Source organism: Carex rostrata, chromosome 20 (assembly GCF_964058835.1).
Source record: "Carex rostrata chromosome 20, lpCarRost1.2, whole genome shotgun sequence".
Lineage (NCBI taxonomy): Eukaryota > Viridiplantae > Streptophyta > Magnoliopsida > Poales > Cyperaceae > Carex > Carex rostrata.
In genome coordinates this window covers 2,412,295-2,484,383 of record NC_135937.1, presented here as the reverse complement: position 1 = coordinate 2,484,383, position 72,089 = coordinate 2,412,295, and the positions used below count along the sequence as shown (strand labels likewise).

The 72,089-nt window shown below is 32.7% G+C and overlaps 4 protein-coding genes, 2 long non-coding RNA genes and 2 other non-coding genes across 8 annotated transcripts; 6 read left to right on the top strand and 2 right to left on the bottom strand.

Moving 5' to 3' along the window:
• Positions 1 to 3,516: 3,516 nt before the first annotated feature.
• LOC144572797 (uncharacterized) lies at positions 3,517 to 4,008 on the bottom strand. The gene has a single exon (XM_078322470.1). The coding sequence runs from the start codon at positions 4,006 to 4,008 to the stop codon at positions 3,517 to 3,519; it is 492 nt and encodes a 163-aa protein (XP_078178596.1).
• Positions 4,009 to 33,616: 29,608 nt separating this feature from the next.
• Positions 33,617 to 33,776, top strand: LOC144572897 (U1 spliceosomal RNA). Its single transcript, XR_013517824.1, has one exon. It is a non-coding gene; the product is annotated as a U1 spliceosomal RNA (small nuclear RNA).
• Positions 33,777 to 42,209: 8,433 nt separating this feature from the next.
• LOC144572383 (uncharacterized) lies at positions 42,210 to 43,332 on the top strand. Its single transcript, XR_013517719.1, has 2 exons — positions 42,210 to 42,416; positions 42,962 to 43,332. It is a non-coding gene; the product is annotated as an uncharacterized LOC144572383 (long non-coding RNA).
• Positions 43,333 to 45,726: 2,394 nt separating this feature from the next.
• On the bottom strand, positions 45,727 to 47,787 carry LOC144572796 (agamous-like MADS-box protein MADS3). The gene is made up of 2 exons (XM_078322469.1): positions 46,147 to 47,787; positions 45,727 to 46,027 (listed from the first exon to the last, which is right to left on the bottom strand). Exons 1-2 carry the CDS (start codon positions 46,998 to 47,000, stop codon positions 45,727 to 45,729), a joined length of 1,155 nt encoding a protein of 384 aa, XP_078178595.1. The 5' UTR covers positions 47,001 to 47,787.
• A 4,647-nt stretch (positions 47,788 to 52,434) lies between these two features.
• On the top strand, positions 52,435 to 53,893 carry LOC144572394 (thymocyte nuclear-like protein). The gene is made up of 2 exons (XM_078321956.1): positions 52,435 to 52,823; positions 53,336 to 53,893. The coding sequence occupies exons 1-2, from the start codon at positions 52,480 to 52,482 to the stop codon at positions 53,583 to 53,585; spliced, it is 594 nt and encodes a 197-aa protein (XP_078178082.1). The 5' UTR covers positions 52,435 to 52,479; the 3' UTR covers positions 53,586 to 53,893.
• A 98-nt stretch (positions 53,894 to 53,991) lies between these two features.
• Positions 53,992 to 56,185, top strand: LOC144572395 (uncharacterized). Its single transcript, XR_013517720.1, has 3 exons — positions 53,992 to 54,204; positions 55,335 to 55,496; positions 56,053 to 56,185. It is a non-coding gene; the product is annotated as an uncharacterized LOC144572395 (long non-coding RNA).
• Positions 56,186 to 58,138: 1,953 nt separating this feature from the next.
• On the top strand, positions 58,139 to 61,114 carry LOC144572081 (uncharacterized). Its single transcript, XM_078321481.1, has 3 exons — positions 58,139 to 58,457; positions 58,836 to 60,571; positions 60,884 to 61,114. Exons 1-3 carry the CDS (start codon positions 58,349 to 58,351, stop codon positions 60,956 to 60,958), a joined length of 1,920 nt encoding a protein of 639 aa, XP_078177607.1. The 5' UTR covers positions 58,139 to 58,348; the 3' UTR covers positions 60,959 to 61,114.
• A 3,216-nt stretch (positions 61,115 to 64,330) lies between these two features.
• Positions 64,331 to 64,404, top strand: TRNAT-AGU (transfer RNA threonine (anticodon AGU)). Its single transcript has one exon. It is a non-coding gene; the product is annotated as a tRNA-Thr (tRNA).
• The last annotated feature ends 7,685 nt before the right edge of the window (positions 64,405 to 72,089 follow it).

Genomic DNA, 72,089 nt, shown 5'->3' with positions numbered 1-72,089 from the left:
TTGTTTTGATATGCTCTTTTGATTGTGCTCTGTTTTGATTTCTGTATTAAATTGCCACTGGATTTGATAATCTATTAATATTGCTCAAAATTAATGGGTTATAATGTAAAGTAGGGTTTAGATCCGCTGCGAACTAAGATTTAAGAGGTGAATTATTTCTGCACAGAATTAATAAGCTATAAAATAAATTTGGACTTGGGCCTCTGCTTCAAAGCGGGCTCGTTGTTTAATGAATACATTTTGGAAATACACACACAGTGATCAGTAATTACTAATTACTGGGACAAACCTTCAGACAATCAGACCAGACAAATCACGCCAGCATATCCAAGTGGAGTAGAGGGCATATTAGGAATTGGTACAAATCTCGGCTCTATTGGCAGTAGCAGGAAACTCTAAAATGATGGAGGGCAGATCGAACGGCCCTTGTTTGTTCATTTTTTCTGATGCGCTGAATCAATGATCGAACGGCCCTTGTTTGTTCAGGATTGTATTGAAGATTATACATTGATATTATGTTGTGAGTGCGTATCTCCTGCATGCGGTATTGCAGCCTTGCAGGGGACATAATGAAATTCTAGCCGAGCTGTAAGAAATTCAGTTTTATTTAAAATATAAGGTGTTTGTTTTAAGATTCGTGTAAGCTTATAATGAACAATCCGAATCTAACATGATAGAATCAGATACCTGACTTAAATCTAGATTAAATTTCTTATTCCGAGTTAGATAGATTAAAATAATTATGTTTGATTAGAGTTTGATGGAATAAGCTCACGAAGAGAGAAAAAATTATAACATGATGTTATTCTAATCGTGAGACTCACAGGTGAAGTAAGTTACTTCACCTAGAAAGATGGAGTAACTTAATTTGAATTAATTCAAATATTAATTAATCTTATTCCTTCAAATTTACTTCTCGTTTGACTGCTTAAAAGTGAAGTCAAGAATTTACTTCACCACTTACTCCATAATCAAACATGACCAAATTCTTGTATCGTTCCGTTTTTGCTTTAAGAAACCATGCAGTTGTTTTCTTACGAGCTATGCATTTTATTGCACATTTGGCGTTGCTGAGATTGTTGGAAAAGGATAGAATATTAAAAACTTCGTAAACTCCGCAGGTCACTTGGTTCGCTTCGCAGAAGGCGATATTGAAGGCGATCAAGATTTGCTGTTTTGAGAGTCGCAACACTAGTTCAGTCACTTCGCTCCGCCTCGCCTCCATCTCTTCTTGTCTGCCCGGTCCATCTCGTCTCGCTTCATTCGAGCAGATGACTCTGTTTAAGAGTTTTGTCGCTCGTCTCCTCGTCCGTTCGTTTCTATTTTTCGGGTTCAACTGAGGATTTTGTATACTCGTTTCCAGCCTTGTATTATTTACTATAACTATATATATGAATAAGGTACGTATTTTTATGGTTGTTGCTGATGATGAGATTGCAAAGAGTTGTCTCCTTCCTCCTCTTTTTTTTTCTTCTTTCCTTCTTCTTCCACCCCTTTGAGTAGTGACTGTCTTGGACCGGTTGATTCAGTTCCCGGTCTGGTTTGATTCAATGTCTTTTCGGCTGAGTGGTGACTGTCCCGGTCAGATCATATTCAGTGCCCTTCTCTTCCTCATCTCTAAGTGGTGACTATCTCGGTCTGGTTTGATTCAGTGCCTCTCGGCTGTGCATTCCTCTGGGCGGCATTGATTTTGGAAAGAAGAAGACATTTCGTCCTCAAGGAAGGACTCGATACAGCGTACTCTACCAACCATGCAACTCGAAAAATTACTACTGTGTCTACATTCCAAGAGAAGAAAGTCGGAAGGCCCACCTACTTGCTAATCGGGCGCGAATAAACCAATTTGCATTCTCTGGCTTCACATATCTGTTATTTTCTGACATAGTAAATTAGATGATTTTACAAGTAGCTCAATTTATAAGTTTTCAAATTGTTGGATTAATGCAATCGCCTACGGCTTTCAATCAAAAAAAATATATATTGTTGGAAAAGCAAAGGGAAAGATCTTAATTAATTGCTGAATTGAAAGGTTAAAATTTATGAGTTTTGACGGTTGGAATCACAGTCTAAGCAATGCGCTCAAGAAAAGTGTTTTAATTTTATGTTAATTTTACAGGTTGGAATCACACTTTTAAAATCAGAGCCCATAGATCATTAAGATCGTAGTATAATTTTACAGGTTTCCTAGGCAGTCAAGAAAAGTGTTTTAATTTTATGTTAATTCATTCTTATGCGTTAGAATTTGAAATAAATTTAATTTAGATTAATGTGCAGAACGAATATCAATGTTTTAATTGATGCTTAAAATTACGCTCACAATAAAACAATAACATAATATTTCGGCCCAATTTATAACCCGAAAAGAATATTCGGCCCAATATTCAATTTTGCAGATCAACACAAGTGGATAAAATTACTGCTGCTGCTTTGTCCCGTGTTGGTTTGAACAGAAAACATTATTGTTTACTTTCTAGAGAAGAAATTGTCCAAATGTCCAAATAATACAATTATTGCAACAATCTCTTATAGTTCATATTTGCGGTTACAATTATTTTATCACTCTTGATAAAGACACCCTTCTTTAGTCAATACCTTGTACCAAATTTTGCCACCACTGACAGTTACATTAGATTGTAATACCTCCACTAATCCACTAAACACCAAAAACCTACAGGTTAAAGTCGCCATTAAGAATTAAAAGCATGTCTTTTCTTTCCACATGGGGACCATTAACCATGACACTCAATCAACAAATGTCTGACAACTGAAACAACAGGAAATTAATATTTCTCTTTTGAACCCTGAATAATCTGAAAGTATATTCAACATCACTGTGCTATTAAAAATTCAACAAGAGAAAGCAAAGCTAAACATATTACGTTATGATTCCAACTCTAGCTCTTACTAGACTGCAATCCACAAGATTGCAAGGGAAAAGAAAAGGAGCTTTGTTTTGTTGGGAGGGAGGGATAGAGTTATATAACAAATCCAACCTTATCCCATATATATCCACACCATCAGCACTCAAAACTCAACAGGTATAAGTTAGTATGAAGAATAGGAAGCAGCTCCTTATCCAAAAGAGCCTTCTCATCACATTATTAGCTCAAATTAGTAAGGAATTGCACAAATATCAATGTAAGTGTTGATTGATTCAATATATAAGACGCATTATGTTAACCAGGAAAAGATCCATGAGACGCAATACTTGATACTTCAATTGTGCTTGAATTTCAATGCAAAAAGTGATTAAAATTAGTATGAGGCAGTACAATGTAGCAATGATTCGGAGCGAAAATTAGTCGATAAATTTAGTCAGACTGTTAAACATATTGTCATCATGACCAGAGATGCGTAAAGCCCGTTATTTGTTTGACCTAGTCCGTGCAAAAGAGGAAAAAACAACAGTGTTTCGATCCTGGAACGGTACTATATTTACATATAGAGTGATCATGATTTTGTTTGTCCATGTTCAAAAATTTCTCCATTAATTTGATATATAATTTTAAGTTCTTGCTATGAAATCAATGAAGCAAGAGCCTGTTCATATTCAAATAGAGACCCTGATACTGGTCCAAACCCGCTACATGGTGATATAACTGATCGTTGGAGCTGACGCAAGATTAGAACCCGTTTTGCCTCGGCTAGTCGACGTCTGAGCAGGATTGACTCAGCTTGCAGCCTAAAATTCTGGCACATGACCAGTTCAGTCCGGCTTGAAATGGCTCTGAATTGACTTGACAGGTTCTGTTTCTCGACTTGGAGCCGGGCAGCCTTGGCCCGTAAACCCTCTAAGTGGTGCTGCTTTCTAGCTCTGGACCTGCGAGCAGATTCACGGTTTGAGATTTTCCGGCGTAACCGTCTCTGTTCAGCAACAGAAAACGGTTCAGCCTGTCGGGCTGGCTCGAGTTCAGTTGGATCTGATAATGAGTTCTCACTGAACCCGAGTCCGGATGTATAATCCGGGTCCAGGAGGAAAGAAACTGGAGAGGAATTATCAGACAACATAGGGGCAAAATGGGGATTTTTTTTAAAGGAGGGGGTGAGAGGAGAGAGGGAGAAAAGGGAGGGAATGCCGTGGAGAGGTTGGTTATTTATAGCGCTGAGATGATGGGGGGTGTAGGCCCCACTAGGACAATTAGCTGTTACGTGTCATCTGATGATTAGTATTCCCTTTTATGTTCAAACATTATTAATATTTTACCTGGCTGCGGCGAGAAGAAAATTGTGGCTCAAATTGATTCTATTCTCTCCGGTTAGTCAAAAATATTTCTTGAATCTTCTTCGAAAAGAGTACATCAACAAATTTTATATCATATAAATCTTATAGAAATCTTCTTCAAAAAGATATATTGAAATATTATCATATTAATTTTTGTGAGCCACATAAATCTTCTTCAGGAAGATTAAATTATTAAAAAAAATATGAACATCACATTAATTTTTGCACATTATTTAAATTTTTTTCATTATCTTTCCACTTCAGGTGGAAATAATTTTATTTGTTTTTGTAATAATCACCATGATAATAAACTCATTCTTGTACATCCACGTCCACAAGTTTTTTTTTTCAAATTTATTATTATATATTGCTATATTTACTTCAAGAAATGAAGCAGAACAAATTGAATTATTTTGTCCAACAACTCATTATAATCTCTTCAACCATAAAGAGATAATAAATCTACTTAGAATATCTTTTAACTTCTTCAAAAAGATTAACTTATTGAAAAAAAATATATATAAACATCATGATAAATTTGCACATCATATAATTTTTCTTTATATCTTCTTCAGGAAGATCTTCTTAATATCTTTTGAAATCTTCTTCAAGTTGATAAAATAGCTACAATGGCTTCGGGCCAATTGCTCGGTGCATTTTATAAAATTGAGAATTTTCATAATATCTCTTGAAATCCTCTTCAAGAAGATTCAATTATTGAAGAAAAAAAAAATATGAACCACTATACAATATTTATACATCATATAAGTCTTCTTCAAGAAGATTTTTCTTTTAAATCTTCTTCGGGAAGATTAAATTAAAAAATGCACTTCATATAAAATTCTATGAATCATACTAAACATCTCAAAATAAATATAAATAAATTGATAACTTATTTCATTTAGCAATTACTAGGAAGTATTATTTATATAAATGAAATTGAAATAAAAGTTATTAAAATTACCTCGAATTTTCAACTAGTAGAGCTCTCGTGCTGATAATGTGTTATAAAATAAATATAAACAAGCATAAGATGAATAAACAAAATAGAGAGGAAAAGATGACAATCTCTTTATTCATATATTTCTCATATGTGTGTACAATACAAGATTATAAAACCTATATTTATAGGCTACAAATTGTAAATGAAAGCCATACAAATAATAAATGGAGAAATGAATTCCAATAGTAGTGGGCATCAATATACATGGAGTAGTGGGAAAATAAATTGAGGATTAATATGGGAGTTACAAAATGAATGACATCCACACATTGAATATATATTCATAACAGAGAGATGGGTTTTCTGGAATCTGGAATGCGTTGTTTAATTGTTTTCTTGTGACCTTGTGCAATAATGTGCATTTATCACAGTGGGTGTTCATTGGGTTGATTTGATTAAAACCGAAGTAAAAAATTCATATTAAAATTTTATTTGATTTTAAAAATATAATTAAATTAATCAAATTAAACTTGTCAATCGAAAACAACCGAATAAAAATAACTAAAGTAAAATTTAATTTATTAATTTGAACTAAAAATAAAAAAAAGATTAAATTTAAAAAATCAAAACTCAATACATACTAATATCATTCAATAATGATAACAAAATGTGAAACTATATATTAATTATTGACATTATACATATTGTTCAATTTCATACCAGATGTTAATTTCTAAAATATTCAAATCAAATTATTTTTTCAATTCAACTCTAAAAACCCAAGTATGAATTTGAACCATACAAAATTCAGTCAATTCGATTTTTTTCAATTTAAAAAATATAAACCGAACAAATTATAAAAAACCAAAGTAATTCAAAAATTGAACCGACCCAATCTATTTAAACCCCCAAAACTAAACCCTATAATCCGAACCTTTTTGGTTCGGTAGAAAACCAAATAAACCTGACCCAATGAACACCCTTATTTACCATTGTTATTAATTATCTGAAATAATTAACAAACGACTGTTTCGTTATCGTTGAGGAAAGAAAGGTAGCACGGTTGATTAGGAAAAAGCTCTTAGACTGTTGTATTGAAAAGTCGAGAGTTTGATTCTTCCATAATTTTGTAATTTCTACAAAGATTTAAAAAAAAAACAGAGACTGTTTGATTATGCATATTATCACTGACAGTGACCACCATATGGTGACTGAATGCATCCACAGAGAAAGGAATAATCCCTGAACAGGCTGAACTCCCACTATGAAGGTTACATGCATGTCACCTCAAAAAAAAAGAAAGTTTACATGCATCGAACATATCTCGTATGAACAGAGTAAACATTATTTTTTACCTGTAGGATGTTTGCTTTTGTGGAAAGGTTGTACGATATGATATTATTTATGCTATTTTATCTTTAAGTCTTATCTTCTTCTGGCCAAGTGAGGAATCTTTGCTAGGAAGATTTGAGTAGTTCGTACAATTTCTTGCACTGTTTATAAATTTTGACAATTATTGAAATTATCAACATATAACTAAAATTTCTAACCGGACACTCGATCAGGTGTGAATCGTGTGATCTACATGTATAGATAATTTATGTCATGAGATTTAATGTATATTTTTTATTATTTTATTAGCAGACAATTTAAGATCTTCTATTTTGAGATCTTTTATTAAATTTATAAAAAAAAGTAAAATATAATAAATTAAATTATCTAGGTTTGAAAACAAAACAACTTTTATCTTGATTATAAGAAATATCAATAATCTTATTTTATAGCGTTCAAAATTTTCACTCAATTCAGATAATATTATACGAAATTGTCGAATTAAAATATAATCACGAGATCATGTTGTTTTTCTTGAGAGCTATCACATTAACCATAAAGAAACTTAATATTTGAAAATGATTAATTTCATGAATGAGTGCCTGTTTACTTTCAGTGTCACAAAGTAATAGGATCTGATCTAATTAAGTTTGATTTTAATTAGAAAGTTTATATATCGAGTAAAACTAGGGTGTTCTTAAGTAGGGCCGGTTTTGAATATTTTGGGGCTCGGGGTGGGAGAAAATTTGGGCTGGGGTCATTTTTGCATTTTCAAAGTCCAAACAGTCAATCCGAACCGTTCAATATGATATCCATATTAAAACTTACTTAGAGACCAAATTTTACATTTTTTAGAACTTTTTTTACTATTTTTTAAGATAGATAGAAAATTCATTGATTCAGGGGATTCTAAACCATAAAAAACAATGATTTTCTATTTGCCTTAAAAAATAACAAAAAAAATTTAAAAAAAATGTAAAACGAGGTCTCCAAGTACGTTTTAATATGGATATCATGTTGAACGGTTTGGATCGATTATTTGGACTTTTAAAACACAAAAACTACTTATAAGCATATGGTGTTGAAGTATTTATGGAAGTGATTAGGGGTGTTCATTGGTTTGGTTCAGTTTCAACTGAGCCGAACTAGGGAAACCAAAGTTATAATTTAGTTTCAAAAATAGAACCGAACCAATCCGATTTAGCATTGCAACCAAACCGAACTGAACTAAAGTTTTATTTCAGTCTGTTCAGTTTCTTCGGTTCAAACCGAAATACATTAATTTTTTTATTTAAAGCAATTGATTTATAATAAATCGAAGTATATTAAGAAATAAACCGGAGTATTAAGAAATATTAAGAAATAAAGCGGGGTATTGAGAAATAAACCGGGGCAGTCTAGACCAAATTCATAATATATAAAAATTCGATCAGTTCGGTTATTTCAATTTTGAAAATTTCCAAACCGATCCGAAGTTATAATTCGGTTTCAAAAAGCAAACTGAACCAAACCATTAAACCAAAAAAATCAAACTGTTTAGTCCAAACTAATTTGGTTCGGTTCAAAACCAACTAAACTGGACCCAATGAACTCCCCTAGAAATGATTAGCCGGTCTTGGTATTTTATTGATATGCCAATAGATCATACCTATTTATAGACAAATTTGAGCCATTTATATATATACAAAATTTAAGGTTCTAATATTTTATTTATTTTTAATATATACAATTTTTTTTTATATATACAAACTTTTTTTTTCAGAGGGCCCTTGAATTTTGAGGACCAGAGCAGTCGCCCTGGCTGCACAGCACCAGGACCAGGCATGTTCTTAAGATCACTAAGGTGTTTGGTGAGCTTAACTCCAAGACATATTATATAGGTTTCAAACGACAAATCCAAGCCGTTGAAATCCATCTACTTCACAAGTGATGAATTTACTTGCAAAGATTTTAAGTTTTCAAATTATTTTAGTATAAAATCAAGCGGTCAAAATTAGAAGGTCTATAAATTAATTTTAGTGCATTTATTTTTTGAACATTTTGTGACCACTTGACTTTACATAAAATTAATTCAAAATTCTAAAAACTTTACATGTAAATTCATCACTCGTGAAGTAAATTTGTTTTAACGGTTTGGATTTATTTTTTAAAACCAATATAATAGATTTTGTAGTTAAACTCACCAAACACCTTGGTGATCTTAAGAACACCTAGTTCTACTCTTATATATATATATTTATCCCATTGTTAATATTCAATTTATATCAATAATGATGCATGTAGTTCGACTGATACATGGTCCTTAATAAAACACGTGCTAAACGAAAATTCAAGTATCAAGGGAGATTAAAATTTTAAAAAATGTATAAACTATAAAGAGAGGTGTTGAATCAGCTGTGTAACCGAAAAAAAAATATTGGTCCTTTAGCATTTAAGATTATATGTGTCCTGATAATTCAAATTAGGTATTAAAAAAGATAAACACAAGACTGGATATATAATATATATAGTTCTTGAACCGGCACTAATTAAGTTGGAAATATTAGTAGCAAAATTCATATAAAAATAATAATAATAATAAAGGGGTCTCCCATATTCCTGCAAACTTTATATAGACAAATAATAATCAGTCCATTATTGGTTTCATTAATTATGTGGATCACAGTCAAGTGACGGTAGTGTTAATAGTGCCGACAGAAGAATTATGCAAATTTAATATATATATGTTTGGTAATCCATCAAAATCATTATCTTTTCAGTACAATAATTAAACGACATTTATTGGAATAAAATCCGATACATCACTCGGATTAATTAATATTTATGCACATTTTCGAGCAGCAGTTAAGCACAATATTTTATAATCGTGACAACCGTACGTTCAAATAGTCGTCAAAATAAAATAAAATAAAATAACAAAAATCATAACTATATTAAATACTCCGTGTATTGAATTTTAATAATTTGAAATTTTATTGATCATGCATCAATTGGATTGAAAAATTAACGATTTGGTTTTATCAGCAGCTGATCGTTAATCAAATGATATTCTACCTTTAATTTGTATTACGTGGTGAAGTAATATATAAAGTGTAAGGAAAGGCAAATTTATTGAGACATAAATGACTACATGTATATATGACTAGTTTTTATAAGGAACAACAAAATATAGACATAATAACATATTTTATTTTCTCTAAGATTGGAATTAAGTCATTCAATTATTTAATATTTATATGAGATTTTCATTTGAATTTTGAACCTGCGATCTTTTATACAGAGTGGGCATTGTCTTTTGCACTAGCTAGATAAAAGACTGATTTTCCTTTATTTTAATATTTTATAAAAATTAACTTGCAGATGCTTAACTCTTATTTAGCCAAGTTAATAATTTACTTGAGAAAATTTTCATGGTTATTTTGATCTGTTTGTACACCTTTTAGCTTCTTTTGTTGAATTATGTATGTTCTATCTTGTTATTATTTTAATCTTTAACTAATCTATTTATACTAGTACAGAAGAATAATACTTTGTATCTTTATATATCTTACATAACATAGATGCGTATTTAAATCATTTAATTATTTGCTGCCAAATTAATGTCGGTAGAATCCCAGGTGAAGTTATAGAGTCAACATTAATTAAGACATACAAAAGTCAGAAAAAATAGTTTAAATATTTAGAACATAACTAATGATAGTGGTTGGTCATGAGTCATCAATCATGGTTTCAAAAGAAATAATGAGGAAAATTGGCTTTTATTTACTAGAAAAGGTAACGTCCCGGGCCTCCGGGCTATAGTTCTCCGAAATCTCTGTGTATAAAAGCCTTCACTTTTTAGCTTAGTTCCGACGCGCTTTCAACTGCCATAATTTCAACTGCTATAATTTCAAGTCCAATATGTATGTTCACAGGATAATATGTGTATGTTTACAGGATAATATCTGTATGTTCACAGAATAATATGTGTATGTTCACAAAAGGTGGTCCCCAACACCTGTCACGCGTTTTCAACAGCTGTCACGCATTTTTAACAGCTTTCACGCGTTTTCATCTGGGACCACGCGGTTTCATTTGCAGAACATCCATTGAACTTGTTTATAGGATTGTTTTCATAGTATTACAGGATCTAATGAACATGTTTATAGAATTAGTGTAAAAAGTCCGGGGATTTTCAGGGGACTGTTAGCTACTTCCTTTATTTACATATAATCTCTCTTTTTTTAAGCAGAGATCCTTTGGCATCCTTACAAGGGATTACAATTGGCAATTATTATTTTTTTTAAAGTAAAATTTTAAATATGTTATGATATATAAATAATTTCATGATCAAATTTTATACAATTTAAGTATCCTTAGGTGATATAACAACAACCATCAATTTTATATCATTGAAAAATTCAAATCATTTCATAAACAGTAAAACACACATCAAATTTTATTATTTTTATAAACATGATATAATATATATGCATCACGTATATCATACCTATAATATTAATATATAATTTTGGACTTGATTACTAACATGGATAAGATATATGAAAATAATTGCTGTCAAACGACATCCTTTCCCAATAATTAATAAGTATCTTTTGAATTAATTAAAATAGTGCGAGTGTTTGAACCAACATAGCTACTTTTATATCCATAACAACCTCACGCGTGATGAATTGGAACCAGTGCAAATCCCGGGTAGAGATTAATTAATGAAGGATAGTAATTAATTCGTCATTCCACCTGATATATCATGCCAAAGACCAATTAAGTATATATAGTATTGTTACATCGGTTAACTAATATGGAGAGTTCAACAGTTGCAACTGAAATGGAGAAAAAAGGTAGTTAAATTTATATATTAAGGAGGGGCTTTTGAGTCAGGATGCACTTAACGAGGTGTTTAGTGGATATAGATATTATATGCTTATATATTTCATTTTACAGGAGGTGGGTACGGGGTAGGTCGGCGGTGCTATGCGAATAACAAACAGCGCTTCTGATGCTCTCCAACAATCAAAGACTTTTGGCATAGAATCACACTATGCTTCGTATCAATAAGCAGTCCGGTTAGTATGATATTGATATTATCTGATATTAATTTTAAAATTTATTGAACGTACTTCAAATTATTAATTTAAACTTTTTAAACCAATTTACTTAATGAATAATGTGTTTAGGGTTGACTAAGAATTTTCTTTAGGATAAAAAAATAATGAATCGGATTTAAACTCATTAACTAATTAAGTACTAGATAAAAAAAATGCTTTACTTATATTTTCTAATGCTCTATTATAAGTTCTGATCTTTTAACTTATAATTCAAGACATTTATTTTAATTTTAACTCTAAATTAATCCGAACTACAAATTAGAAATTCAGAGTGGGGAGGACGGAATTCGGAGGGGGGGGGGGGGGGGGGGGGGGTTTAGGGTTTAGGGTTTAATGGGTCTGCCTCTGGATGCATTTACATGTAAAAAAATTATTTGTTCGAGTTATATTAATATTGAGTCAAGCGATCAAAAATGTTGGAAAATGAATGTATTAAAATTAACTTAAAAACTACCACATTTAATCGTTTGACTTGACTAAATAAAAAAAAACTCAGTATATAATATTATTATAATATAATAAATATAATTTGAGTTGTTTTAAAGCCATGTATATTAATTCAAAAATTAAATTATAATTAGTAAATAGCTTAATTAAAGTCATCATTCGTAATATGTATATTTACAATACAAAAAAATATATATTTACAAGTGTTATATACGTGTATCTTACAAATTTAAATAATTATTTAAATGATTAAAATTTATAGGTAAGTGAGTAGATAATTAAATGAAAATATCCGAATGAACACCCAGTAGTTTTAAAAAAACACACACACACAACACATGAGACATGAAGCAAGAACCTAATGGAAATAGCCATATCAATAAAGATTTTGCCTGAAAAAGTTATTTTAGGTGTCAAAAAATTATAAGACTAGAAAAATTATTATACAAAAGCATGATAAAAATAAACCATAAATAATAATTCTATCAATCACTAGAAAGGTAAAAACTATATGAAATAGCCACATGCAATCGACTCACATCTCTATCTCCACATAAATGAATTGCAAATGTTGATTTGGCGCTTACGATTTCAATTGTAGAAATGTGAAACACTTAATAATTTAGCAATCTCACTAAATTATCAATTTATACGAAAGTTTCTATACAAAGGTGGATTGAGTGTAACTAAAAAATGTTATAGGTACTGTAAATACTGTAAAATTGATTTTCATTTTCTATTCGTAATATGAAAATTTTATATAATTGTCTTCCAATGTTTGACTCTCATCCTTATAGTAGGCGAAATTTGAACTCACGTATCTGCATAAATATATCTCCAACCACTAAATCACAAGTAAACGTTTGATAATATATGAGGGGTGGACAATTAAAAAAAAATCAACTAAATTTCAATATAAAAAATTAAAATTTTAAAATCATAGAGATGACTAGGATTGCAAACTAATCGAACCGAATCAAACTTACTCCAGTTTGAGTTTGGTTTGAATTAATTTCAAATCAAATTTTTTACGAAGTCAATTTCGAATCTTTTACGAATTTTTTTACGACAAGAAAGAGTAATCATAGTCGCCGAAAGCGAGAGGTGAAAGTCGTTTAGGGTTTTAGAACTGACAGCGAGGGATACGAGTTGACTTACGGCTGGACGGCCTTATGTTTTAACTTTTAAGTCATCAACAAACATAAATCATCAACGGAAACCAACAATTCATATTACTTTGAGATTCGAACTAGAATAGTTCGCAAACCTATTTTGAACGAACCAGATCCAGTTTGAATTTGATTTGAATTAATTTCAAATCGAATTTTTTACGAACTTTTTCGAATCAAACTCGAATCGAATCCTTTTACAATTGCTTTGCAACTAATATGAGTATCCCAAAATTGTAAAAACTAATGCTTTTTTTTTATTAATTCCAAAATTAATTATTTTTGTCACGTTTGTAAAATTCAATAAAATAAAAACCATTATAATTAATATAAAAAATTGTTATATTATTGATTTGGTAAAAAAAAAAATCAATGATAAAATTATAAGTGCTCTTGAAACCTTTGATTTTAGAGGTCGTTGTTTCGCCACGACCACCCAAGTCTTTGGCGTTAATTCAGTGCTCTACGCATAGGCGTTGAATGTCTACTTTTAACTTGGAAGAGCAAAATTTTGTCGTATAAGTGTCCCCGGTATTTGGCGCTAAGCAAGCAAGCACAGATGTTGAACGACAGAGGAATCCAACGCTTGTGCCTAACGTTAGATAGTTTAGACGCCTATCGGCCTATGCATCTTTGGAATCTTTTTGCGCATTTTTTAGAGTATCTGTGTGGTTGATATGCATTGTTAGTGACACTCCGTATTACGTGTTACTTGCTCCTAAATATACTGTACTCCAAAGTAAATTAGATGAGCTGAATCAAATGAATTTTTTGTATTCATTTTTTGTTTATATATTTTACCGATCAATATGATTATTATAGTCAAATTATAATACTTCCAATTTATAACTAATTCACCATTGAAAATACTCAAAATCTCTTAAAACTTTACAATTATGTAGGTGGTGGGGTCATGTGAAATCCACAAGTTTAACTAGAAATATCATATATAACATACCCGATTTTTTTTTCTTTTTTTTTGCAAATTTTTTTAGACATCTCAACTTTGCACCTCTGATTAACATAGAAAACTACCTTTAAAAATCTTGAAAATTGACTGACATGCAGTCTTGACATGGTAGAACAGGACTGTGAAGTTTTATACAAAATCTCCGAACAGGTCGTGAGATATCGGCTCTAAAAAATTGCCCGAATTGCTGAATATTTCATTATGAGTACAAATTTGCACATCTGGTTAACATAGAAAAACACCTTCAAAAATTGTGAAAATTTACTGACATGCAGTATTGACATGGTAGAACAAGACTGTGAAGTTTCATACAAAATCTCAGAACAGGTCGTGAGATATCGGCTCTCAAAAATTGCCCGAATTGTTGAATATTTCATTATGAGTTCAACTTAGCACATCTGGTTAACAAAGCAAAACACCTCAAAAAATCGTGAAAATTGGCCGACATGGAGTCTTGATATTCTAGAACATGACTAAATTTTCATACAAAATCTCCGAACAGGTCGTGAGATATCGGCTCTCAAATATTGCCCGAATTGTTGAATATTTCATTCTGAGCCCAATTTTGCATATCTGGTTAACATAGCAAACCATGAGCCAAATTGCAAAAGTGATTATATCAGCATGTAGAGCATTAAAAAATACACAAAATTAACATAAATTTCAATTTATTTGGATTTTTTTTACAGTTAGTTATGAATTTCTAAAATTAAACTTTCAGAAAAACTTTAAACAGCTATAACTTTGGCAAGGAAAGTCGGATTTACGCGTAACTTTAAACAACTATAACTGCATGTCGGTAAATTTTCACGATTTTTGGAGGTGTTTTGCTATGTTAACTAGATGTGCAAAGTTGGACTCGGAATAAAATATTCAGCAATTCGGGCAAATTTTGAGAGCCGATATCTCACGACCTGTTCGGAGATTTTGTATGAAACTTCACAGTCCTGTTCTACCATATCAATACTGCATGTCGGTAAATTTTCACGATTTTTGGAGGTGTTTTGCTATGTTAACTAGATGTACAAATTTGGACTCATAATGAAATATTCAGCAATTCGGGCAATTTTTGAGAGCCGATATCTCACGACCTGTTCGGAGATTTTGTATGAAACTTCACAGTCCTCTTCTACCATGTCAAGACAGCATGTCGATCAATTTTCACAATTTTTGAAGGTGGTTTGCTATGTTAATCAGAGGTGCCTAAAAAAATTTGCAAAAAAAAAAAAAATCTCGGACCGCCAGGAAATTTGGCGGTTCGGAATAAAAATTCCGGAACGCCAAAAATATTGGCGGTTTGGGCATTTTTAAAATTTTTCCACAAATCTGGTTATTTTTAATAATTTGTTTTTATTTTGGGGTATTTTTAAAAAAATCGGATAACATACTAACTAAAATTAATAATTAAAAGTAAACAAACAATTAACATTCAAACAAACAATGACTTAAAGAATTAACTTTTTGATCTAGTGGTAAAGTCACATGCCTCTGATGCAAGAGGTCATGGATTTTAAATACGGATAACATAAATCATGTGCTGTAATAACAGAGTTTGAAATTGGTATTGAATGGCTTGAATTCCAAACCCTCTCATTAAAAGAAAATCACAACGACTTAAATAAAGTTCTTACCAATTTGAAAATATTATTATTCATGCAATATATAGTACTATTGATATATTCCAATTGATAATGAAAACATTAATTATTCATTTGATAAAAAAATTGTTGTTAACTATAAACATAAATTGGTTGCGTTTGGATGAGGCAAAGAATAGTGCTAATCCGGATTAGCTACTATTCCGAACTACTATTTTATGTTTGGATGTGTTTGGGTTAGCAAAAAGGGACTATTCTTTGTTTGTTTTTAGTGGGTTAGCATGCTATTCTACTAACTCAACTAAAAGTCGGGTTAGCTCACTATCTCAAATTTGAGTTAGCTCACTATTCTTACTAACTCAAGTCTTCAATAAATTAGTTAATTCTAGCAAAATGAAATGTAAATAAACTTGATGATTACATAATATATTTAGAGCTCTTCAGAATTATGGTGTGATCTAGATTAAATTATATTTTGCGAGTTATATCATATTTAATGATTATTTTTCTTAAAATTCATAAATAATATTTATCCGGCAAGTTAATTATTATTTTTTAATTCGAATCTAATCAAATATAATTAAACATAACTATTTTTGAAATTAGACTAATCAGATTTAGCGACTACTAGGGTAAACATTTTAAGGCCCTGTTCGGTGGGCCTTAGAGGAATAGGAATGAGAATAAAAAGTTTTGAACTCATTTTTACTGTTCACGTGGAGAAAAAAAATTCAGTCCACCTTCACTCTTTTGCCGAGCAGGGCCTAATAGAGCAATTCTGGCTTCGTGCAATGCGTAAATCATATACACCACTGTTTCGATTCTATAAAATCTTACCTGATTATTGGTACACCTCCACTAGTTTCTAATTTAAGGATATTTATTGTGGACCTTTTAACCAGGGGGCAGACCCAGTGTAGTCCAGGGGGGCAGCTATTTCCCCCTGGAATTTCGAAAATAGTGAAAAAAAATAGGTTGATTTCAGTTTTGCCCCCACTTGAAAATTAGGTTGTCCCCCTCTAGAGAAAAATTGGTCAAGTTCTTTCTCTTTATTGTTGATAAGAATAAGTCACTCTTTCTCTTGAATTTTGTTATTCTAAAAATCTTTTTCTTTAGACCAATTTTCAGATAACAAATGAGGGAAAAAAAATCTTACAAATGAGTCCCACATGTCATTGACCCAATAGAACTTCTTGTTATATTTTAATTCTTGGGCCCGGGTATGTTTGGACGCACTGAGGATAGCACTATTCTTAGAATAGCAGTGCTATTCTATTCTAGAGTCCATCCAAACAACATCAAACGCTATTCTGAACAGCCAGAATAGTCTTGTTCTGCTAACCCAACAAATACTTGGAATAGCGTGAATGGGCTCTTCAATAGTAGCTATTCTCAGTAGCTATTCCAAAGAATGCATCCAAACAACTTTTTAGCTATTTCTGAATAGCTTTGAGTTAGCACCATTCTCAAATAATAGCTATTCTAGCTATTTTAGAGTGCATCCAAACATACCTGGATAAGCTTGATTTAGGGCCTGTTCGGCGGCAGTCCAAAAATTACTGTTCATGTGGGGAAAAAAAAATTCACTCAGACTGACTTTTTTTTTTCCCACATGAATAGTATTTTTTAGTTAAAATTTTTTGCAATCTCGTTCTCATTCCTATTCCACTCCGTCCGCTGAACACGCCCTTATGGTGAACTCATGACTTTTTCATATTTTTTCATGTATTGGTCTATGATGGTGTGGGTGTACCCAAAATGAAAGGGGTCACATTAAATGAGGAGTGCAAATTAATTCAAATGATGACTCTATGACAGTGGGCTCTAGTGGTCGGATTGCTATCTAGCACGCCCAAATATGCGTTAAATCTTGTAAAATCCATATAAAATCAATCGTTTGGTTGTTTTTCGCGTTCTTCATATCGAAATTCTCGTTTAACGCGTACAATATTATTGTAGATTTTATTTTCAATAAATCCAAATCTCATTTTTGCGAATTTCAAAAAATTAGATTTTAAGACATTAAATCGATCCGATGAACTAATGGGTTTGAACCCGATAAGATATTTGAATCCAATTTTTGCCCCCTCTCTAGCAAAAATCATGTGTCCGCCCCTGCTTTCAGGAGAACATCAATGCGAACCATTTAGTCAAGTTAAACGAGTCAAATTTGCATAGCCGAGCCAAACTATTTGGGAAGAAAAGCAACGTTGAATAAAAAAGAATACAAATCCTAGCATCCAACCTACAGGTAGCATGCATCAGCCACCATCAGGTCAGGTAACGAGGGAAGGGGAAGGTCATCGCTTAATCACGAAGAAAAGCATGTTAAGAGATTTTTTTTGTTGATGTTTAACAACTTACTTTAACGAATCAATGCTTTCTGCTTGTCTTTTGCTGTATTATTTTATACAGGGCCTTTAAATTGGAACTATAACTGATTATTTTTTTTCTTTCTCAAATTGATATAAAGGAAGAAAATAGTAGCGGTTATGATCAATCAAATATTCTGGCGAAATACTTCAAGTTTTTTGTTCGTTGTTCGATACCAATTCGTTAACCTGCGTTAATATTTAATTAATCCCTTATAACTCATCATAATTTATTTTCCATTTTTTAATCTGATGAAATTTAAATTCCAATTAAATCTCATAAATTTTGTGATACGGTCTCAAAGGAAGTTATGACACATTTGTTCATCATGAAATCACGACGGATCACTTATTGCGGATTAGTCATCACTTAATTTTTAATTTAGCAACAAAAGACAACACCCTTTTGCGTTGTTTTGTACTAGAAACTTGAGAGATTTTACATCAGTTGATACCAACTTCGTACCTCCGGCATCTCAAGTATGCCCGAATCTTGAGAATCGATCACGTATTTATCGACAAAACATCCATTATTGCTATTCATTTGGGAATACAATCCAATAATATTGCCATCTTATATAATTTCTTGCTCGCTCGATGAACCAGTAGGAACAATAACCCAAATTTATAGATGAATATGTGCAACTGGTAAAGCCACATAAACAAAATCTACAAAGAAATCAATAAAAAAACTGATCTAATTCATAGATGGTGATTGATCAGGGGCAGATCGCGCCCATAGATTCGGCCTATATAGCTTCTTTTTCTCTTTTAATCGTCGAGAGACTTTTAGCAGTCACGGTAAAGTTTGCATTTCTAAAACCACCCAAAAACTTTTGGCTTTTTCAATTTACTTTTCTACCAAAAGAATGAAAAAGAAAAACTTTCTTCATCCCTCCAACACATGGTCTGTTACAAGTTACAAGCAAGTCACATGGAGAGCCCCAAGACAAAGTAGCTCAAACTAGAATAGTTAATTTATTTATTTTGGTGGATAGATTTGATTTTGTACCGATCAACTACCAAAATGCTGATTAAAGTGTAACATAGGGATTTGTTTGATGCGTTTACTGGATTTTAGGACAGAGTGTTATTAGTTGTAAGATTCTTGTTCACAATCAATAAAGACTAAAGAGCAAAGGACACTTGGCAGTCACTAGAGAATTGAGATTTTCTATGACGATGCAATTGCCGAATAAAATAAAATTGAATAAATGATAGACACATGGAAAATTAAATTGGACCGAATTATCTACAATTGAACTATTTTTTTCATTTTAGTTTGTTTTTTTTTTATTTGTACCGGATGGAAAAAAAAGAAAAAAAAATGGATCCATCTTTTCATACTTTTTTTTATTTTTGCTTTTGAACTTTTAGCTTAAAAAATTATGTAGTTGGTATAGTATGGTGTAAGTCTATTCTAAATTTCATTTTCTATTGTTGCATTACACAACAACACTTTGGATTTTGATCATTAGTCTTAAAGTACATGCATTGAGCAATGACTTTTACCTAACCTATTAAAAAGAGATAATGACTTCTCTCATTCACCGCAAATAATCTAGTGTAATTGCACCATTATTGATGCATCAAAAATAATAAATCTTATGCATTTTAAGATTGAACCATATACGAAATTTTAAACTGAAAGAAGTGAATATTATTTAAATGAGAGAGAGACGAAATTTTCTGAGTGGTAATTAACACTCGATCGTCTTAAAAAAAATCTTTAGATAACGGTCTCTTTTAGCATTATTTTGAATAAGAATGCTATTTCATCCAAAAGATTTCATTAAACAAATGAATGTTATTCAGAAATATATATACCTTTTGTTGTTTCAGAGAAATATAAGAACAGAGGAGAGAATTTTTTTTTAATCCATCCTAGACTCCTAGTGCATGCTATTCTATTTTTTATTGTCAAACAAACTCAATACTTTTTTGTTTTGTTTTTGATGATGAAGCCCGTAGACGAATACACTCAAATCTCAATTGGAAATATATAGCTTCTCGTGACACTTCCAAAATTGTGAACTACTCTTTTAATATTATTTAATTTAATAATTTGCCAAACACAATTCGTTGTAGTATGTTTTGAAATTATCCCCTCTCTAAAGTTTATGCTATTTTTATCAAACTCTTTCTTTCTATTTCCAATAAGTAACTTGTGGAGCAAGGCATAGTACAGTAGATATAACTATTCTACTGAGAAATGACTACTAGAAGGCTTCTTTGTTTTCCTATATTTTTTTAATTAACTTTTTGTAAAATAAGGATTCTATTATTTTATTTTTTTAAAGATATATATGGACATATTAGTATCGTGCCTGTGTGTTGCAACGGAGACATATTATAAGAGAACACAAATTATCTCATACAAAAATAACATATTTTCATAAAAATTTAGAGTATAACAAATGACAAATAACATTTCTTGAATGACATATTAAATGAGATATTTTATTTTTATTTTTTTGATATATTTTCAAAAGAAATCTCAAACAAATGACATATTAAATGACCAATGACATTATCTAAATATATAAAAAAAACATAAAAAAAATTAAGACATGACCAATCAATTCAAAAATTTCTTAAATAACATTTAAAAAAAATAGAAAGAAATCATGACCAATCATAAATATGACACAATTTGCAGGTAAAGAGTACGTGATTAAATAAATTTAGACTTTTACACGTAAAAAACATAAAAAAAATGCACTCAAAGGACAGATATTCAATCTAAATTTTTATTTTTTAATCAAAATTAGTAGCGGATCAAAACATCTACGTGCTTAATATAAAAATGGAGAGAATTAAACTGTTTTCCTCCACAGAGACGCGACAAAGATCTGCTTCCATCTGTCCTAGTCCTACGATTATTTTGCTCGCATGATGGGTTGTTATTATTTTCACAAAAGAAAAAAAAAATGTTTCTGCCATTTATATATATGAGTTGTTGAGGACATTTTTATAATTGAGAAAAAAAAATAGTATCTGAGAATTGAAATTGAAAAAAATAAAATAAAAGTAAGGACTGTCTAAACTTTTAAAGGCGGTCGTATTTTTTCAATCATAACTTGAGTTGGGAAATTGTAACATGGAAATTAAAACCTATGTTTACTTCACGCAAAAATCATTTTCTTCGTATTAAAATATTTTTGAAGATCAAATTTTATATTTTTTAAATTTTTTTACTTTTTTTTAGATAGGTAAATAATAACTATTTTTCTAGCCGGACTTTTATAGTCCAACCTTTCTTATTTATAATTTATTTAATATTAATTATCAAATACCAATTTTCATTTTTTTTTTTCAAAATAGAAAAAAAAATCAGCAGTTGACTATGACGGGCAACACAACAAGAAAGCGTTTGCATTTGGAAAAAGAAGTGTCAATTATTGCTCATCTTTTGTTTTATTTCTATTCTCTCTTGTAATAATTTATTATCTTCTAATTTGGTAAAATTCTCTGTCTTCTATTTGCTAGTAGCCATCACAAAAATATTCTTTTTTATTTTTTTAAAATAAAAAAAACGTAATCTATTTTGTTCTTTGTGTTCTCAGCACAAGACATGCCGAATTCTGTTTGATTCCAGAATGTCTCTAAATCATGTAACACCTTAATTATGATTGAGAAAAGGTTATTGTCCACAGGCTTTTGTCCACGGTTTGTCCACAACTAACGAATTAGTCTACTTCTAACGAATTTTATCCGATTCCTCCGACCTTCCTTTATAAGAAGTTTCCTTTTTAATTTCCGATCTATTCTTCAGATCTCTCCTCTCTCTCACCTCTCATCTCTGCTCTCATCTCTCCTCTCTCTGTCACCTCTCATCTCTCTGTCCTCTCGCCTCTCATCTCCTCTCTCTGTCACCTCTCTCTCTCACCTCTCATCTCTCCTCTCATCTCTCCTCTCTCTCACCTCTCATCTATCCTCTTTCTGTCCTCTCGCCTCTGATCTCTCCTATCTCTCATCTCTCTACCGACGGCCGCAACGGCAACGAAAGTGGATAAGAAAGAGATGATCGGATCTCACCTCTCGCCTCTCATCTCACCTCTCGCCTCTCATCTCTCCTCTCTCTGTCCTCTAATATGACAGATGAGCAACGCGACGGTGATCGATGAGAAGGTGTTGAATGAACACTTGAACGAGATCTCTCGTGCGTTGCTACAATCAGATGTACAATTTCGTATGGTGAGAGAGATGCAAACGAGATCTCTCGTGTCAAATCATCCAGCAGGTTGGTGATGATTTAATTTAAATTGAGGGAATATGTATTTGATTAGATCCTTTAATTTTATTGTATTGCCCCGTTAGTTTTACAGTATTCATCTTGTCATTTTACAGTATTCATCTTATGAAAATCTAGAGGAAAATAGATGATAGAGAGGTGATATGGAGTATTGATTTGTTAATTTTACAGTATTGCCTTGTTAATTTTTACAGTATTCATCTTGTCATTTTACAGTATTCATCTTGTGAAAATCTGGAAGAAAGAGATGATAGAGAGGCGATATGGAGTATTGATCTGTTAATTTTATAGTATTGCCCCGTTAATTTTACAGTATTCATCTTGTCATTTTACAGTATTCATCTTGTGGAAATCTGGAGGAAAGAGATGATAGAAAGGCGATATGGAGTATTGATTTGTTAATTTTACAGTATTCATCTTGTAAAAATATGGAAGAAAGAGAAGATAGAGAGGCTTCTTACTCATCCGAACAAAATTCAATTGAAAATTCTACTGTATACAAGATTCAATTTTACAGTTCTGCTGATTCAATTTTGCAGTATACAAGATTCAATTGAAAATTTTACTGTATACAAGATTCAATTTTACAGTATACAAGATTCAATTGAAAATTTTACTGTATACAAGATTCAATTTTACATTATACAAGATTCAATTTTACAATATACAAGATTCAATTTTACAGTATACAAGATTCAACCCAGTGCGGACGCTAATAACTAACTCTAACTGCCAATAACTTCCTATAACTGTAATTTCCGAAAGTACAGTTTGAAAGTACATTTATTTTGTCCTGTTGTGCAAGTTGCAATCTTTTTCTAACTATCATGGGACCACTTCAAATAGTTACTGGATGTTTTGTGATTAACTGATATACTTTATGTGATATATTGTATAATTATACAGCATGTAGAAGTAATTTTACAGTATTCGCGCAAGTCAAAGCTGTGGACAAATGGTGGACAAAAGGCTGTGGACAATTAGACGCTTCCATTATGATTAACAAATCAATCTCTCTCTTTTTTGGTAGAAATCAACAATATCCAATTTTTGATCTGACACAAACCTGACCCACTGGCGATGTACCTCCATTCCAGCCGAACCAACCAAATGTAATGCACAGAAGCAAAGAGTGACAAACACATGGGCTGTTTAGTATCCTTGGCTCATAAAGCGTGCACTTTGGGTCAAGAAAACATGCACCAAAAAAAGGAGAAGCACCAACAGGCAACAGTTGATAAGCAAGGCACAAGGGCTTTTTCCAGTGATACATGCTACATGAATAGATAGATCATAATTCATAAATAGTACTTTGATGACTATCATGACTTCACATCCATCGCTATAAAAACAAGGGGATATTTGTTACTTGTCACTTCCAAACATTAAAATCATCGAAATACCATTCTAAACTTAATTAATTTTTAATTTTACCACTCTAAATAATTAATAACTAAAATACCCTTCCTCCCCCGTCCCTTTCTTCCTTTCTTCTTTTCTTCTTTTCCTGAAATATTAATGGTGTCCTTTTTTGAATTTATATGCCATTTCTCATGTTACAATGTTTTATCAAACTTTTGACCACGTCACAGGCTATTCGAGATGTGAAGTCTTGGGGCGTAACTCTAAATTTCTAAATGGACTTGGCACTTGTTCAAAAGCTTTGCAACAGGTACATTCTACACAAAACAAAGGTTTAATTGTCAGTATGGTTCTAATCTCATTGGCTTGCCTAGTGGTTTAAGGCTTTAAGCTATGTTATTTCCCTTTTTGTTTATCTTTAAGGAGTGAGTCTATGGTACTATGCATATTACGATTTGGCACTGTACTATGGCTCTATATAGGAGTTTTCAAATTCTAACGGTCGATCCGAGCCGTTCATCTTGTTCTCCATATTAATATGTGTTTGGAGACCAAATTTTATATTTTTTGAATTTTTTTTACTATTTTTTGAAATTTATTGAAAATCATTGTTTTTGGATGGTCCAGAATTTTCAGATCAAGTGATTTTCTAAATATCTAAAAAATAGTAATTTTTTTTTTTAAAATGTAAAATTTGGTCTCCAAACACATATTAATATGGAGAACAAGATGAACGGTTCAGATCGACCGTTAGGATTTGAAAACTCGAATATAGAATCGTAGCACAGTGCCAAATCGTAATATGCATACCATAGACTTACTCTAGCTTTAAGTATGCATCTTTTGGTGTACTGAAAAGAATTGATGTATATTTACGGTGGAGTTCGCTTGGGTGAAATGTGGGATATTTTTTATCTATTCTTTTTTAAACAATTCAAATTTACACACTATTTTTTTTATTTAAGCAGATTAATAAGAGTATTGGTGCTGAGAAATCTTGTACAGTGCGATCATTGAATTACAAGTGCCTATCTACTTGTTTGAATTCAAAAAAGGACACCATTAATATTTCAGGAAAAGAAGAAAAGAAGAAAGTGGTGGAGGAAGGATATTTTAGTCATTAATTATTTGTAGTGGCAAAATTAAAAATTAATTAAGTTTAGAATGATATTAGGATGATTTCTAATTTCGGAGTGATATTTTTCAAATTTTAAGGTTTTGGAGTGGCAAATAATTAATTTTTCCTAAAAACAATGGCATCAAATATATGACAATTGACGCCAGCCGTATGATCAACTTTCTACCGCATAGCTCAAATCAAATAAATTTCTCCCAAGTAGAATCGAAATATAACTAGCAAGTAGCAAGGGGATTTTGATTAAATAGCTTACATTAATATTGGTACTTCCCTTGTATACTCAGCGTATAGGCATATATGTTTGACGGGTCTGGAACCAGATCCCCTAAAGTAACTCAAAATTTGAGTTTGGATTCGGACTGTCCAATCAGAATCAGGGTCAATCCAGTTCAGGTAGAATTTATGGAGCCTCTTTAATACTCATGCATATTCTAATCGAACGGTCCAGACCCAAACTCAAACTTTGAGATACTTTAGGAAGTCTAAATTCATGTTCAAAGTAAAAATTTGCAAAATTATGCTTGAATTTCAAATTTTCAATTAAGAAGTACCGCTTCATTGTACAAAATATTTTGTATATATGCCTCTAAATCTATTATTTTACATAAAAATATTGTAGAAAAAAAAATACTTCCTTTACAAATGGTTATTTTTTATCCTAAATCATTGTCCCACCCTGTCACACACCCAGCCTTAGCTAGCTCGACAGTTTGTTTTAATTCTACCCACAGGATCTCATAATTTTGAAATGCCAAGGGTTATTAAATATCATGTCAAAATGGAAGATCGATGCAGTGTTACTATTACTGATCTCAGTACTTTCTAACACTGTATTTCATCTCTGAAGCGATGCTATCTATCTAATTAAACAGTAGCAGGATTCTCCATGGTGCAAGCACAAAAATTGGAAAACCTAATAATGACCGAACCAGCCCACCATTAAATACTCTGTACCACCTGATACCATTACAGACTGACAATTATAACACAGTAGAAAAATTTGTACAAATCATAGCACAGAAATTATGTAGTGATCTTCGTAACACGAATTTCATAGTCATGCATGAGTACTAGTGGTGCTACATGGTTCCACGCCTCTACCTGATACATGACAGATATGATTTGAACCGATTTATTGTGGATGCCAGTAAGCTCCAGAAAGCGAATTTCAAAAGGTTAAAAGTAAAAATATTGTCAGAAAAATTAATCAGTGACATCAGCATTTTTGTGTCCGACAACAACAAGAGAAAAGAAACATTATGCATGGAATTACTAAATATATTGTTCCGGGGTTGAGTAATTATGCATACCTTAGAGAAAATCACCAGGCTATAAATACTAAAAGTCAATAAAAATTCTTCTCATTTTCTGTTTAGTTGCGCAAGCAACTTGAATTATGTAATACAAAATAAGAACCGTACTTAGTCACGATCGGTTTCCTGAATTGTTTGTCAGGTATGCAATATTTTTATTAAATAGATAAATCTGTTTTACAGCTACATAGCATGTTTCACTAGTGTTTTGTGTTAGAATAATCTTTTTAAGTTCTAATTATTAAATCTTAAGCAACTAAGCCCCTTTTAAAAAGATTAACGTTGTTTTCCGGATAACATTATTTTGGTACTATTAGGCTGAAAATTCCACCTGCATTTCTTATATTTGCTTCTAAAACCCTATAAACTGGCATATTGTACATCAATTGTTATGACATCTAGGTTATTTTATGTTCAAGAAAGAAAACATTGGCCCAGACATTTCCTTATTTGATCAATCAAATATCCTCATTTTTCTATATATCTGGGACTAGATTGATGGATAACTGAATACTGTCGGCTAATTCAGGCTTAGAAGTAGAGATGGGTTAATTGGGCTAAATTCAGAGCCTGATCGAGCTATTCTGGAAAGAGCACTATGCTAATAGGCCTATACAAGGATCCAATTATTGTGCAAATATTTTTATTGAATAATTTGGCAGGAGTTGGTAATTGTTTTGGTTGGAGAGTATAGTAAATTTACCAGAATAAAACCTTCTTTTTAGTATATTTGAGTTGTGAATAAAGAAGCATTAACTTTAGGCATCCAAATTATCACAACTCCGAAATTGAAGAAGTAAATAGAGGAGGTATCGGATGACACCTTTTTTTGGTGACATCAGATGACACTGTGCATTTTCAAAGTCCAAACAGTCGATCCAAACCGTTGAACTTGATGGATATGTTAAAATGTGCTTGTAGATCAAATTTTACATTTTTCTGAATTTTTTTACTATTTATTAAGATGGGTACAAAAATTCAACGGTCTGAATATAGCGATTTTGTTAAATACTTAATAAATAGTAAAAAAATTCCAAAAAATGTAAAATTTAATATGCAAGCACATTTTAACATATTCATTATGTTGAACGGTTTGGATCAACTGTTTGGACTTTGAAAACTTTAAAAATACATAATGTTATTCGATGTCACCAAAAAAAAGTGTCATTCGATCCCTCCTCAAGTAAATATCACATGTGATATTGTGGGATGGGATTATCCCAGAACATTTTGAAAACCCACTAATGTTTGGGCTGAGACTTGTATGTAGGCTATATAGTCTTTGTTCCTGAGGTATATTTTTGGGCCTCCAATAGAAGGTCTTTATATATTCGCTTTATGGATCAGTTTTGTGTGATCACCTAAAGCCCATCAAATACCTCTCCAGATTTTCCGAGTTTGGTCAGTGGGCCCTACTAACATCAAGGATGTTCTGGAGAAAGGTATAATTGATCATTATAGCTGATAATCAGAGGACTATAAAGTATTGCTAACATTCTATATTCTTTACTTTATTTCAAAAATAGATAGCTTTACTTTTAAAGGAAAAGTAGTAAAATAAAATATCCTTACTTATTTAAAGAAAAATAGCATGTTCTTGCAAAAGAATCATTGCTACTGGGGCCATCCGGCCATGATTGATCAGGTTTGTTGAGGTATTTATTCTACTTTTCACTAAGAAAAATTAATTTTGCTATATGCCATTGATATAATTTAATTTGTTCCACCTCCAAAATTAAGTCCTAACAATGTCTATTTTCTTTTCATGTAATTCCTATATATATATATGTGATTTTGTTTTGATGAAAGATTTCTAGTTTTTGCAGTATTTTGTTTTCTGTGAGTTCAATTGGATATAGTAAAATTTCTAAGCATATTTTCAAATAAAATTGCATCAAATTTCGGAAAGAAAAAAAAAAGATCAATACTTATATGCATAGGTAGGTATCCTTACAAAAGATTAAGAATTTCAAACCCCGCCAGCTTTCTCACAAAAACATCGAATCAATTCAACATATATCATAGAAATGTAATTTTTATACCACTAGCAAAAGGGATCACCTAACTACAAGAAAACTAGCACGAAAAACCATGGAAAGGATAAAAGCAGCGCAACAAGAAATTTTGTTTTATCATAAACAACTTTCTTCGTCAGTGTTCTTCAATTCTCTCCTTGTGCCTTCTTCTCCTTACATTGGGTGCCATGGTGCCAATTTCATAACTGTCCATTTGTAAATTTCCATCACTATAAATCAACAGCACATCCTTCTCTTCATCTTGATCATCGTTAGTGCTAATATTGACACATGCGCACCGTTCTAACGAGGCGAAAAAAGCGCTGGCGACACCATTTCCAACCCAGGCAACCACCTGGTCAAGTCGACGGCATGTAGGCTGTCGCGGTGATCGTCGGTTAAAGAAGGTTAATGTCTTAATGGCTGGCATGGAATAATAAAAGTTTTATTGGTTGGATAGGAGGTTTTGCAAATGAAAAGCAAACAAGATTCATTGCTTAAGAGAAGGCTGTAGGTGTAAGCTTAGTGGGGCTGGTAAAGGTACGGTAGGGACTAGGGATAGCTTTCCATTTTTACCCCTGGGTTTCTATACGTTTCCTATGGCAGTGGAGTTGATAGGAAGGGTGGGAATGGAAATCTAGGCTTTTTTGGCACAATGGCCTTTTAATTTATGATATAATTCGGTACGAATGTTATTACAAACTGTTCCTGTTTTACTGTTTTAGACACATACCTTAACTAGTTATACATTTAGTCCCTCAATTTGACCTCGCCTTGTGTAAACTTAGGTGGATTCAGCCATGCACTCAGGGCAAGTTCACAGATCCGTTTGCATTCTTAATTTTTAAAATTACAAATAATAATTATGTCATATTTTTAAGATGTGATATCTTTAAGACATCATCAAGATTAAATTTTCTTAGATTTGAATGTTTACTAAGAAAAATAAGAGAGTGAGTCTATGGTACTATGCATATCACGGGTTGTTACTGTACTACGGCTCTATATTCGAGTTTTCAAATTCTAACGGTCGATCCGAACCGTTCATCTTGTTCTCCATATTAATATGTGTTTGGAGACCAAATTTTACATTTTTTACTATTTTTTTCGATATTTAGAAAATCACTTCATCTGAAAATTCTGGACCATCCAAAAATAGTGATTTTCAATAAATCTAAAAAAATAGTAAAAAAATTTCAAAAAATATAAAATTTGGTCTCCAAACACATATTAATATGGAGAACAAGATGAACGGTTCGGATCGACCGTTAGGATTTGAAAACTCAAATATAGAGCCGTAACACAGTAACACAGTAACAAATCGTAATATGCATAGTACCATAGACTCACTCAAAATAAGATGCATACCTTCAATTTAATATCTATACTTGATTGGTTTTTCTGAATCCACCATATATCCACATATATAATTCATAAAATTCACTCTTCACTCTATATTTTATATGACAAAATTTAATTCATACTATCTCAAAAGGTTGTTATAATCTCTTATATAGAGAGGATTTGTTTTTTAAGAAAAAATGTGAAGGTTTAACTCCCTATTCGATTAATCAGACACCAGAGGATTTTATCTTTGAACCCTCTTACCCTCGTAATTTTTTTTTTGCAAAACCTTTCTTGAGCTCACATGAAATGACAAACGAAGGTGATACAAGAGGACAAGACGTCGCAATTTTAATGCAACTAGCAGTCGTTGTTCGGCGAAAACTTAGCCATACGGCTGTAGTCTTGTAGACCACAGACACTTTTGGTTATTACGTGGCAGACATAGAGACATAATATAATATTTAACAATGAGTGATGGGGACTAAAGTTAGGCGCCATTCACATGATGAGACCCAGTAGGCCACGAGTATGGTGTTTCTATCAATTATGTCTCCAGGCTTGACCCATACCCCATCACTAAATTTTAAATTTATAACTACTATTTGAGTGTGTTAGAATGGTATAGAAGAATATTAGTTTAAATAATACGAAAATAGTGTTAATTTTAATCAACTAAATGTGAATACATATCATTAAAATAACACAAAATGAAGAAAATAATATTATCTCTAATTTTGTCGCTTCTTAAAAATTAAAACTTAAGAATAAAAAAACCCTAGCCGTCTTAGCCATCTACCTCCTTCTATCCCCTATCCCCTACCGCCTTCCTCCAATCAGCTACCGTTCGCTCCTCCTCCACTACTGCCACGGAGGGGAACGGGGGTGATCCACACCGCCGGGTTCCTCCTCCTTCTCTCTGCCTTCTCAACTCCTTTTCGTCTCACTTCTCCACTCTCTTCCATCTTTGTCCACCACCCCTTTTCATCAAGAAATCCTAATTGCCATCAAGCCCTATCCCTCCTTGTTCCCATCTTTGCTCTAATCCGTCGGAAGAAGAGATATTTGACGATAATAACCCTAGTCGTCATTTCTCTCATCTATCGGCATTTTTCTGTCCTCCTCCACCACTGAATCATCGGAGCGTTGGCGGCAATAGCCATAGTTGTCATCCCTCCCATCTCCTAACATACCTTCACGCTTGACTAGCTGATGTTGAAGGTCATAGTGTTTACCACTAAAGGAGAGGGTTTGTTTATTTTGTTGTTTTAGTTGTTTGTGTTGTTAGATGCAAAGATTTAGAAGTTGATATTTAGTTCTGAATATATTTTTTTTAAAATGTTGATGTAGTTTGTTGTGTGTGATATTCTGAATGTAGAACGATGGATGTAATTTTATGTTTTAGTTAATAAAAATTATACTTGGCAGTTACTATCAAGAGTTTTTAAAAATAAAAATAAAAATAATAATATTAGTAGATAACAAATAGAGAAATTTATTGAAATTAACAGAGTAAACCACAGATAGATTGCTAAAATTCTGTCCCAAAAGAAATTAATAGTCATTAATAAAATGCAGAAACGCATTATTGTTGCGATAACACTATAATTCTTACTATCAGTGTAATATCTTTAAAATCTTACTGTTCAAAATTATAAATATTAAACTGAACAAAAGAAAAGAAATGTCTATTTTAGTATTTTGAGATAAAACTTAAAGAAATAATTTGGTTATTTGTTGAAAGGATTGGATGATTATCACAATCGATGATGGAACGGACTTGTTGATTGATGGATTGTTTTAAATTTCTGAGAAGAGACTGTTATAACTGGCAAAGACATTGGTCGGGGACAGTGACCGAGCCACAATGCCATAGGGGTAGACAGCTATCTAGCTTTGGATTTTTTTTTTTTTTTACTAGGTTTTTCGATGAGTCCTACCTATTTTTGGATTTGATTCTATCTACCTTTGAATTCAATTCGGAGTAGCGATTGTCAGTTAAAATTTCAGAGAGTTTGTGAGTTGTTTAATCTAATTAGGAAAGAAAGATATTTTTAAATCTTTGTTTAATTCGGCAATGCACATGTAATTTTACAACCGATTCGATAGGTAGAGATGCAATTTGGTAGGCAGGCGGAGGTGAGAAAAAAATTATGAAAGCGATTTGAATCAGAACTCATTTAGAAAAAAATATTCGAACTCAATTTCTGTCTAAGCCTGACTCAAATTCTGACCATGCTACTGGTCGGAGATACTCATCACATGTTACTGAAGTGCCTCTTCTTTTTATGCCAGCAGAGTTGCACATTGATAGGCACGATCAGTTCTTCGTTCGCATAATTAGACTTCTTTTTTTTTTTTTTTCATTTTACTTTGTCGTAGACATTTTGCATTTCTATCGCCAGGTTGGCTTTATGGCTTATAGCACGCCGATTAATTGTTCCTTCATTTGTTTTGATTTGGGCCAGTCTGGCCCAGTCATGAATAGATAATTTTTGTTGGGCCTTAAATAATTTTTGTTCGCCCTAAAAAGATAAGCGACCGGAGCTAGAATCAGCCATAGCACGGCGCCTCGAATATTTCTTGCAATTAATTACAACAGGAACCTCCTTTGTTATGCACTCTCCAGTCTCTCCAGCTTGGAACACGAATTTGAGCTTGATGATTTATCCATGGGCCCCACAAATTCTATGGAATAATTGATACTCCATAAAGATAGTTAAATTCTAAAATATCTAATACATGTCATTGCCAAGGACTAAAAGTTTAATTCTAGGGTGTGTTTGTGTAATACTGATTTTTTTTTTTTTTTTGTTGAAAACCAGGTAGTGACTATCAGGATAATACTGAAATTTATAAACTTGATATGGATGAGTGGTAAAAACTGAAATTTTAAAAATATGGGTGATGTTTGTTTAATTCTAATTAATTGAGGAGCTAACTAAATTTTTTTTGGTTTGTACATAACAAACACCATACGTCCAATATGTATCAAGAGTTAACCAAATCAAGAAAACAAAATTTTGACATTTTTTCCATTTCTCGATGGCTATCTATAGAAAATCAAAATTGCATAAGTTTTTTTATATGCAAGTAATTTATACGAAATGTTTTTTTTTTTTTTTTGAGAAAGTGGGTGAATCTCACCGATTTCATTAAGAAACCAATATTTTTGTTCAAATACTGAGAGGCTCCAATTAGCTAGAGTTTTACAACATGTTTTACAAAAAAGACTGGAAAACTCCAGATCATACAAAACAGAAGTAATAAAAGTAGAAGAGCATGCCCTTAACAAAATGAGGCAGCTTGGAAACAACAACTATATATCAACAAAACATAGCAAGACTAACTGAAAACCAACATAACCAAGTATTAAGCTATATATCCTGGGCTGAACCAAGCATAAGGATTATAGCGTCCTGTTCCATAGGGGTAGTTGCCCCTGTTTCCTCTTGCCCCCCTCCCTCTTCCTCTGTTATAGTTTTCTCTCCCTCTGAAGGTAAAAGAATCAATTCCTGAGTATGCAAGTCATTAGTGTCTAGAGGTAAAATTAGTGTGATAAATGAAGTAAAGTCTTACACCAAAATTTGACAAGAGAGATGATCTTAGTGCCTACAGATGTCAAGGATGAAACACAAGTGTTTTGAAAACAAAGTTTATTGCATTCTAGCCAGACACACCAATACGAAATGTAATATATCAAATGATTTATATTTGTTATTTTAAACACAAATTGTAAAGCTGGCCCAATTTGATATTAATAAAAAATTTAATAGGTAGCCTATAAGGCATGAGCTTCTGTGATTAGGATATAAGACCCAAATTCAACAAGAGAAACAAGGACACGGCGGCCGAAAGTGCCTCCAAAAGAGAATCAGCAATGAGCAATACAAAAGCCCAGTTAACATATTAGAATCAGCAGGTGCTCTGTCCGGTTTGTATATGCTGTCACTTATCCCACCATGGGGAACGACAAGGGAAGGACAACTAGAGAGGCTATAAAAGAAGTCTGGGGACGACGATAGAAGGTACTTACCTGGACGGAGTCTTTGCGCGATCAATAAGGCGCATGGCTTAGATCAGTGGCTCACATTGCACTTTGTGAGAACGCTAGTCTACCATCTTCCCAAGTGGTAGAGTGGACGTCGTAATTTGTTGCCGAGGGGGTACGCGTCCGCGCGGCCCCTGCCAATTTTTCAATTAAAATTTAATTTGTAAATCTCGGGTAAATTTTTCCGAGTTTTTCTTTTTAATATTTATTATTCAATAGAGGCCTCGAAGTTGAACTTAATGAATTGGAAGTAAGGGACTCTAAAATAAAAAAATATATATTGAAAGCAGGGACGATATTTTCTTTTAAAAAAGGAAAAAAGTATGTTTATCCGGAATTTTTACAAAGATGTAGACATTGGTTATGTTTGATTGTGGATTAAATAGTAAAATAAGGGCTTTAGGCCTCACTTATTCTATCAAATGTGGTTTAATTGAGTCAGACTAAGACGGAATAAGCTGATCTTTAGGTCAGACTCAATTGGCCTAAACTAAATCACCTCTCTAGGTGGTTTAATTTTAATTGAGTATGAGACATAACTTTTCATTATTTTATTATTTTTAATCACTTTTTAAGAAATATAAAATAAACATTTTTTTATTTACGTATAAGGAAACTTTATAAATTATAGAATCAATATTTTTTTAAATAACATAACTTTCTAAATCAACAAAATATGCAATCTAAAAAATATTTTAAAAAATAATTAAATAAAATATTTTTTAAATTGTACTACAAAATAATAATTTTTTGTTCACCAATCTAACACATTTTTAACACGTACCAAAGGTTGTGTTGAACTTTAGCTTGTGTTGCATTCGTACCGGGGTTGTAGCGAAGTGTTTGAGGTAACTCTGAATATAGCAGTACAGTAAATTTACAGGCCCCATGAAGAAACTACAAGCTAGGTGTCCCTTGTCACGTGTTCCCTTCAAGCAGTTCATTAAAGCCAAAAATCTTATGTAAATAAACAGATATAACTTACAAAATTACTCTGTTAATCTTCGTGTGGAAGCGGATCTTGCAAGCGTAGCAGTATCACTGGTTCTACAAGGAATCACAAGCCGAAGCCGGAAGCCCTGCGTTTTCCACGACCTAAGACCTTCAAGTATTAACAGAGTGCTTCTTGGTGTATTACGAAAATAGTGGTTCTGTTATTTCTGTTAAGTAACAGAGAGAGAGGGATTGGGTTTATATAAAAACCAATGCACCTCTTCATAATGAATCAACACCTTTTCATAACGGGTTAGGTTTTGGATTCGAGTTTTCCATATCAGGTGTACCTATTAATAAATCCAACATCTTATACAGAGATATACAAATGCTAACTTGGTAGTTGACACCAATCACCGTGAACTTTGAGGTCCCTTTTTTTTTTAATTCATAAAGGTATGAAAATTAATTTATGTGTTCCTGCTTATAAGTAGGAATTTTTTTGATAAACTATAATTAAAAAAATCATTTTTACTAAACCAGCATGATTGTTTTTTTGTTTTGTTTGAAAAACCACAAAGACCGAATGCTCCGTTTGGTCTTCACTTTCCCCTTTTCTCCAGACCGAACGGACCATTCGGTCTCAACAATTTTTACCCTTTAAAGTGAACGGCGCCACAGAAGATCTGAAAATGGCCAGACCGAATGGCCCATTCGGTCTTGTGGAAATATTCCAGAATTTTTTTTTAATTTTTTTTTTTGGATATAAATAAAAAATTTATATGTATAATATATGTATATGAATATCAAATTTGATCTCTGCTGGTAAATTAGTAAATCTGGACTGATACAGGGACCAAAGTATAAAAGTAATTACACCAGCATGTAGAGCATTCAAAAATACACAGAATTGACACAAATTTCAATTTATTTGGATTTTTCTACAGTTAGTTATGAATTTTCAAAGTTCAGCTTTCGAAAAAACTTTAAACAGCTATAACTTTGGCTAGGAAAGTCGGATTTGGGCGTATGACCACTTTTCGGAAAGGGGATTTGGGCGTACCCCGAGCATCATATGCATCCGAAGCATCAGAATTTAAAAAAAAAGTCATTTAGTGCCTCAAAAATATTCAGTTTAAGTTTTTGTTCAACGGTAGACATACAACGATCGGTATTTTGTTTATAAAAAATTGAGTTTATAAAAAAAAATCATTTTTTTATAATATATGTATATGTATAATTTTTTTATAAACTCATTTTTATAATATATTATATATACATATATATACATGGAGATAGGCTACGGTGAGTTGCAAAGTAAAGCGACTATTTTACTTCACGCTTATATTTTGCGATTTTAAAGTTCAAAACGTCGATCCGAACCGTTCATCTTGTTCTCCATATTGAAATGTGCTTGGAGACCAAATTTTACATTTTTTGGAATTTTTTTACTATTTATTAAGCAATTTTGAAAGTCGCTGATCTGATGGTCCAGAAAATTTTACTGTTTTTCACTGTTCACAGCAAAACAGCAATTTTCAAAAATGCTTAATAAATAGTAAAAAAATTCCAAAAAATGTAAAATTTGGTCTCCAAGCACATTTCAATATGGATTAAACATCTAACGGTTCAGATCGGTCGTTTGGACTTTCAAAATAAAAATACGGCGTGAAGTAGAAACGCGTTTTACTTCGCAACTCATCGTAGCCCATCTCTATATACATGTATTATATTATATATACATAATATAAACTCAATTTTAATGTTTATATATTATATTATATATACATTTTTATAAAAAATTGAGTTTATATAAACTCATTTTTATTTTGTTTATAAAAAAATTAATTTATACATATACATATACATATACCAATGCATGCCAGACTATGTTGCATGGATACGGGTACGGGTGTCGTGTCGGACACGACACGGGTACGGCGACACGGCAATTCTCAAAAATAGAGGATACGACACGGCTATTATATATTTATTATTTTAATTATATTATTAATTCAACACTCATGTTATAAGTAAAAAAATAAAAAATTTGCCATGTAATATGCACACAATTCATAACAACACCTATGATTTTGAGATAGTATGAAAACATACGAAACTAATTTCATCACAAGTTCAATCCAAATAGACTCAAATCAATTCAAACCAAACCCAAATTAACCTAAATTCCAATAAATCAAATTGATGTAGCTTCACCTAATTAACCCAAATTAACTGACATAGCTTCACCTAATAGATCCATCTGACAATTGATGTATGCCAAATCGCCATCAGAAAAATCGGACAGTGTTGTATGCCATCAGAAAAATCGGACAGTGTAATAACCAGAAAAATTTATCAATTCGGACAGTGTTTAATGCATCTGACAGTGTAATAACCAGAAAAATTTATCAATTCGGACAGTGTAATAACCAGAAAAATCGGACAGTGTTTAATGCATCTGACAACAACCAGAAAAACTTATCAATTCGGTGGTTAAACAACTTACCCGGCAGTAGAGAGGAGAGAGATGGCCGGAGAGAGAGAGGAGGCGGAGAGAGAGGAGACAGTGCTGTTGGCGGAGAGGAGATGGCGGAAGAAAGATGGCCGGAGGCGGAGATAGCTGTCGGAGGCGGAGATAGCTGTCGGCGGCGGAGAGAGGATCAGTCGATCAGACGACTCGGTACTGAGGCGGAGATAGCTGTTTGGATCAGTCGGCGACTCAGAGGAGAGAAGCCCTTTTTTTTTTTGGTTTTTGCTGCGTAGTGTTGTAGAGCAGAGGGGAAGAAAACCTACTTTTACCGTGTCCCGACCGTATCCGTGCTTTCAATCCGTGTCGGCAGGTCAAACCAAGTGTCAGAGACCGTATCAGGGCTTCCGGGACACGCCAGCTCACCTGACACGCCAGTTGGCGTGTCTGACGCGTATCGTACGCGTGTCAGCGACGTATCGGTGTCGGATACGTGTCGGACACGGATACGATTGCTTCCTTGGAGTGTCAGGGTAACATAGATGCCAGACATTGTGAACATAAGACTGTATTATCTAAGGTCATGAATTCATCATCCAATAAGATAGTTCTCATACTTTCTGGTAAATAAATAAATAAATAAATAGAACAGTAATAAAAACAATAATTGTTTACTTGTTAAAAGGAATTAATCCTCTGGAGAAGTAAATACCATAGCCGTTGTTGTTGACAATGAATTAATCCTCTGGACAAGTAAATAGCATAGCCGTTGCTGTTGACAATGCTGGATTATAATTAAAAAAAAAAAACCACATCAAGACCGAATGGAGGATTCGGTCTGGAGAAAAGCACACTACACCATGTGCCACACGGTTCCTGTATAAAAAATGGTAAAAATTGTTGAGACCGAATGGTCTGTTAAGTCTGAAAAAAAGAGAAAAGTGGAGACCGAACGGAGCATTCAGTTTTTGTGGTTTTTCAAAAAAAAAAAGCAATCATGCTGGTTTAGTAAAAATGATTTTTTTAATTATGATTTATCAAAATAATTCTATAAGTAGTGCAAGTTTTTTAAGAAGGTGAAAGTATCTCATTTCATAATAGTAAATTACTGTACATGCAATAAAGTTATTTTTTATAAGAAAAAACATATTGTCTATCGGAGGATAAAAATTTATGGTTCATATCAAGATCGAAAGAACATATTGTTAGAACAGATCGGACAACACGTCTTCCTGTGATTTATTGTGGCAGTAGATAAAGAGATAAATGTGCTGCTTTATTTCCTTATCCATTTTTTTTTACCCGCGACACAATTTGCCCTATTGAGTTTGATTGAATTGTACAGATTGATTTAAAATACAGTGGGCTGATCTGAACTTTCTTATCCTGGCTTTTTCCCCAAGGATTACAGTTACTTCTTTTTGGTGTGAGCTGTTGAAGCATTTCTAATTATGGTTGATTACATGGGGCTAGTAATAATTTGCAGTTAAAGCGGTAAATCATTTTGGATTTCACCCATTAATAAACACCGCGTTAATATTAAAGCACCCCCATTTAAATCATTCCTCCTCTCCTGCACTCTAATCTCTATCTGCTCCTCTTGCCTCAATCTTTCAATTTGTATCCTCTTTGGCCCCTTTCCAACTTGTCAATTCCAATTTCCCCCCAAATCAAATTCATCATGGCTCGCCAAATTACCATTGTTCTTGTAGCATTTCTTCTCATTGCGTCTCTGGCTCAAGGCGCAAGTGTTCCATCCTTTGGAGATGACAAGACCAACCTTAAGGTATTACAATCCATCAAATCATCTTTAATTTAATTTTATTAAATACATCATGGAATTTGTGGTATTATTTTTTACAATGTAGAAATTTGAGAAGGCTGGAGATGCAAAACTGTATGCATGCGAGGGAATTGGAGAAGATGAGTGCTTGGCAAGAAGAACTCTGGTTGCTCACACTGATTATATCTACACCCAAGATAACCATAATTAGTGGGTGATATAAATACTATTATTCAATAACTCAAGGTTTATTTTGTTAATCCTTGAATGATCAACTCCCTGCTGCTGTAGAAATGATCAGTTTGATAATGTGACGGATTCATTTTATGTTATGTTTATGTTTGTACAATGGTGATTCTTGAATGAGGAGGGTTCAAATGCACCCAAATTTTTGTGCACCCAAATGTATCATATTCTTTTTTTTTATTTTCAAAGTTCAAATAGTCAATCCGAACCGTTAGATGCGATATATATATTAAGATGTGCTTGGAGACCAAATTTTACATTTTTTGGAATTTTTTTACTATTTATTAAGCCACTTTGAAAAATTGCTGATTCAATGGTCCAGAAAATGTAAAATCAGCGATTTTCAAAGTGGCTTAATAAATAGTAAAAAAATTCCAAAAAATGTAAAATTTGGTCTCCAAGTACATCTTAATATATAGATCGCATCAACGGTTCGGATTGACTATTCGGACTTTAAAAACGGAGAAAAAAGATTTGAAAGATAGGGTGCATTTGGGTGCACAAAAATTTGGGTGCATTTGAACCCTCCTCTTCTTGAATATACACTAAAATTTTATTGGAGGTAAAAGTTAATGAAGATACTGATTAACTGATGCATAACATCTATTAATATATCACAGATGAGGCAAATGCGGGGTTACTAATACGAAACTTTATGATTCTCATCGTCTAAATACTAGAAATTAGGGAAAATTAGTTATTTGCCACTCCAAAATCTTAAAATTTGAAAAATGTCACCTCGAAATTGGAAATCATCCTAATGCCACTCTAAATTTAGTTAATTTTTAATTATGTCACTCAAAATAATTAATGACTAAAATATCCTTTCATGAGCTCTTCCTCTCCATCCGATTCTCTTTTCTCTCCATCCGACTCCCATGGGCTAGTGGCATTATAAGAAAGAAGAAGTGCAAGTTTGGAAAATTCCAAACAAACAAAAAGGGTCTCCATAGGATACTTCCCATGTTTCTTTCTTACTATGTTACTATTATGAGTTGGACTATCATACTTCATGAAGTAAAGGACATGTTTTACTTCACACTTGTATCTTAAATTTTGAAGATAAGAAAAATCAATCCAAACAATTCAATATGATCTTCATATTAAATTAAATGTGATTACAGACTAAATTTTACAATTTTTGAAATTTTTTTACTATTTTTTTTGAATTTTTTAAAATAAGTGTTTTTAAAAAAATTGTGAAATCAGTGATTTAAAAAAAAAAAAAATCCGAAAATAATAGTTCAAATATTCCAAAAAAAAATGGTCTTCAAGCATAATTTAATATGGAGATTACATTGAACAGTTCATATTAATTATTTAAACTTTGAGATCGTAAAAATATGGACATTAAGTAAAACATACCCTTTATTTCATGAAATACAATAGTTCAACTCTGCTATTATTATTATTATTATTATTATTCACTCATAAGATTTTGGATAGGTGGACTAGCTTTTTTTTATCATGTGACTTATTCAATAGATTATGTTTGAGAACGTTAGAAGCTTACTAGGCATAATATGCAACTTATACGTGCAATTTATATAAAAGATAATACATTTAATGATGCCATTTTTGTAACACTAGATGTAGACTTGTGTCAATTTAACACATTTTCAGATTGGTTTTGGAAAAGAAAAAGGAGAATTCACTTACAACATTTTATAGTTATAACATCTTATAATATAATTGCTTAAAGTTTTATTAATAGTCGATTTAAATCGCTCAACATGATCCCTATTGAAATGTGCTTGGAGAGTTGGAGATCAAATTTTACATTTTTTAAATTTATATTATTATTTATTAAGATGGATACAAAATTCAATGGTCTAAAAACAACATTTTTTTTTAAATAATAGTATTTTCTTTAAATAAAATAAAATTTGATCTTCAAACAAATTCTTTTTTTTTTAAATAAAAGTAACATATTACCACTTATTTCATTGAAAACAAATAGTTCATAAAATATTGTAAGTGGATTCTTCCTCTTGAAAAATTCATGATATGTTTTACAAATAATTTATTTTACAGCCGTTATAAGTATTTAACAAGAGTGAGGTTGTATGCATAGTGGGATTGTTGCGTACTATCACTGTGAATTAATATCTTTATTTTCAAATTTCGAATAATCTATTTGTAATATGATCTCCATTTGAAAATGTACTTGCACACTAAATTTTACATTTCTTTTAAAAAATATTTTATTATATTTTTAAATAGGCACAAAATCACTCACTCTAAAAATTCTATACTATTTGAAAGTAGTGTGATATGGATCAAGTCCCGGAGGACGAGACCGTAATGATTCGAAGGTTCCGGAAGCTCAACTCGTCCCGACTCGGCAAGTCCGTTCGAGTCTCGCGGGAAAGACTTAGGGTAATTGTCAAGATACTCGTACTCTAACCTCTTGGTACCTTCTATTGTCCAAAGGTCCAACCCCGAATGCCTCGGGATTTGGGGCTTATATAGGTGATCCTCCGACAACCATTCCGCGTTGTCAAGATTGTCAGAGACCGTAAAAGAGCGGGTTAGCGCCGCGTAATTCCCCTATGCGATGCCCCTGTGGATATCTCGGGCAGGTCGTGCCGAGATAGGCCCTCTTGTCGGGCTTGGCCTTGGGCCTTTTCGCTTGCCCAGGGTTGCGCCAGGCGGGTCTTGGGCCTTGGTTACGCCATGTTGATTCATTGGGGAAAAGGGTCTTATTCTTGGTCCCGGTCTGGCCTCCTAAGGGAGTCTTAGGCCGGGTTATTCATGATCCAAATCCGTTCTTCTAAGGCTCTTGTTTACATGGGCCTATCATAGTGACACTGTACCTATTTTAAAAATAGTAAAGTTAAAATAAAACTTGATCTACAAGTGTGTTTTTATATGGAGATTATATTAAACGGTTCAGATTAATTATTTAAACTTTGAAAACAAAAATGTTGATCTATAGTATATACTAATTCGCGCTGTGCATAATACTAAGACTCACTCATTAAATAATTGTATATCTATTTGGCAATTAGATGAAAGTATTTGAATATAACTAAGCAATTTTAGAATATGTAACATGTTTCAAATTAAGATAAAGAGGATTTTTTAATTATTATTCTTAAATTATGAAAAATTGAAAAGTCGGAATGAAATTGAAGCATTATCGGTTTTCCATCCGGCCCGGTCCAAGAGGCAGCTTGACTCGCCCGGCCCAAATACCTCCTGCCCCGCTGCGTAGCGCCTCCTCGTTCGTCGCTTTTCCGACAGCTCAACCATTTTCGATCTCATATATCGAGCAAGCAAGCGACCTGGTGAGAGAGGGATGGCAAAGGCTCTGTCGTTACCCATGGTAGCTGGTGCTGTCGTGTAAGTATTACTCATCTCCCCTCTTTCTTTCCGGTTTTCTTTTTGCTTTGTTACCAATTCATGATGTAATTACCAAGCAACCGCAAATTCTACTTCTTGTAATACTAAGGAGGGAATAGGGGTCAGGGATTGCAATTTCGGCTCTGTTTGCCTTTACCAGTACTGATATTGTATTAGTGCAAGTTTGGGGAAATTTCATTTCTATGTCATTTCCTCACATGTTGATTTTCTGAACTTCATTTAAACTCTATCATCAGTTAAGCAATTATAGAACACCAGCGCAACTGAAAGAAAAAGTTATTAGTAAGAATAGACAATTACCAAAATGATACTGAAACTAGAACAAAAGCTATATTGAATTACTAAAAATGATGCTTTCAGTTCAAATCTATGATAAAATCAGTCCAAGAGGAATGCAGCCAGCCCATTCTCTGAATAAAATGGTCTTGGTGGTGTGAATTCCTTTATTCAGATAATATTGTTTGCAGAATTTTGATTTTCTTTTTCTAAAATTGAATTTGTTGGCAAAATATTATCATGTGTAGGATAGGAGTTATTTCTGGTAAAATGCTCTTTGGACCACCTCTAGAGGAGTACTGGTCTAAGAAGCTTAAAGAAGAGGCTTCAAAAGAGACTCCACCCAACAATACGACTAGCCCCGATAGTACAACTAGCTAAAAATTGATTATTTAGCAAGTCTGGTTTTGTAGAATTTTGGCACAGTTCTGTGTTTAATGGTTCTCTCAATTGTGAGAGTGTCAGTTTCTTTTGCAAATATATCCTCTCAGGATATGAGATGTTCTTCGTTCATTTCTTTTATTGCATGCTTCCTTTTCTTTGAAATAAATGGAAAATTACTGTTGGAGATAACACACTCGGGTGCACTTAGCAAATCCGAGTGTATTTTTGCAAATTATACCCTCAGCGTTTCTCTTGTACTTCTTTTCTTTTTTGATGAACAAACCGGTATGTCTACCAGTGCTCATTTTCTTTTCCGATAAACAAAACTGCGCTGTGTACCAGCGCTCTTTCTCTTTTCTGTTAAATAGATTAGGCTGTCCCATCCTTAGCAAACGGCTATAAAGCCTTGTTGTGTATAGAACGATTGTAATTATCTCTTGAAACTATGACAACACATCAATAAAACAATTACTTTTATTACATGCATTACTTTTTGAAATTGTTTTCTAACAATTGCGTCGATATTTTTACTTTTCTTACATGCATTACTTTTTTCAAAAAAAAAAATTTCGTGCTTTTTGAACACAGGTTGTACCATGGTTGCATACCCTTAAAATTTTGGCTGATTTTTAAATATGGCCTCTTAACATATAAGATATAAGATTTAAGACATTTGAGAAATTATTTGTTGAAGTTTGCTGCAGCCTTTTCTTTTACCTGTCGATCCAAATATCAATTCAATAACGGCAAACTTTATTAACTGGCAAAGCTAAAATTGTAATTTGTTTATTGCAACTAACAGGTACTTAGAGCCTAAATTTGTTATTTGTAATTCTGATACTGTCAAAATCAGTGAAGTGGGGACAAGATAATCTTCTACTCGGAAGCCTTTCATAAAAAAAAAAAAATCTTCTACCTGGAAGTCAGGAATAAGGAATTCCATGATTACACAATAAAATTAAAAATACATATTAAACAAAATAATTCATTCCGGGAAAAATAAATAAATAAATAGCATTAAACTATATGATGACATAGCAAAAGTGTCGGTATATATCGGTGTTGTAAATAACAGTATGTGCTCGTCGGACGGACAAGCTACCGCTAAGCAATTAATTGAGAATAATCAGAGATTATCAGCCAATTAGTCGAAAAAATCTATGACAGTTGCTAACGACTAATCTGTCGATTAATCGGTCTAAACGGTCGTCTTTACAACACTGGTCTATACTATATGTTCTCTACAAGACTACAACTAAACCTTTTTACAACACTAGTATACACTGGTGTAACATTTTTTGTTCTCTACAATACTACAACTAAACACTGGTATACACTGTATGACAACATAGATTTCACAGTAAAATTATTATGGATACATTGTTAAATTTTGTTTGTGTCTTTATGCAAATTCATTATTGGGTAGGTCAAAGATTTCAAACTTCCAAATTATTAGATGCTGTCTTCTTATCGCACGCGTTTTTTTTTTTTTTTTTTTTTTTTTTTTTGCAAACACGTTCAAAATATTTTTATGTAAAATTTTTCTGGGGTCGTTTCTTAATGTGTTTTATATACAACAAGTTTGTTGTGTTTTACATATTGTCTTCTTATCCGAGATGCCCCCTCTGTCGGCTAAGACCCAAGGGAAAAAAGGGAAGTTAATTTCCTCTATGGATATTTTTACAAAATCTTCTTGCCAATATATAGCTCCCCGCTAGTGTATATCCATGATAATATGGTCATATTCACCAATAAATATGAAAAGATACAACCAAACTCAAATGCTCGTCACTTGGATGGAAGAATGCCGAATTCCTTAATTTTACATTAAAATGTGTCGAAAACATATATATTATATCGAAATGTAATACTCTTGATTCTCATGTGTTAAACATCTAGTTTTTGACATATTACAACATGAAATTGTCAAGTAAAAATTAGTTGGTTCATAGTTCATACCATCTTTATCTCTTTTTTGTATCATGCATTCACGCGCAATTACGTATATAGAATGGGCCTAGTATATAGAATGGGCCTGGTATGTAGAATGGGCCTGTATATAGAATGGGCCTGGTATATAGAATGGGCCTGGTATGTAAAATTCCAACCAACATAAAACTATAAAGGGCACCAATTACGTATGTACAAGCCTATATCAGCCTAATATAGAATTGGCCGTAGGCTGTAGCACAATTCAGTTGTACATGACATTCTCAATATACATTTTTAGCAAAAAAAAACATTCTAAAACCTAAAGTCTAAATAAATGAAAACAAAAGGCAAAGCAATATAATATGTCCATTTGGATAACTAACAAAAGCAGGAATTAAATAAATTGCAAAACTAAAAGAAAAAAACAATAAAAAAAAATAGATCGACCACTTTTGATCAACTTAAAGTTTCAGATCCACTTTATTATTACCAGCACATAAGAGAAAAGAGAATCACAACCATGCATGGTATCTAATGACAACACATGACAAGATTGATCATAACATAAAAAATAAAGTGCAGCACATAATTTATTGCAAACGAACTAACAAAATCAAAAGATAATTAAACAGCTTAGAGAAAACCCTACATGGAGTCTTGTTCAGAGCTGGCTGGCTCAGGTTTTACCTTATTTTATCTAAGGATCATTCTCACCTGGTCCAAGAAACTTGTTGATTTTGGAACCACTAGGGCCAGGATTAGCTTGATCTTGAGCAATCAAATCCTCAAAATGTAAATTTTGGCCAGAAGTACCATACATTTCACGAATAAATTGGCCTTGAGCAGCAGAACCAAATAGTTCAATGGGTGGCTCAAATGCTTTGAACTCGTACTTTTTGTTTGCTTCAAATGCTGCATCTTGACTACCAAATGAAGACGAATTAAGTCTGATCAAGCCTTTGTTGACTGCTTCAATACTCATTGGATGCATTTCTGACCTGCATTTGATTATCATTTCATGAGTTATTCTTACCAGATAATGGCATCATGACACTGATGTTATTAAACAAATTTGTGTTTTTGTTGTAAATACCAGTGGAGTTTGGAGTGTACATACCTAATCGAGCCAAGGCCAAATCCACCAATCGAGTGAGGGACACGTTCTTCTGATTTTGAACTACTTCCCACCACATAATCACAACTTTTTCCATATGCTTTAGGATCGAAGCTCATACCTGTGACAGGTGTCATGTTTTTGTTTAATCCGACCCCCAAACTAGGGTTGAAACTAGGTGGTTTGCAATCAATCATTCTTGGTTCTTGTTGATGCACCATTTGATTAGGGAAAGTGGCATTGGCCATCAAGGTACTGGCAAGCGGATTAGGATAGTTGGCAATTTGTAATGTAGATGCTCCCCCAGCACAAATCAACTCATTCTGCCTTGCCACAAGCAAGTCCTTGGCTTTATACAGAGCCTCCAAAAGTTGTTCCGATTTGTTGAGATCGAGTTCCTCGAGTATTTTATACCAGGTACACACTGGTGTTTCTTTTGCCGCCTGCTTCAAGCGCTCCTCAAGCATAAGCTGTCGAAACCTTGCCGCATCTAAGCGGCTTGTGAGGTCATTGTATTGCTGATTCAAATGATTTATCGTATTATTTTGGTGAGGGTTTCGGTTGTTAACAGAGCCCAACAATTGGGAGGAACTATGGTCTTGTTCATTGGGGTTATTGGAGAGGAACCTATCAATGACAGGGTTTACTGCCGGACTACCAAAGGTATATGGCCTACCTGCTGGTGAATTGACAAGAATCGCAACTTCAGCACCGCACATAGTAGCTAGCTCGCTGGCCTTTTTAAACAACCCGTTACGACGCTTAGAGAAGCAAACTTGTCGTGCATTCTTACTCTCTAACCTTTGGATCTCCCTTTGGCGACCATTTTGGGCTCCACTTGACCCTCTCCTCACCATTGTTGGTAATGAAACTTTTTTTTCTTCCTAAAGTTATGAGAGATGCACAAGTTTACAAGAGATAATATGGTGCTTCTTTGGATGAACAAGAATGAGCTGAGCCAAAAGGTTGTATTTATAGACATGGAGGATAAGTCATGATGCAATGTCCCTTAATTTTTCTCCTACTTCATCGACCATCTATGACTGTTGGCCCCCACAACAGTGGATCCAACCCATCATGGATGATAGGCAAAATGAGGAGGCAAATTCTAGGGTACCATATATTTATCTATAATTTTATTGCTTCAATATGCATAATATTGACATTTGACACGCGGAAAGACATCAACATGCTCTTTTGAAAAAGCACAAAGATATACATGTTTGAAATACAACGAACAATTTTGATGTCACAATACAAATTAAGGAAGTTTTCAAAATTTTCTATAATGGCATCGTGCGGTAGTATCGTGAGGGCGTGAACCTTTAGCTGTCCTTTACGATAATAGTAAGAACAATATTGTGCGTGAATGCGTTAAGAGTCGCATATGATATAATTGGATCATGCATCTATACGTACATGAATGCGTTGGAGTCACGCATTATAGTTCTAGCTACCAGAATGCATGTTTTGTGGTGAAAGAATGTTGTAAGAATGAAGATTTGGTCATATTCACTACTCAAAAGATATGAAAAAATTTAAAAGGAGAATTTTTCATGAAAACAAAAGGAAGAAAATAAAAGTCAAGTACCATTCTTTATGACTTTATTGCTTAAGGACGCTTGTTTACATTAAAGGAAGGACATATATACTGCTCAAATTAAAAAAAAAATGTTTTTTGGTAAGCAAAACTTGCTGTTAGTGGTGAGCAAAGATAAAGCTTAAATGAGAATAATTTAACGCATGCTACAATTTGAGATGGAGCTGTTAATAGGCCATCTTGGCCCATTAACTTGACCAATTCGGTTGTTTTCTCTTGAAGCCTGTTTACCAACTTCCAATCTCAAAGACAAGTTGAGCAATCTCGTCAAAACTAGGATAACAGAGATATAGACATTTTAACTGGGCCCGTTCAATTGTTTTCTATTGGCCCATTATATTCACTCGTGACTTTGTGTTATGCATGTGTTTTACTATTTGAGTTGGACTACTTTCCGAAGTAAAGTCTGTGTTTTATTTTACGTTTATATTTTTAATTTTAAAATTTAAAATGTCCGAACTATTTAAACTGATTTCTATATTAAATTGTGTTTGTAGATCAAATTTTATAATTTTTAAAAACTTTTTACTATTTTACAAGAATTTTTTAAAATCCTTATTTTTCAAAAAATCATGAACTATTAAAAATCATTGATTTTAAAATTTTCCAAAAAATAATAAAAAATTTCTAAAAATTATAAAATTTGGTCTCTAAGTACAATTTAATATGAAGATCAACTTGAAAGGCTCAGATTGATATTTTGAACTTTGAAATTGAAGATATAGACGTGAAGTAAAACACTTTGCAAATTACATAAAATCAACTTTTCCTGTGCATGACTTTTGGTAAAAACATAAAATCACAACAAGTGTTGATATTTTTCTGTTTTAGTCGGAAATTCCATACAAGTTAATAATATTTCCTCTGGAATAGTTAAATAGATAGTACAACGCAATATTATGGCATTGCAAATGTATCGCAATTGTGCGTTGAGGATTAGTAATATCGAGTAGGGTTTAAAATGTCTCATTTTTTCGTGTCACAATCATATCTTATATATTTTTGTTTTTGTTTTTAAGGTTCGAATAGTCAACATGTGATTTTCAAATTGAAATGTATTCGGATATAAACTTTTATATTTTTTAAAAATTATTTACTATTTTTTAGATATACAGACCATTCAAAAACAATGATTTTGTAGCTATATAAAATAGTAAAAGTTCTACAAAAAAACTAAAATTGATCTCTAAGTACATTTTAATATGGATATATATTGAACGGTTTGAATTGATTTTTTACACTTTAGAAACAAAGTAAAAAATTTGAGAAATAATTAGAACAAAAAATAATAAAAATAATAAGGTATTTTAACCCCAGTATTATCTCTCTGCTATGTTCCACAACCAAACAATTCATTCACATTGTATTATCTAGTCGTTCAAAATTACCAAGCGAGTAATACCTCTGAGCATTTTCAGCATTTTATATTGAATTCGTCTATCTTAAGAATGCACCACATCATTCTATCTTATCAATTATCATTGTATATCGTACAGAAATTTTATTTATATAGACTTTATATTTGATGAAATAAAAATTATCCGTGACGTGTTGTTTGATAGTGGAAATATTTATAACGAAATTTCTCGGGACAAATAATATAAATCCCCACAAACTGAACCAGATTGATTCATTCGTATAATTTGTTTTTTAAGTAGAAATGTAGGAGTCATGCTCTTAAATTCCATTAATAAAAGATACAAAATGTGTCAATTGTCTATACAGGAATTCATTCGTATAATTGGTAGGATTGATTTTGCAAACGCATTAAATGACTATTAGCTCTACATAAAATCTGAATTTATATTGTCTAAAGTAAAAGTGAGGGTATTGTGTATACCGTATATTGGTTTATAATATAAATCAATATATTTATATTTAAAATTTAAATAATTAATTTGAATAGTTGAACATAATCTCTATATAAAAATTTACTTAAAAACTAAATTTTATATTTTCTAAAAAAAGTTCAATAAGTGGATAATTATTACTTGATTTTTGAATGATCTAGAATATTAGATCAAATGTTATTCTACTTATCTTAAAGAAAAGTAAAAACATTCTAAAAAAAAGTAAAACTCGACCTACAAGTACATGTTTACGTTGAACTGTTCAGAACGACTATTTGAATTCTAAACATATATGAGAAAGCACAATAGCACAGTTGGTTAGGAAAAAAAAAATTTAAGGACTTTGATTACTCAAAAATTAAAAGTTCGAGCCTCTCATATGACTTGGCAGTCTTCGTGAAGATTTAATTTTTTTTTAAAAGAGCAGGGTTAAAATGCACTAGTGCCTCCAACCATATCCCACATTTTTATCTCTGTTCTTAAAATTCAAATAGTTGATCCAAACCACTCAATATAATCTTCATATTAAAATGTGTTTAGATGCCAAATTTTATACTTTTTTGGAAAAAAATTACTATTTTTTTAGATAGGTACATAATTGCTGCTTCTCGACCATTCATAAATAATGATTATGTACCTATCTAAAAAAATAGAAAATAATTTTCAAAAAATATATAATTTGGCCTCTAAGCACATTTTAATATAAATATCAAATTGAGCGATTCAGATCGACTGTTTGAACTTTGAAAACGAAGATAGATATGTTGTTCTAGCAATAATCTTTTTAGTCTATTTGACTAATTTGCAAAAACATACAACTATTGAATTTTACGATTTCTTCTATTTTAGAATTATGCAGGTTTAAGTCAAATGGAATTGCAATATGAAATACTTGAACTGAAGAAATCATGAAGACTTATCAAGAATGTAAATTGTAAAATCTAAACTTGGTAAAGTGTTTTGATGTTGTTACAACAGGATAAAAACGTTGGTAATGTTTGTAAAACGTTATAACGATTACACCTTAAGAAAACGCTATGAAACAACTTGATCAAAGACAAAGGAATCAAAAAAATATGCTGTAACGTTTTAAAAAGTTACAACGTTTTCTGTAACGTTTTAGAAATTATGCTGTAACGTTTTAAAAAGTTACAACGTTTCCTGTAACGTTTTAGAAATTGTGCTGTAACATTTTAAAAAGTTATAACATTTTCTGTAACGTTTTAAAACGTTATGTAACGTTTTAATTAAATTCAGCCTTCAAACAATTCCTGTTTTTGATCAAGATTTTACAGAACAAAACGTTATGTAACGTTTTACAACCGTTGTAACGTTTTGGATCGATTAGCTGAGCTGTCAGAAAATTGAAAACCTAAAATCGCATTATAAGATAAAACATTGTAACGTTTTTAGAAAACATTGTAACGTTTTAGCTCAATTTGCTCTTTCTGGAGCTGTCTCTATAAATAGAGCAGTGGGGTCTCTTCCCCACTTAACCTAGCCGTCCCTAAACTTCAAAAGAGGCGATTTTCTAAGAGTTTGGTTCCACCATTGTTGATTGAGCTTAAAACTTCAATATCTCTCAATCAATCTCAAACAACCTCAAACCCACTTCACTAATATCTAATTAGATTAGGTTAGAGTGATCTATTGAATGTTTCTCTTGTTCTTGAGTAGCTTGTGTGACTTCCCTTGGTTGTAAGGGCTCGCCGGCGCTCATCTCTCGTTGGCCGTGACTTCCCATTTTGTAAGGGCTCACGATTCACAATTGTAATCCTTTCATATTGGGTAATAGAAAGGTGCACCTAGAAAGAGGTTGCGACGCTCCGGAGACGTAGGCCTTTGTTTTGTCGAACTCCGTTATCATCCCGCGTGTCAATTTCTCTAAACTTATCTCTTTTACTTTTAATTGCATTTATTTTCAGTTTTTTTGAGCTAATTAGCGGTGCCCCTAAGTACAACAAGATATGTGAATATGATTGGAATACAAAACTACTAGTGTATTTTAACCTTACCCTCTTGAAAACACTCTTGAAAATAGATATATTGCTTTAAAGTACGGACTAAATATGCATAATACTGTAGTATCAATCTCTTAGGGTGTGCTTCAGAAGAAGAGAGATGAGAGAATGGGTGACCGGATTGCCTGAATGGTGTTTACTTGCTCTATAATCTAAATTTTTTAAGATGAGCCAAGAAAAAAGAAGGAGAAAAAAGAGAAACCAAGACACAAAACTACATAGAGTTCCCCTCTAATATCTATCATTGATTTGAAAGATAGCACCCCGCCTTACTTTTTCCATCCCCTTCATTCTCTTCCTTTCCATTGGAGTTTGCGGAGCACATCTTCAGACTATGCTCCATAAAAGAGTTGCTCAGAGGAAGAGGACAAGAGACGAAGGAAGGAACACGAGTCTGGTTTACTCTCTCTACATCCCAAATTGGGGGAATGGATTTCAGAATTTTTGTATGTGGAGTTCCCTTTGACAAAGTGCCGCTTCCCTTCCTTTCCTCTCCGATCTCCTCGCTTTTGGAGCAAGTGAATGTCGTAGGCAGCTTCGGTCTAAGCACGTGTTACCTTCCTTCTCTTTAATGAAAAAATTATCTCTCCGAAGCACACCTTTAGGCCCTGTTTGGCCGCATTACGGTTCTTGTGAAACAAAAAAAATTCAACTCTTATTCTTTTCAGTTCAATTCCTATGTCCATACCCATTCCCAATTGGATGCTGAAGCCTTCAAGGTAACTTAAAATTAAAATTATTTATTATTTTGTTATTTAAATTTACTCACTCCGAATTATCACACTCAAAAACTTGGGTTTGCGTGGGGAGGATACGGACTCAGAACTTCTTTGCGATGCGACCTAACCTGATAGATGCGATTTAGATGTTTTCCCTTGGCCTGACTGCGACCGCTTTCGTTAAGATTCCTGCCAAACCCCCTTTCCCTCCAATTCACTCATCTTCCCGCCTTCTCACATCCCAAGTGAGGAGTAAACCAATGGCGAAAGGCAAGAAGAGCTATTGGCTACTGAAGACTGAACCGAGCGAGTGGTCCTGGGACGACCAGCGCGCCAACGGAGGCGTCTCGCAGTGGGACGGCGTGCGGAACCGCCAGGCGATGAACAACCTTAAGTCCATGCGCCCCGGCGAACTCTGCTTCTTCTACCACTCCGGCTCTGGCGCCGCCTCCCGCTGCATCGTTGGTGTTGTGCGGGTCACCAAACCGTGGTGAGTTTAGAGTGCTTTGGGAATAGTCAAGTGTAGCAGGTTGTTGCTTCCGTTAGTTTACAGATGGTTGGGAGGTTTCACAGTTTGGAATTTCGAATATTACAGGATAAACTGTGTGAAATTGCACCTGGCATCTTCTTCGAGAAATGAGAGTTGTTAGTGTATCTCTAATCCCATGGGATGATGGGAACCAATGTTTCTTCATTGCTTTTTACATATAGCGCTCCTTTATTTATTTTTAATAAATAAGAAATTGCTGGAGGTTTTAGAATTTCGTACTGATCTAATACACTGTTAAAATGATTTGATCTCTACAACTTAGTAGAGGTTGAATTAAATTGCACTTATGTTTGAGAAGAATTAATGATATCAGAATCTGTGGTAAGAGAACACTTAAACAGACAAGAGAATAGAATGGAACAGAAGAAGAAGGGAAGACTAGGATTTTTAAAGACTATATTACTCCTGACAACTACAGCTAACAGTTTAAGTCCATGTTGTACACATGACAGGTACTTAATTGGAGATGGGGATATTGATGGAGCGGTGGATGTGCAGGAGGTCGGGGAAATGAAGCAGCATGTTGAGCTAAAGGAGATAAAGAAAGCGGCAGAGAAAGAGGGGGAATTCAAGGGATTTGCACTGCTTAAGCAGCCAAGGCTCTCTGTTGTGCCGGTTTCTGATTGGGTCTGGGAGCGGCTCTGTGATATGGGTGGTGGATTTTCTAGAGGCGATGAACACAGTGATTCTAAGGAAGAGTGACCGTGTTTTCTTGTTGTCTTCTCTATTTTGTTATATTGTGAAAAGTTTTTATTTTTTATGAACCAGACAGCTAAAGGTGCTGCAAGTCTTACAACAGCTAACTCAATTTCAATGGTTCAAGATTTTGTAGTTTTCAAATTCTGTTGTAAAAATTCTACTATTTGAGAGAAAGAAGAGAGTATGAGTAGTTTTATTTGGAAACTTTGATGGGTGGCATTGGCATGTCAGTTAGTCTAAGGAGATATGTAGAGGTTATTTTGCTGGCAATTGCTGTAGTTAATGCATTTTCACTCTTACCTTCCAGTTTATTTTTGGCTCACTGTTAAGCTCTTTTGTACTTCATATTTATTATTAGATTTTAATTTACCATCAGGCAGATCAGGACATAGCTTCCGTCAATCCAACCTTTTTATATACAAGATCTAACTTGTGCTATAAATGTATCTTATTTGAGGGTTAGAATGGTAAATTTTTCAACTGAAATTGAATGGCATCAGTCTGTTCTGTCAAAATTCAGTTGAATTTCATCAGGTTCATGAAATTCGATGTTTTTATTAAAATTGTTGGCAGGGATTTGATTGCACCTGCTGTGACCTACTGAATCTACCAATTAAACGAGGTGCGTTTTCAACATATTTTTTAACATCTTTCTTTTTTATTTTTAGTTGTTGAGTAGAACTTGGTAATTACCTGAAATTGGACCTTGCCATGCTACTGTCTTGAGCACACTTGTGGGAGTGGAGGAAATTTTTTATCAAACTTGGCCTTAATTGCACACCTAAAAGAATGCTGGTACTAAATTGCATGTATTGGGAGATATTTCAATCATTATCAGAACAGTCGACGTTACAGATTAATTGAAAGAAGTTTACTTGATTAAACTCTGCACTGCTCAGTTAGCCCACAACTAGCCCTATCAGCCTCCCCTTCTCTCATTGGTACAATTAATCCCAAAATAGACCCTGGAATGAACGCATAAACATTGGTTGTTTTTCTGGCTAACATAGTGGCAGTATTGTACTCCCAGTATATACTCCTACATGTGCCTTTCATTTGTACGCAAACTTCTTGTTGTTTGTGCAGGTTGGCAAGGAAAATGCCAATCCCAGGTTGTAGGCTTCCTATTTTTAACAAAAAAATAAATAAAAATTCGTAAAATTTAAAAACAGATGATAACATGGATTAAAATTGTAAGGGAACATTGAAACATGTATATTGCTAGAAGACATTAATTTGAATAAAACTAGGGTGTTCTTAAGCTCACCAAGGTTTTTGGTGAGCTTAACTCCAAAATATATTATATTGGTTTCAAACGGCAAATCCAAGCCTTTGAAATCCATCTACATCACAATTGATGAATTTACATGCAAAGATTTTAAGTTTTCAGATTATTTTAGTATAAAGTCAAGCGGTTAAAATTATAATTTTTATAAATTAATTTGAGTGCATTTATTTTTTAAACATTTTTTGACCACTTGACTTCATACAAAATTAATTCAAAATTCTAAAAACTTTATATGTAAATTCATCACTCGTGAAGTAAATCGGTTTCAACGGTTTGGATTTGAAGCCAATTTAATAGATTTTGGAGTTAAGCTCACTAAAAACTTTGGTGAGCTTAAGAACACCTTTGTTCACCTCCATTAATTTTGTGGAATGGCTAACCCAAACTTTAGGGGTGGCTGGCTTTTCTTTATACGCTTATGCAGTGACCAATTAACAAGCATTTTTTGAAACAATTTTGTGCAGATCCCCACCTTGCACTGAGCTGTTGATCAGGGTTCGAATAAAAGCGGTTGTGGTTGGGATCCCAAACCCAATAATTTGCTCTAAAGGGGTCAAGAGGCTTCAACTAGACAGGATTGAATGCATTTTTATCCATCGGTTGCTTACTGGGAAGCCATCTCTCAGGTACGTTGTTTTCTTTGTTGGAGTAGAACTAAGGTGTTCTTAAGCTCACCAAAGTGTTTGGTGAGCTTAACTCCATAATCTATTAAAGGGATCTTGCAAATATTGTTCAAAATTATGTCAAAAACAAGTGACCAAATTTCCCAATTTCCCCATTTGTATTGATCTAACTAAATCATCATAAGCCAATTTTATTAATAAAGTTCTTGCAAACAGTACAATACAATTCTCTATATTTGCAAAGTGGTACAACACTCTTTGTAATAGAAGGTATCACCCTGTTTTATTGGTTATTTCAAGATTAAATCAAGCCATTTAAAGAGTTCAATTTAAACAATACAAGTAAAGGGGATCTAACCAAGTGAGTTAAACAATCAAGGATCTGAGAATAAATAATCATTGAAGATAAAAGCAGCAGATTATATCTTATTAATTCAGACAAAATTGCATATTATATTTTTCCATCAAACTAGTATTAGAACCGGATAGAAATAGCAAGTACTTCTAAAATGTATGTGTTGTTAGTCAGAAGCCTAAATTTTTTGAGTTTTTTATTCAGTCTGGAAAATTTCCCAAGTACCCAGCAAAATCATATAATATCATGGACGATCTACTTTATGTTAAGCTAAGCCGCAAGCCTGTAACTGTGGGGATTTTGGTGTTACTATGAGCCTTTCGAGGAACTTTTATGAGGATGATTTGATAAATACGGTACTTACGGAGGTTTTATCAGTTTGGAGGTTCGGAGAAGAGCATTCAGGTTTGGAACTAGGCTTGAACTATCTGAGATTGCAATATTTTTTTTGTCTAGGGTCATTAATGGAAGTGTTGGTGGAAGTGTATTTTTGTTAGATATTATTTGAGCAGTCTGGAAAATAATGTCCCCCTTGTTTTGCTTTATAATGATCACCATATATGTATATATTTTTTATGCTTTAATGTATTTTTACTCATTGTTATTCTGTAAATCTTAATTTTATAAGTTTTAAAGCTCGTTGTAGTTGCAAGACATGTTTTACAAGAAAATTTTTCTTATCATGCACTCTCTTACCTACGTTGTGTGGACTCCATTAACACAAAGGCCCAAAGTCTCTGCTATTAATAGTTCCTTTCCTAGCAAAACATTATTATAAAGGAGCAATCGTAATAGTTCTGATCCTAATGTTTTAGCTACTAATAATTGAAAACAATATACTCACGAATGATCTAGTATAAAATTAAGTGTAAAAATATGATAAGAAATTAATGCATTACCATTTCTAAAATATTGAATTGTGAAATTTTGCTACTTTTTATTTCGAGAAAGTCCCATGATTTATTAGATTTGTAAATCTTCAGTATATTTTTATTTTTTGTTAGATACGAAGCATCATAAATTCATAACAGATTATTTCGAAAGCAATCAGCCATTAATATCAACCCCAAAACTGCACAGGTGAAAGTCTAAATCAATCAAAGTGATTCCTTTGTTCAGTTGAGGGCACCAATAAGAAAAAAGTTGTTTAAATTAGAAACAGATAATATGGATTGTCAGTTGTCTAAAACAAGGAAAACACAAATTTTAGGTTTAGTCGCAAAAATTAATGTAGAAATATAATTTCATCAAAATAATTGATATCGTCTCAAGGAAGCTACTTCTCCTAATCGTTCTTACGTCCATTAGTAAGAAAAAAAAAGAATCAATATTGTTGTATTGTAGTGCGTGTTAAGATGATCTCAAGTGTTCTCCTTGTATTGATTAAAAAAAAGGGGGAATTTCACGTATACCCCTCAAAAACTTCAAAATTACATATTTTCTCCTCTAAAGTTTGAAATTACGTATTTCCTCTCTAAACTTTAAATACTCACAAATTTACCCATTTTATTGTCTTTTATATTAAAACTCATTCTAAATTTATAAAATACTCATTTTACCCTTTATTAAAAGCATATGAAGCTCATCAAACTCAAATTTGAATTTGAACAATTTTTCTACTGTCCACACTACTTTTAAATATGCGTGCGCAAGATCAGCATGAATCTTGATGCGAACACACACGTATATTGAATCGACGTGCACAGATCTTAATGCGATGCGCATGAATCAATATTGCTTTAAGATCTGTGCATACGAGATCAGCACGAATATTGAAGCACTATGCACATATCTTAATGCAATGCACGTGGATCGAACGGTAGAGAAACCCTTTAGATTTGAATTTGAGTTTGATGGGCTTTATATGCTTTTAATAAAGGGTAAAATGGGTATTTTAAAATTTTGGAATGAGTTTTAATATAAAATACAATAAAATGGGTAAATTTGTGAGCTTTTGAAGTTTAGAGGGGGAAATACGTAATTTCAAACTTTAGAGGGGAAATATGTAATTTTGAAGTTCTTGAGGGGTATATGTGAAATTCCCCCTAAAAAATGGGTTTTGGCCTTTTGGGACTTGGGGGGGCGGGGGGCTGTATTGAACAGAATCTAGGACTTAGGTACCTTTCTGAAATTTTTTATACAAATATGTTAAAATATTAGGGATATGTTGCAAAAGATCCAAATTACATTTCCTGGTCAACGAATAGAGTACACGGAACAAGCGAAGACATACGCGAGAGCAATTTCTTATTCCGAACACTGCAACGGTCGGAAAATAAACGGTTAGATTGGAGCAGCTTTTCCAATCTTGATCATTAACGTCTCTTTTTTCTCCGTTGAATTTAAATTTCGGCTATAAAGCGCCTCATTTAGCCGTTACAACTCGGTCCAAAATCAGATGATATCTGAGTTACTTCAGTTTCAAAATCTCTAATATTCAACAAGATCTCATCTTCTTTTTCTTTCCATATCGCTCCCCGAAAATCTGACAAAACAATCGATGGAAAATTTCTCAAGATCTCCTTCTCTGATTCAAGCACGGAGTGCAAGTCCTCTCCAAAAAAGGATAGATCTGAGCTCACCTACGCCCAAATTCTCCTCTCCATCAGGTAAATATAAAATTTATTTTCCAGTCAAGTGCCGCAGTTTACCAAAACAGGAATTTTGGAAAACTTAATATTTTGGGTAGTTTCAGGTAATTTATTTACATTTTCGGGCTGCTATATGATATATTTTTTTTAAAGTCTAAGCTCTGATCTGTTGTATTAGTTCTGTAATTCCATAAGATTTTCTTTTTCTTCGTTGAACATGCTCGAATTTCGAATTTTGTTTGTCTCGAATCCAATTTATTTGGAAATTTATTTGGGGCATATACCGTAGGTGGGAGTCTATACCCGTCAAAATTTATTTGGAAATTGTTAATAATTATTCGTTATCAGTCAATTTTTTAATGAAAGATCTAACTCTTCTTCTCTTTTTTTTTTCAGATTTTTGCAAGAAAAACTTTGAATTGAAGAATTTTTCTGTTGAGAAGGAGAACGAACAGGATCCAGCCGCTCCCAAACCCATTAAAGGTAGATCTCCAGTGATGACGTCATCACCAAAGGGACCTCCATTCCAGAAGAACTTCATGGCATCCACCATCTCAGCCTCCTCCAAAGCCGTGGGTTCTTCTTGTCAGAGGAAGCGGGTCCTCGGTGAGCGAAATGACATGGTCAGATCCTCATACACCTCACCTCAGACTGAAACGATTGCTGGAACCGCTGTCAGGTTCCCACTCCCCTCGACTCAAGTCGGGGAAACCACCGGCTGCACCGACAAATTGTCCTTCGCTTCACCCCAAATCAAGGAGATACCTTCTCTATCTGAGCATAGTCCAGCAAAGGGAGGCTTTCCTTGGGTTAGACCCGAAACTGTAACTCAACCCAATCCGTTACAATCTGATCCTTTTCCTCCTTACGACCCAAAGGTGAATTACCTCTCGCCGAGGCCACAGTTTTTGCGCTATAAGCCAAAACCCCAAGCTGACCTATGCGGAAATGAGCTCGATTCGCTTGAAATGAATTCTGATCCAAGAAGTCTCGAGGAAAGCTTCTCCTCGGAGTGCTCTGACGATTCCATTTCGGTACAGACAGAGGAGGAAGACAACCTATCTGAAGAGGCTACTTTACCACAAATAGAATTGCAGCCAAGTCGAGTTACAAACAAATTGAGGGCAAATCTGAAGATTGGACATTTGTTGCTGGTTTTGTTGATTGGTTTCAATTTCCTTCCCTTGTCAGACTCACCCATGACTGCCTCATATTCAAACCCCAAATTTGCTAGTTTTCATACTAGGCTACTGGAGGTCTCAAGTAAGGTGAATGGCTGGTTGCCGGACTGTTTCTCATATCTGTTTGCAAGGGAAGCTTCTTTTTCAAGAGAGATGAATACTTTTGTCTTGGCAAACTTAACTTGTGTGGTGGATGACAAGGAAAGCAGTACCTCTGAGGAGTACAAAATGGAGACAGTTAGTGAAGAAGAGGAGACAAAAGCCGACTTTGAAATGGTACAGAGAGAAAATGAGGTGTTAGAGGTACAAACCCGGTATGAGATTGGGAACATAGAAGAGGAAGAAGAAAAAGAAATTGAGGCAGATGCGGGTTCCATATTAGAGCAACAACACATGGCAACATCCTCTACCATATCCAATAAGAAAGAAGACCCACAACTCCAGTTAGAGAAATCTGAACCTGAGAAACCAAAGAACGCAGAACCTGAGTTAGTAGAAAACCAACAAGTCAAAGACCCAGAGCCCATCATGACAGAAAATCCAGAACCCAAATTGTCAGAATCCGAATCCATCATGACAGAAAATCCAGAACCCAAATTGTCAGAAACCGAATCTAATAACCTGTTTGATGAAGGGCTGATCAATATTTCGCAAAGAGCAGCACAAGGAATGGCAGCTGCATTATTATTGTCTCTAGTCACGGCAGTTGTGGCCATGGCCTTTGCCAAGAAAAAACAAAATCAGATTTTGGATTTTGGCTTAACCCAAGGAGATAAAATACAGAATTCAACTCTGGACGAGATCAGTAGCTGCAGTATTGAAGTCGATAAAGATGGGGGCACTTATACCAGCACACCAGGCCAAAGGCAAAGGCAGTCTAGGAGGGAGTCTGATGCTTCCTCATGCTCTTACGGGAGTTATGTGAGTTTTGAGAAAGTCTCTTCCAAGAAAGTAAGCATATTTAATTGATAATGGTGTGCCTCAGTATTTGTACCGGTACCTAGAACATGTTTGTTTGGCCAAATGTTGCGGTGAGTTTGCATTTTTTTTTTTTCCAAGACAAACAAAGGCCTATATCCATACTGAGTTACCTCTTTGTTTAGTAAAGAAAAGATGTACCAGGACTATCTTCCTAACAGGTCTAATTTAAAAATATGAAAAGAAATACCAGTACCATCTTTGTTTGGTAACCGAATAAAAACTGAACTTGGGCTAACTATTCAATTATATATATATTTTTTTTATAAATTTCTGTTATTGTAGGGAAATAGGGAAGGAGAAGAAATGACACCGGTCCGGCGGTCGAGTAGGTTGAGAAGCCTCACTATTTCTTGTTAGGAAAGAAAAGAAATTGAATGTTTGAATTTCTTTTCTCTTATATCTTTTAGTAGCTTTGTCAGATTGCTAGTTGAAATTTAGGCTCTAATTCTAACTTTGTTGTTTAATTTGGTTTGTTTGGTTGTTGGTATAATTTGGACTAATAGCAGTTGGATAAACAGCCTTTTGTTGTTTAATTTGTTGCTTAAGAGAGTCATGAATGGATATACTGGGTCTATTATGTGGCTTATTTTAGCTTTTAATTTCTTTGATGAAATTCGCTTCAGAAAAAGTGCTTATCGCTTGATTTTGGGCGGGTAAACATATGTGGTTATTTTTCTAATTTTTGAATTTGAACTTATCCAATATAAATTCAGGTCATTATCCAAACATTTTGCATGTATGATTTAAGTGAGAGTTAGAGGTGCTATCGGGTCGGGTCGGATCCGGGTACTATTATATTTGGACCCGGACCCTAAAAGTGTTCGGGTCCAAATTTCGATCCATATACTTATTTGTTTCAAATCGGGTCGGGTCCGGATCCGGATACCTATATACCCGTAGATATTTCGGGTCCAGTCTTTCGGTTCCGGGTAGATAGATACCCGTAACTTGTTTGTGGATTATCGGGTCCGGTTCGGATACGAGACGGTTTCGGATCCAGAGCGGGTATAGGTCACAACTCCAAAGTATTCGAGAAATTATTTACATTTAAATATAATTATAATTTCTTAAACATCTCATATAATAAATCATTACAATATAAATTAAAAACTACTGCAAAATAAAAATTATACTATTAATCATGTTTATAAATAATAAAATATATCATTCTACATAGCAAAATAAAAATAATAACTCTAAATTATTAGTTGGTTGTTGGTTGTTTGGAGTACTCATGATGTAACAAAAAATATTGAATTCAGTTTTTTGTTAATAGCTTTTGAATTCAGGAGGATGGAAGAGATATAATTTTTAGAAAGTAAAATATTAGAGATGATGATTTCCTTTTCTATAATTCAAAAAAATCTATGAATTGAATGTAATAGAAGAAAAAAGGTATAAAATAAGCTGGTTATGGGAGAATAAATTTGACAATCATGTGTCATGTGTCACATGTGTATAATATAGAACAAAAATTAAAGGGCATAATTAAAGGACTAGTTAAGGATGTAATTAAATGGTAGTGTAAAACAGTAGCATAAATTTGGTTAAGTTTTATCAAATTATAGCTCAGCTGAAATATATTATCTAACACAAAAACTTGATGCAGAGTTATTAGTATATATTTTATCGGGTATTTATACGGGTATCGGGTCGGGTCCGGTTATGGGTCGGATAATTAAATGATACCCATATCCTACCCATTATAGTATCGGTTCCGGTTCGGATCCGGGTCGGATATTAAATTATTAATTTTGTACCCATACCCATAATTTAATCGGTTATATTTTTTAAACCATACCCTATCCAAATTAATCGGATCCGGGTCGGTTCCGGGTCGGATCCGGTTCGGTTCCGGATTGGATCCGGGTAATCGGGTAAAAGTAGCACCTCTAGTGAGAGTACACAGAATTAGGAAGTTCGGTCTGCTCGAACAGTTCGGAATTATTTTTGAATTTGACCTACTTAAATCCTTTTTTTTTTTTTTCCTTTTTGAAAATTGTTCATTACAATTTGTATTAATCAAAATGATATTAATCAACAGTGGGCTACAAGCAAAACAAGTAATGAATAGTTGTTACACCTAAAAATATCTTTTAATCTTTATTGTATCAATTTTTTTGGAGCATTAATCTAGGGAATTCTCTGAAATCAAACAGACCTGCATTACTGGAGTTGTGTTCACATTCTGTTATAAATTCATATTATTTGAATTTATGGTAATTTTTCATTGTATAGTTTATAATGACAGCCAGGCCCAGGAGGTGGAAGGAGGGATGAATCGGGAAAGTGTTGAGCTTCAATGATCGGATATGATCTAATTAGAATGAAAATTTATTGATATTTAATAAAATTTATATTTGCGGATTCATATCTTAAAAACAGCTGGACAATCGATCGATTGGGTATAAAATTAAATGAACCAATCCATTCAAATAAAAATATCCAATACAAAAATCACAAAAATATCATGATGTCAACAATTTGCAAAAACACAACCAAAAAAGAAAAAGAAAACCTGCAACTTGCTTCAAAATTCAAATCAATTTAAGTTATTACGATTTCGGTTAGATTCTGTACATAAAAAACTTGATTTTTGTATCAACCTTTTTTAAAAGCGCAAGAAGGGGAAGGAGTGGGGAAAAAAAATCCTCGTCAATTTTTGTTTGTATCATGACAACAATTTATTGTGAAAGAAACGAATGACAAAATTACAAGAAGGAGAAAAGATCAAAATAAGTGTAACAAATATGTTTCCTTTTAGAAAAAAAAAAAAAAAAAACTATAGGACACCGTATCAGTCCTATACTTTTAAGTTACTCTGGTAACAAAAATAACCAGCACAAATAATATTTTATTATTTTTTACATAAAGAAAATAAAAAGTTCAATATTGAAAATAAATTATAAATAGAAGTGTCTTTCAAGTTTCAACGAAATAAATAAATAATAAATGATCTCCTCTTACCTGGTGCGGCTAGGATTTATGTTTCACTATGCTTCCGTATTCAATTTAGATTTTATAGATCCAAAAACTCCGTATGAACATTTTTTTTGCGCATCATTCAAGCATTATTAAAGAACAAACCAGGGACGGAACTAGAAAATTTAAATAGGGGGGCTAATTTATAAAATGTAATATATGGAAAAAAAAAAATGTGACTAGTGGGAATTGAACCCATGACCTCCCATATAACAACTAGAACTCAAACCACTAGACTACCAACAAGCATTTGTTATTTTATGAGGAGTGCTAGAATATATAAAAGTTCCAAAAAATCAAAAGTTTAACTAAAGTTTAATATACATAATTAAGAATTTTAAAATCATGAGGTGGCTTAGCACCCCTGATCAATACATAAATCCGCCCCTGAAACAAACAACTTATGTATCATTGTTTTGTTTTCCATTATTATTTATTACAACCGCAAGCTTAGTGAAGTGGTCTGAATTCCATCTTTCCATTGAGGTGTACCGGGATCTTTTAATTAAAAAAACCAACCATTGAAACTTCTACGTTTTTAGGGACCAGTTTTTTTTTTTTTTTTTTTTTTAAAAGTTAAAAGAAGCTATCAATACAGACGCAAAAAGTATTTTATATTGGACTAAGTTTGTTCGGAAAGACACCATGAGCACTATAGGTTAAAACTTAAAAGAAACATCTAACAGTAAGGGAGAATTATAATGTGAAATAATTTAAAATAGAAAAACGAAAACATAGAACCAACTAGCTCTCGTAGCTCAGTTGGTTAGAGCACCCGTTTAGTAAGCGGGAGGTCTTGAGTTCGACTCTCAACGAAAGCAATACTTTTTGTTGAGCAACCATTTCAATTTTCTTCTTATGCGTGTTTTCTCCTAAACTTGTCTCCGTGTTGAAAATGGATCAAAATCTGCTGTTATTCTCAAATAGTATATCCCTGTTTTTTAAAATCTAGCTCAAATAGTATATCCCTGTTTTTTAAAATCTAGGCATCGAATTGTTTCGAGATGTGTGCACAAGAAAGTTATAAAAAAAGATGCTTTGAGATTCGTTCTCGAAAAAAATTAAACGGTTGAATTCAAAAAAACAAGGATAGCAAAGTTACTGATCACAAAAAGAGAATAATAACAAATTTGAATCCGTTGAAAATAAAGAGACATGCGTACAATATATAGAGACAGAGTCCCGATTTTTTTATAAATACCCAAAAAAAATATAAAATTACGAAATCTACTCACTGTCTGATTGAAATTCGAAAAATACCCAATCTGGTTAACCAATAACCGGATTTGGGACAAACTTCCGGTTAACCATTAACCGGTTACCCATTAACCATTCAAAACAATATATCCGGTTAATGGTTAACCGGAAAGTTGTTGTTGTTTGTTTTTTTTTTTTTAAAAACAGAAAATTTTAAATTTTTTTATTTTTTGTATTGAAATATTAGAAATGTTGAATATATTTCTTTGAAAATAGATGAAATACAATATAATTTGATTTATTAGAAAGACTGTAACAAATAACCCGGATCAATATTTTTCAGGCCGGATTTTTCGCGGCTGTAAGAAAAATTAATATATTTCTTTATGTGTTATTGGAAAAAAATAACAATGTTTAGATTCTGAGTTATTGATTCCGGTTCAAAAGTCACTTCTATGTAATCCAGAAAATATTGTGACCCTTCTAGGACATTTAATTTATGAAAAGTTGTATCTATTTTTGAAAAAAAACAAAAACTTTAAGTTATTTAATAATTGTTATTAAAAAAGAATTATCAAAATAGATACAACTTTTTATAAATTAAATGCCCTAGAAGGATTACAATATTTTCTGGATTACATAGAAGTGACTTTTGAACCGGGATCAATAACTCAAAATCTAAGCATTTTTTTTTCCAATAACACATAAAGAAATATATTAATTTTTCTTACAACTGCGAAAAATCCGGCCTGAAAAATATTGATCTAGTTATTTGTTGCAGTCTTTCTAATAAATCAAATTATATTGTATTTCATCTATTTTCAAAGAAATATATTCAACATTTCTAATATTTCAATACAATTTTTTTTTAAAATTTTCTATTTAAAAAAAAAAAAAAACTTTCCGGTTAACCATTAACCGGATATATTGTTTTGAATGGTTAATGGGTAACCGGTTAATGGTTAACCGGAAGTTTTTCCCAAATCCGGTTATTGGTTAACCGGATTGGGTATTTTTCGAATTTCAATCAGACAGTGGGTAGATTTCGTAATTTTATATTTTTTTTGGATATTTATAAAAAAATTGGGACAGAGTCCATAAAAAAAAATTGAAGCTTGCAGCACTACAAATAACTAGAAGATTTATCAGGGATTCAACTATTGGATGTATCAGTGTTTTAAAATGCGATTTTGTTCATGTATGCGGAAGGCCACTGCATATCCGCATATGCGGTATGCGGACACATGTGCGAATTTTAATGCGGATTTTAAAATAAAGATTCACGTATATACAAGCTTCTAAATAGCGTTTATAGCGGTGTAGCGGGGAGACAAAAAAAAAAGCTTTAGTGAATAGCGGAGCTATAGCGAAAGCTATTATAAATAGCGTTTTTTTATTTCAAAAATTATATTTTATATTTCTACTAATAGTAAAAAGAGTGATGCTTCTATGGACATAAGGGCCTATTTGTAAAATGAATATATTTTTATTTTCAAAGTTCAAACAGCCGATCCGAACCGTTCATCTTGTTCTCCATATTAATATATCTTTGGAGACCAAATTTTACATTTTTCTGAATTTATTTACTATTTATTAAGATGGGTATAAAAAATATCAAATTCAGACCATTGAATTTTGTACCCATCTTAATAAATAGTAAAAAAAATCAGAAAAATGTAAAATTTGGTCTCCAAGCACATATTAATATGGAGAACAAGATGAACGGTTTGGATCGACTGTTTGAACTTTAAAAATAAAAATATGTTCATTTTACAAATAGGTCCTTATGTCCATAGAAGGCTTTGCCTAGTAAAAATGTCTCATCAAGAAAAAAAATATCAAATTAATTAAGAAGTTCTAATATTATTCATATTAAACCAATACAAAGTTCAAATTGTCATTCAAAATATCCCTAATTCAAAAACTATCGATATATTTTATATTCAAAATATACCACTACCATATATTAATGCATGATACAAAATTTAATTGATATAGCGGTATAGCCCGCACATGTTCCATTGTATTGATATAGCTTAATAAAGTAAAAAAAAAAAAACCAATCTAGATATTAAGGCCCATTAAAATTGCAAAATCATGTTTTCAGAAGAAAAAAAATTGCAAAATCATAACCCATGTAGCATAGCGGACCGCTATTACCGCTATAGCGGTCGTAGCTTGATTAGCGCAGTTTTAGCCTGTAACTTAGCTTTCTGGGTCCAAAACCGCTATAGCTAGCTATTTAGAAGCTTGCGTATATATATAGAGGAGGGATCAAGTTACAACAAGTTACCACAACCATTTTCTACATTTTCAAAGTCTAAATCGTCGATCCAAACCATTAGATGCTCTACAATAAAATGTGCTTGGAGACCAAATTTTACATTTTTTGGAATTACTTTACTATTTATTAAGATGGGTACAAAATTCAATGGTCTGAATTTGACTAGTTTTTGTACCCATCTTAATAAATAGTAAAAAAATTCTAAAAAATATAAAATTTGGTCTCCAAGCACATTTTATTGTAGATATCACATCTAACATTTTGATCGACGATTTGGACTTTGAAAATGTAGAAAATGGTTGCGGTAATTTGTTGTAACTCAAAAATTGTTGTAACTTGATCTCTCCTCATATATATATTCATATTCATATATTTGAATTTATTTTCACATAACCAACAATAGTTTTTTCACATAAATTATAATTAAAATACAATCAAATTATCAAATTAATCAAGTACAAAAGCACAAACAAATACGCCAACTACAACCAGATTATGCATAAAACACAGACATACTCTAAATGAATAATCATTCTGGTGCACATCTAACTTTTATGATAAGGGGGTATATATATTAATTTGAATTCCTAAATAATTTTCCAATTAAAAAAACTAATATTGTAAATGTGTTCTCAATTATCTAAATAGTAAGTATTGAATTTAAGTCAATTTAAAATTTAGTTCATGATCATCGTTCGTCACAAAGCCATTAAAATTCATAGTCAAAATTTAAAATTATTTAATCAAAGGCTGAATGTCTTTCAAAACAATCCAAATTTATATATAGAAAATAAGACTACGTGAAAGACGGAGATAGGGTTTGGAGGAGAGGAGAGACAGATTCGATTTGAATTTGGGCTGGCCCGGCTGGGACTAAGTGTAAACTCCGCATAACAATTTTAATTACATCCGCATTTTTAATTCGCATATGCGTGTTTTCAGTCTGCATGACCACATATTCGGACAGCATATGTGGCCGCATACTCAAAACTGCATGGGAGGACTGTATGGCCATTCTGAGCACGGCTGCCGACTGCATAGGCATATGCGGCCACATTTTAAAACACTAAGATGTACAATCTTCAATGTCGGAAAAAACGAGTCTAACATGAGGACGGCTCAAATGCTTCATTACTTTATGTTTCAATTGTATTCCATTATTTTTATCTTCGATTTCAGTCCAAACAAAAGATCTGAACCGTTCAACGTGATATCCACATTAAAATGTGCTTCGTTATCAAATTTTATATATTTTTTTGAATTTTTTTTACTATTTTTTAAGATAGGTACAAAATCACTGTTTTTGGATGACCCACATTTTTCTAAAAAATATTAATTTTGTACCTATCTGATCAAAAAATAGTATTTTTTTTTTGTTTAAAATGTAAACTTTGATCTCTAAGCACATTTTAATGTGAATATCATGTTGAACGGTTTGAATCTTTTGTTTGAATTTTATAATTAAAGATAAAGATGTTTGAGTACAATTAGAGCATGAAGTAATGGAGCATTTGAACTCTCTTATCTAACATAAGCAAGTCTTCATGACTAAATCTTACAATACTTCTTGTTGACCTCGGAGAATAAATCCTACATCTTACAATGGACTAAGAATGAAATACAAAAATCTAAATTCAAGTTAGGCCCAGTTAAAGTAGGTAAGTTTCTTAAAATATTTTTGTGGAAAATGTAATTCATTGTAAAGTTCAAATTCAATGGTTCGCGTGAGTTAATACTTTGCTGAATATAGAAATTTCAAAACAGGTATCCTAAGGGTGAAAATACATATTATAAATTTTCTGTTGAATACGGGAAGGCCAATGGGCCAACATGAGCGTAGATACGGAGGGTTTATTTCAAAATTAAGCCCACAAAATTATAAACTGAAATTATGTAGTGCTAACATGGACTAACATGAGAATCAATATTTTATTTAGTGGTAAAAAACAACTCTATATACCATGTCAAAATTTGTATTAATAACATTTAAAAAAAAGATAAATAAAAAATTACAAATTTTAAAGAATTCAATATTTACCAGAAGTCTAGAACTGCAACGACAAATGACAACCCTCCAAGAATGGAGCTGCCATTTGTCGTTGCGGCTTCTCAAAAACAAAAAAAATGCACTATAATATGTTGAGATTTTTTTTTTTTAGTTTTTGAGGGACCACAATGACAAATGGCGGTCCTCAACAATGAGGCCGTCATTTGTTATTGCAACCCTGGTAAATATCTAATTCCTCGGTTTCAATGATTTTTTTTTTAAAATAGTATTAACAAAATTTTTGACCCTCTACGTTGGAAGTTGTGGATTCAAAATCCATATAGAGAGTTATCTTTATGTATATTAAATAAAAGTGGATAGATTTGATATTCATCTTTCTATATAAAAAATCTTATAGATTTCTTAATTATGTCTAACATTTGATGTGTTTTTACATGTACTTCTTTTGTAAGAGATATAGTGCAATTTATTCTCTCTAAATCGTGTGCAATACGGCAATGTTAGCATCTGATCAATCATTGTCTTGCTGTTAACATAATTCAATAGTACAAAATTGTCCCTGTTTATGTTTTATAAGACTTTTTTAAAGGTAATATTTTTAGCCGATTACCAATAATTGATCCAATTAGGATCATCTGGTCTCAATGCTAATTCTATTGCAATCAAGAGGAGGGTTACAAATTCTCACGTCTTTCATATTTTATCGTGCCTCATTTTTTTATCTCTATTTTTAAAGTTCAAACATTTAACTTGAACTGTTCAATATGATTATATATTAAAATGTATTTGGAGATCAATATTTATATTTTTTAGATATGTATAACAAAGTCACTGTTTCCAAACCATTTAAAAACAATAATTTTGTACGTATTTTAAAAATGATAAATAATTCCCCATTTTTTTTTTAATAATCATCTTTATGAAAAAAAAATTAAGGACTATTTGTATATGGATTATCAGTATTTTATGTACTACAATTAGGGGTGAGTAAATTGCTCATAACTCGTGAGCCGCTCATAACTCGCTCACTAAATGCTCACTTGAACTCGCTCATTTATCCGCTCACTTAAACTCGCTCATTAACAACTCGCTCATTTATTAAATGAGCGAGCATAAGCATGCTCCAACTCGCTCATAACTCGCTCATTTAAAATTTGCCACATCTAATCCCGTTGCCACATTCAATCCCAAATATTCATAGTTTATACATTTTTTTTTTAAACAGACGCCTCAAAACAATGTGCTGTTGTTAGTTTATGTTTTTGGATTTATGTTGGATTTTTATTAGTGCTGCTTTAGTTTTTGTTGATTGTTGTTTGTTGATGCTATTGTTAGTTTATGTTGTTATTATTTTATTTTTGTAATACCGTTGATTTTTTTGTTATTATTCTATTTAATTGAATTATGACAATTTATTAAATTTTAGTACTCATAACTCGTGAGCCGCTCATAACTCGCTCATTTAAAACTCGCTCATTTCTGACTCGCTCATTTATTCGCTCGCTTGAACTCGCTCATTTAACAACTCGCTCATTTATTAAATGAGCGAGCACGAGCATACCCTAACTCGCTCATGCTCGCTCATTACTCACCCCTAACTACAATTAAAAAAAGGAAATAGAGAATTTATCTTAAAAGTTGAACAAGACATAAGTACTAGCAATTTTACTCCAATATTATAAAGAGACAGCAAAAAATTCATATTTAGGAGCAGCAAAAAATAATCAGGGTTTCTGACGCACTCAGCTAGTGAGAGACAAAACGAGAGAAAGGATTCGAAAGAGGAAGAAAATGTGACTGAGAGACAAAAGTACAATACAGCAGTAAGAGGAAAAAGAACACATTTGTCCCAGCTAATAACAATTTTACTTACAATAAAATATAAAATTAGAAGCTTGTCTCTTATCTTATTTTAAAAAAAAATAACAATTCTACCTAATTAGTATGACATTTTTTCATCGAACTTGATCAGAAGAGGAGTGGGAGACAGTTTGATGCTCAATTGGAACTATTAATTTGATTTGTATCAAGATTCATTAAAAACTAAATCAGAGTGACAACCCTAGAGCTGCCATCCCTCCCCTCCCCAACCACACTCCATATTTGTCCGTCTTTTTCACTACTTGTAGATCTCATCTCCATCGCATCATGCCCTCTTCTCTCTCTTGTTCGGCTTTATTTCTTTGAGTGGAGAGGAGAATGAGAGAGAGAGAGGAGGGAACCGAACTGAGTCGACCAGAACCGAGAGCGCGGTATCATCGGAGCTCGGAGCGTAGAATCCTCATCTCGATCGGAGTATATTTTCTTTATGCAAAAGATCAATAAATATTAAAGGAGTATATTTTCTACACTTTTCTTAATTTCTTTATGTATTTCTATAATGACTTGTAATTTCCCTATAAAAAAATTAAATTGCTACTCCACCTTTGATATTGATTTATTTTTCTCGGAATTAACTATAATACCCTTGGATGGATCAAATACCTGCAAGATGAGCTCATTAGTTGTCTCTACGTCAAATATTCCATCAGCATCCAATTAAAATAAAGAAAATACTACGCTGCCTACAGTTCCTAGTCGTTTACTTCTTACCTAGTGCTCACTACACCTGAGTGGGCTTGTAGCACTATCTATGGTTAATCGCTGAACTGACCTAATGCATAAACATTACTTGGCTCTGTAGCTAGTAGCTAGCCTATTACCTAATATTTTCTCTTTAGTTTTGATCTTTCTCCATTTTAAACGAAAAGGTTCGCTCACAGCTTTAAGAAAAAAAAATCAACAACAAACAACGACAACAATAACAATGATAATAATTGCCAGTTAATTATCTGTAGTACTGGCTGATGATGATGAAATATTACATAATAGGAAAAAAAAAAAAAAGATATGCATCGTATGTTTGATAGTTAATTAGTTGGACAACAATTATATATGCACACAATCAGAAATCATATTTGATAGTTTTGAGCCTATGTATAGAGAATGAAGCCAGACTTTATACTATATGAAAATCA

What these genes read in the sequence shown, in the direction of transcription:
- LOC144572394 (XM_078321956.1), top strand. Translation starts at nt 52,480, where the DNA reads ATGTTTTCCCTTGGCCTGACTGCGACCGCTTTCGTTAAGATTCCTGCC. An exon ending in GTGCGGGTCACCAAACCGTG is followed by an intron (nt 52,824 to 53,335) that starts GTGAGTTTAGAG and finishes TACACATGACAG; the next exon opens with GTACTTAATTGGAGATGGGG.
- LOC144572797 (XM_078322470.1), bottom strand. Translation starts at nt 4,008, where the DNA reads ATGTTGTCTGATAATTCCTCTCCAGTTTCTTTCCTCCTGGACCCGGAT.
- LOC144572081 (XM_078321481.1), top strand. Translation starts at nt 58,349, where the DNA reads ATGGAAAATTTCTCAAGATCTCCTTCTCTGATTCAAGCACGGAGTGCA. An exon ending in CAAATTCTCCTCTCCATCAG is followed by an intron (nt 58,458 to 58,835) that starts GTAAATATAAAA and finishes TTTTTTTTTCAG; the next exon opens with ATTTTTGCAAGAAAAACTTT. An exon ending in AGAAAGTCTCTTCCAAGAAA is followed by an intron (nt 60,572 to 60,883) that starts GTAAGCATATTT and finishes CTGTTATTGTAG; the next exon opens with GGAAATAGGGAAGGAGAAGA.
- LOC144572796 (XM_078322469.1), bottom strand. Translation starts at nt 47,000, where the DNA reads ATGGTGAGGAGAGGGTCAAGTGGAGCCCAAAATGGTCGCCAAAGGGAG. An exon ending in TTTGGCCTTGGCTCGATTAG is followed by an intron (nt 46,028 to 46,146) that starts GTATGTACACTC and finishes AATCAAATGCAG; the next exon opens with GTCAGAAATGCATCCAATGA.